The 72,089-nt window shown below is 35.3% G+C and overlaps 1 protein-coding gene across 1 annotated transcript; it reads left to right on the forward strand.

The window, feature by feature from the left end:
• Positions 1-14,397: 14,397 nt before the first annotated feature.
• On the forward strand, positions 14,398-51,537 carry LOC134854847 (solute carrier family 23 member 2-like). The gene is made up of 7 exons (XM_063871206.1): positions 14,398-14,807; positions 22,841-23,044; positions 30,127-30,607; positions 31,346-31,579; positions 47,308-47,413; positions 50,070-50,264; positions 50,970-51,537. The coding sequence occupies exons 1-7, from the start codon at positions 14,398-14,400 to the stop codon at positions 51,482-51,484; spliced, it is 2,145 nt and encodes a 714-aa protein (XP_063727276.1). The 3' UTR covers positions 51,485-51,537.
• Positions 51,538-72,089: the final 20,552 nt, after the last annotated feature.

The raw sequence follows: 72,089 nt of genomic DNA on the forward strand, positions 1-72,089 counted from the left end.
TTTTTTTCAAACGGCAAGTAGTCAGTTTCAAAAAAATTGTGGGCTAATTCCGACGACTGAAAATGGTGAAAGTCTTTGTATTCGGGTGTATTTTAGTTTTTTCTTTGTTTTCCACGCAAAATCAGAGGCCACAATAAATCATCGGACAGGGTTGAGTGATATATCATGTCAAAGCACTTACAGTCGTGATTCGATCAACATAAAAAATTCAAAGAAATCTTAGTGTTGAGAGAAACCTGTTTGAAGTTTTTGATTTTTCGTCTTATTTCGAGCGAACAAAGCGATCATTTTTTCCGAATATTTTTTTCTTTTAATTTTTCTACCAATTTTTTATTTCAATTTGCTTATTTTTATGACTGTCGAATTTATCTTATCCCCAGTTTTTTGTCAGCTGCTCTCCTCACAGCACGCCGAAAAAAAACAATAATTTGAAAAACTTTCTTGTTAGTGTCTGCTTATGTTCTGTCAGCTTATTTACCATTTGGTAGAATTGTTTTTATTCAGTTTTGTACATTATAGTTGTTCTCTTCTGATTTACCTCTGCTGTTTAATTGTGTTCCGATCTACCTCTGCTGTTTGTAATTTTACTAACGTTGACTTCGTATGTGTTTTTCTCGCTTAAGTTTTTTATGCTGCCTAAATGCTTTCAACCTATTTTTTTTATCGGATTAGTGAACTAATTTTCAAATTTGTTGATGTTGTTGATCAAATGTTGTTGATCATGTTTACATCGCTTTTTTATTTTTTTTGCCTTGATAGGTTTCGGGCTATATTATATCGGATTATTCGCCATATATTGCGTATTTCGACCAGCGAAAAAAGTTTGTGTGTGCGTGTCTGTGTTTTGAGGGTGAGGGGACTTGATAACTTCTTATAAGCCTTAAATTTTTTTTGGGATTTTTTTGTCCTTTTTTGAGGTTTAATATTTTCGGTGTATATATCAGCTTTGTGGCCTCAAATTAGATCATGTGACAAGCAAAAAAACTGTTACGAGTATCTGTGTGTTTCGAGGGTGAGGGTGACTTATTGACTTTTTATAAGTCGTGTTGATTTTTTTTCTGCTCAAAGGGTTTCTGACAAAGTTTGTTCGGCTTTGTTACTGCTAATTACATTATTTTTTTATGCTAATTTCACATCATATTGTCTCGGCATGTCTGTTTCAAAACTAGCCATATTAATTTTGATAGATCTAGTTTTTTCGACTTCTTCGAATTTTTTTCTTGTATTGTATTGCAAGTGGTGCGAAGCTCAGCTTCGCCTCTGTAAAATATCGGCATAGAGGCCTCTTTTTGAGTCGTTAAAAGAACAAAATTGTTTATCTAAACATTTTGATAGAATACTTTAACGTTTTTTTTACTTGAGTTTTTCAATAAAAACAATTTTTTTTTCGGCTCATGGTGTCTACTCAAGAATTGTCGGCTTTGTAAGTTTCGTTTCGATGCTTCTTTTAAATTCAATTGTTTTACTTCTGGGCATATTACAGATAGTGTTATTACATTTTTACAGATAGTGTATGTAGAATAGGAATGATTGGTGAGTTTTCGCCCGAAGTTGATTGGAACATAGACTGTTCGCAACCTGTTGATTCTTTGCCGGCTAGTTTTCTTACGCGAATCGAGAGAAGAAATGGCGGAGTAAGTTTGCATGCAGCACAACGTTCGACGTCCAGGGGAAGACGAGGTGTATCGAAGAGACCAAAAGGTTCATATAAAAGTGTTGCAGAGTCATCAGTTAAAGCCTCAGCTGAAATTAATGTAAATGATGACCTGCAGCAGATCTTACATATACAGTGTTCAGCCAACCTTCCGGAAAAAAGAGGAAAGGCAAATCATCTGGGCAGCAAACCCAATTTAGGGTCTCAGTTGACAAGTTTGGACTCACTTGAAAAACTCCTCCCATTGAGAAAGTCGGCAAGAATAGACACTGCGACACGACTAGTTGAAAGAATCACCAATAGTTGCTCTGATCAAGAAACTTTGCAAACAAAAGCTTTTGACCGTCGTTTAGTGGAATCATCGCAGGTGCCCAACTCGATATTCTCTACCCCGAACGAAAATATTCGTAGTACTCCAAAGTTAATCAAACTCGGTGACCAAAAACGTCCAAGAGTCAACAGGCCACATGCAAGAACCCCCTTGTTGAACAGACATGAGTTTGAAAACATTGATTCCCAAATTGTTTCAAGAACGAAGTCTCCTATTGCGAACTTTGCGAGTAAGTTGTTGAACAGTAACGCCTGTGACAGTGACGCGGACAGTAAGTCTGATTTCAACAGTTCAATTCTAGACGATGACTTGATTGTTGCTTCTCAGATGATTCTCGAAGAAGATGAAACTTCATGTTCAGAGTTGGTGCCACAAAAAATACCTGACACATCTTGGCGGAGCAAGTCAGGCCAACAAGCATCAGCGCCTGTATCCAAATTGACTATTTGTACTTCTTCGTCAAATGTAGAGCGTGCAAATTGTATTATGAATAGCAAGAAATGTGTGTCTAATCGACAGTTTGAAGTAAGATCAGGCTTAGATGTACAGACAAATGATCAGTCTAAAGGCAATAAGGAAAGTCAGTTCAGTAGTGCAATAAATGACAGTCTAGACTCACTCTTTATGAGTAAGTCTCAGCCACTCTCAACAGACGAGGGCTTCGACAGTGACGATGAAGACTTCTTCAACATCGAAATCGAATCGGATGACAGTTTCGCAAACGCAGTTGCAGATTTCGATTTTGAAATCAATTCAGATCCGAAGTCTGATTACAAAAAAGGCGACTTTGTACCTTCTATTTCTAATAACTCTAAGTCCGCCCACATTAGATCAGATTCAAACAACATGGGATCTGCGACTGAGACGCAGAAACCTCCATCTAAATTCACATTCAAACCGAATTCACAGAGCAATAGAAGCGAGAAAGTTTCTGTTAAAAGTACGCCAGGCAAATCGAGAAGTTTCAAACGATGCTCCAGTTTTCAACAAGAGTCGAGCAGTTCTATTTCATCAAAGTCATCTAGCATTCAGAGTCAAATTGAACTGAAAAGGAGACAGGCTTTAGAGAAACTTAACAAAAATAGTCAAAACAAACTAAGTAAATAAACTTTAAACTGACATTTGAAACAGTCGTGTGCAATAATGCCTAGATATCTATTTAGTTGTTTAGATTTTTATCAGCCAATACATTTTTTATTTCAGAAGACTGCATTTTTGAGAGGATGGAGAATTTCGGTTGCATAATCTTGGGTGTTTTAATGAATCAAAGTGATTGCATGGCAATCTACCAAACTCTGCTCTAATTTTTGTCCGAATTCACAAAATTCCGCGCTGCGTGGAGTTCTCTGATATAATTGTCCTTTCAGTTAATTTTAAAAGCTTCGCCTGCTGCTGATTTTTTGTGATTGCATAACGCTCAAAAAGTAATTCAGACAATATAATAACGCCGAGATCTTTCAAAAATTTAAAGTGAGATTTTTGTATAGGTATTCATATCAACCCAAAGATCACCCTTACAATTGTGTTTTTTTAGCTCGATTTGCTTGATTAATTTAACGTTAATAATTTGAAGCAATTGCTTCCGATAAAAACATTATGTTTTATGTAATTTTTGATCAAAATGAACGATGATAAAAGCATGAATACTGATTTTGGTAAAAATATACGCATTTTAGTCACAGAACATTTATGCCGAACATCTAATCACTATAATTGCCTGGCTTGTGTGGTGAAGTAGTTCACGATTACAGTGTTCCAAGTTCCTCTCTTTTTCTTTGGATTCCATTTTACCGTTATAATTCGATCGGCTCACCGCTTAATTTTGCACTGCTCATTTAGATCACCAAAGACGTGTTGTGTTGTGCACGGAAAAAATTGAAAGTTCCAAGGTTAAATGCTTCGAAAAAAAAATTGGCAAAAGCGGTCTCTAAAAGGTTCTGTAGACTAATTGGTCACTTTTACGAAGAAAAAAAGTCACAACCTAATTTTACTAAATATATATTTGCCAGCACTTAGCAAAGTGGTAAGGCGTTCACTTCGAGATCATCAAATCGTGCAATCGATCCCCTGCCATAGCAATTATAGTGTGAGGAGAAGCTCTCCTTTGAACTCTAGCTTCAGGTCTACTCCAGCCTGACCGATTACGGCTGCAATAGTGGTGCCACGTGAAAGTTCTACAGTCAAAAAGAAACGACCTTGAGTCGCAAAAAAAGAGCTTCGCTCAACAAAATAACTCAGTCTGGAATGTGGGGAAATTAGAGAAACGGACTGCTGAAACGCAGAAACCACAATTATTATCATCATTATCTATGCTATATTTAAATGAGTGTGATATAGCATAATAAAATGAGTGTGAAACGTATCTTGCCATGTTTAAGCGTTTTTTTTTTCAACGGTTACGGACATAACGTATCTATGCTTGGTTAAGCATTATTACACCGAAGACTTTAGTCAAGGTGTTATGGTATCGTGTAACGGGTTTTTTTTTTAATGTTGTCTGTTGTCAAGTGTCGACAAATAACGTCCACAGTTATCAATTAATCAATTATCATGTGGGCTGGACTATATCGCGCTATGTCACGTGATTGCGTATGTTTGTTTCTTTATTTGTTCATCTTTATTTATTTTGGTGTATACATGTGTTAGTACGATTTTTAGCTCTAGAACTGTTATTCCATGATCTTTGTCAATATAGCAAAAATTTGACGTATACATGTGTTAGTACGATTTTTAGCTCTCGAACTGTTATTTCATGATCTTTGCCAATATAGCAAAATGTTGGTGTATACATGTGTTCGTACGATTTTTAGCTCACGAACTGTTATTTCAGGCTCTTTGTCAATATAGTAAAATTTTGGTGTATACATGTGTTAGTACGATTTTTTGTTCTAGAACTGTTATTCTTCAATTATTAGTTGTTCAAGTTGTTTGGTTTTATCTTCAGTTTCTATGCCTTCGGTGTATTGCGCGTAGCGCCTATGTTCGTATATTGCAATGCTTGAGATTTTTTTTCGATTTTCCAGTTTGAATCTAGTGTTTGTTCCACTAGGAAATAGCTACAAAATAGCAAGATGCTGTCAGAAATCCCCCAGGGTTGCGAATTTGGTCTCTAATTATGAATTCCCAAATCTTTTTAGTGTACGAGATACGACGATTTTTTTGATTTTTCAAAGTTTTTCAGAAAACTCAAATTACAAAATAATTTTAATAATTTGAAATTCCCAAACCTGTAGTTGGGTGCTGTCAGAAAACTCTCAAGGATTGCGTATCTTGCCTCCAAGTATGAATGCTCAAATTCTAGTAGTTTTCGAGATATGACGTGCCTTATGATTTAATTTTAACTTTTCAGAAAACTCAAATTACAAAAAAAATATTAAATTTTGAAAATCTCAACCCTGTAGTTGGGTGCTGTCCGAGTATTCTCAAGGATTGCGCATCTTGCCTCCAAATATGACTGCTCAATTTCTGGTAGTTTTCGAGATGACATGTTTTATGATTTATTTTATACTTTTCAGAAAACTCAATTTACAAAAAATTTTACTTGTTTTGAAATCCCCAACACTGTAGTTGGGTGCTGTCAGTGTATTCTCAAGGATTGCGTATCTTGCCTCCAAATATGACTGCTCAATATCTTGAAGTTTTCGAGAAATGACTTGTATGATTTTTTGAAAAACTTTTCAGTAACTTTATTTGATAAAATTAAGAACAACAATTGAAATTTGCAACCCTGTAGCTGGGTGCTGTAAGAGTTCTCTCAAGGATTGCGTATCTTGCCTCCAAATATGACTGCTCAATTTCTGGTAGTTTTCGAGATGACATATTTTATGATTTATTTTAAACTTTTCAGAAAACTCAATTTACAAAAAATTTTACATGTTTTGAAATCCCCAACCCTGTAGTTGGGTGCTGTCAGTGTACTCTCAAGGATTGCGTATCTTGCCTCCAAATATGACTGCTCAATATCTTGAAGTTTTCGAGAAGTGACTTGTTGTATAATTTTTTGAAAAACTGTTCAGTAACTTTATTTGACAAAATTATATACAACAATTGAAATTTGCAACCCTGTAGTTGGGTGCTGTCAGAGTACTCTCAAGGATTGCGTATCTTGCCTCCGAAAACAACTCAAATTCTTGAAGTTATCAAGATTTTACTCGTATGATTTCTTTTAAATTTTTCAGTAATTTTAATTTACAAAATCTTTTACAACATTCGAAAACTCCAACCCTCTAGTTGTGTACTGTCACAGTACTCGCAAGGATTGTGAATATTGCCTCCAAATATGACTGCTCAAGTTTCTGTAGTTTTCGAGATATGGCGTATTTTATGATTTCTTTTCAATTTTTCAGAAAAGTTGGATTTTAAAAATTTCAAGAGATTTGAAATTCCTAGTCTTGTAGTTGGGTACTGTGAGGGTACTCTCAAAAGTTTCAAGATCCAAATCATGCATCCAATTGCGACTGCTAAACTGCTATTAGTTTTGGAGATATGACGTTTCTTATGATGTTTCAACAAGTTTAAAGAGAAATAAAATGTAATTTTTTTTTGAAATTTTGAAATGCCAACTAATCTATTTGGGGGCTGTCAAAATCCTGTCGGGGGTTGTGAAGCTCACTTCCAACTATGATTTTTCAAATCTTTGTAGCTTACGAGCTATGAAGTTTTTTTGTGATTTTTTGAAAAGTTTCAGAAAACTTGAATTCACGTTTTTTTCAAATTTTGAAATTCCCATTCCTAAGATCGACGCTGTCAGAGGTCTTTTAGGGGTTGGGAATATCGCCTCCAAAGATGAAACAACTCAAATTTTTTTTTCAGTTTTCCAGTTATGACGTTTATTGTGATTTTTAAAAAAATTTCAACAAAAATATATTTTTTTCAAATTTTAATTGAAATTTGAAGCCCTTGTCCTTGTAATGGGGGACTATCAAATTATTTTCAATGCTTGCGAATCTTGTATCCAAATTTGACTGCTCAATTTTTTGTAGTATTCGAGATAAGCGTTTTTTTTGGCTTTTTAAAAAAAAATTAGAAAACGTTCATAAATTGAATTTTTTTTTTAACTTTTGATATTTCCAACCCTTTAGTTAGGAGTTGTCGGATCACTCGAGGTGTTCGCGAATCTCGCCTTCACATATGACTGCTCAAAGTTTTGTAATTTTGCATTACACGCTAGTTATTATTATTTTACGCAGACGTCGACTTTCGAACGGATAAGCGACGCAGCCATAGCTGATATGCAAGTTGAAAATTTAACAAAAATTCAAACTGACTCAACATTTCCGTGCTCGTCAGAAAAATGGCAAAAAGTGTTCCGATGCCCTCATGTTTGCGTCAAAATTCATGTTTGTGTCTTTCATCGATGCGCGATAGCCCCGACTGCTTGACAGACTCTTCCAATGGGGTTTTATTTTCTGTATTTGATGGAGAGTTTTTTTATTTCAAGAAGTCTGTTTTCATGCCAACTTTTCCTGCTAAAACGATTTCGGTTGATAACAATGAAAAGACTCTTTCTAAGTCTCTCAGAGCTGTTTGACGAAAGAGCTGTCTTGCTGCAACAATCTTAAACTAGATCTCCAAAATGCGCATAGGGGTTAAAATTAAACTTAGCACTAAGTAGAAAACAAGTTTGTGCTGATGACGCGCAGTGTGGCAAATTTTAGGAAGCGTTTGAATCTGAATTTAAAAAGTATCCCAAAAAATTTACACATAATACAAAAAAAACATGCACGACACTGCTATTTTATGGACGACGCAGTTAATTTGGGAGACTGGCAGTTTTGATGTGCTTAGAAGAATAAAGGTTGACAAATATTGTATTTAAAATGCTATTACAGTCGGTTGAACGTTTTTTTTTGCTGAGTTTTCAAAAAATGAAGGAGCAGTATTGGTTTTCTTAAGCTATCCCGGCGCAATTCTTAGCTAGGTACAAAAATTGGGTATGATTTATAATAATAATAGATTGTTATCAGACTCGCAAATTTGTTGACTACTTACGATATTAGCAACAATTATATCCCAGAATGAAGCCTGAGAGAACGTATTTAGACCAAAAAGTCCTTTTTCAAGCGTCGTTGGGTGGAAAAATTTTCAATTTATGTAATGCTGAAAAGGTCAAAAAAAACTGTAGAAAATGTAGCAAACAATTTAGAAAAAACTGTAGCAAATGTAGCACAACAAATGTAGAAAAAACTGTAGTAAATGTAGCACAAAAAAATGTAGCAAAAATTCTAGTAAATATAGCAACAAATTGCTTGACTTTTGATTTTTTTTTTATAAAGTTTGCTATTCCTCACAAGATACCATAGCGATGAGGGTAATAGTTTAAAAAATCCGTAGTATGACCTACCTTTCTTTGTTAGTGACATTTGTTGTATTGAGAGAAAAAGATTCGATTAAGAAGATTTGTATCGTGTCCCAGTGTCATCCGCCTCTTCAATGGGGGACCGGCTATTGCGAAAGGGATGACACCCCCTCCCCACGTTTCGTCTTGCATTGAGTAGGATTGGGGTCTAAAAACAAAAAAACGAGCTCCTTACTACTAGCAGGTCTAAAGATGTGTGCAGCTCTCTGTCCTTTCATTTTTTTCGTTAAAATACTTAGTGGTTTTCAACAATTCTTTTTTCTAAAATTTAAAAAAAGTTTAGTTGGATTTTAAATACAAAAGTTAGACTATTTTTAAGCGTCGATGAAGATGAACATTGTTCAGGTTCATACTCTAATATAGGTCGCGATGATTTTTTTTCAGGAAAAGTCTTCAAGTTTGTTCCGGCCTAAAATTACTTTTTCGCGGTTTGACTTTTTTTTAAATTCAATTAATTTCTTTTCCTAAAGGCAAGGCAAGCTCCTCTATCGATGAGCAAATGTTTAAAGGCCACCAAAAACGTGATTCAAATCTAATTTCGAAAATGTGATTTTGTTTTCAGATATAACAGCTGAATAAAAATTTTACCTATTGATCCCGTTTTCTCAATTTTATACTAAAATTAAATGCGTGTGATGGCTATCTTCCCATGCTTAGGGTATATCAATTTTGCATGTTTAACGAAAGAGTTTTTGCACGTTTAAGTTATATCGTATTTTGCCATTCGTAAGATTTTTTTTCCGTTTATGAACGCTCGGCTTTTTGAAAGGCTCATCTGGAAGCTCTAGCAATGACACCAGCATGGAAAGGGAGGAGAATGGCAGCGAAGTGTAGTGTAAGGGGCGGATTCATGCATCTATACATGAAGTAATGGGCGGCATTTTCCGTTTCAGCATTTATTTTAGCAAAGTTGACGAAAGGTACCCTATGGTGGGGTGCTTTCAGGGTTTGCGAAACTGGCCTGCAAATTTGAATACCTATATCTTTTTAGTTTCCGAGATATGAGGCTGATGATAATTTTTGAATTTTTTTTCAAAAATTGCAGATTTAAAACACTTGACATAATTTTGGCTCTCAAGGCCTTCTCAAATTTTTGTAGCTTCCAAGATTTACGTTTTTTAATGTTTTTCGTAGAGTTTTTTTGAAAAATCATCAAAGCAAACCGTAGCTCATACATTTAAAATCCGAACCCTGTACTTCCAAATATGCCTGCTCTATCTGTTTAGTTTTCGAGACATGACGTTTCTTATTTTTTTAAAGTTTTTAACTTTTTTTTTATAAATCGTACTTTTAAAACACTTGGAAAAAATTCAATTTAAGAACCTTTTAGTGAGGTTCTATCAGTATATTCTCAGTATTGCAAATTTTGCTTCCAAATATGCCAGCTCTATCTGTTCAGTTTCAGAGATATAACATTTTTTTATCTGTTTTTGAGTTTGTTTTTTTAATTTTAGGTATGAAACCTTTGTTAAAATTGAAAAACCAAATCCCTATAGTGGGTTTCTGTCAGGTACTCTTAGTTGTTTAAAATCTTGCCTCCAATTTTGCCTGCTCTTTTTTTTAAATTCGTTTTTAAAATCTAAGATTTGAAACACTTGACAAAATTTGAAATTCGGAGCTCTACAGTGGTATTCTATGAAACTACTCTAAGAGATTGCAAATCTTGCCTTCAAATACGTCTGCTCAAATTTGTTCAGTTCCCGAGATAAAATGGTGTTTTGTTTTTTGGAGAAGTTTTTTAGAATCTTAGATTTAAAACACCTGACAAAAATTGAAATTCCGAAGCCTATAGTAGAAATCTCTTAAAATACTCTCAAGGTTGCCTTTGTTGCATCCACGTTTGACTCCTCAAAGCTTTTAGCTTTGGAGATATGACGTTTTCCTTAAGTGTTCAGCAAGAGATTTTTAACAGTAATAGGTTTGCATGGTTTCACAAATTTTGAACAACTCAATCCTCTAGTTGGCGCTGTCAGGGTACTCTCACAGCGTTGCAAGTCTCACCTCCAAGTTTAACTGCTCAACGTTTTTCTAATCCGAGATATGGCGTTCTTAAGAATTTTCAAAAGTGAAAACATCATTATTTAAATCCTAAAACAACTTTTTCTCAAAATTTGAATTTGTTGATCTTTTGGTGATGCAATGTCAGTGTAATCCCAGCAGTTGCAGATTTAGAATATATATACAATGATTGCATAAACCTTTTTTACCTCCGCGATATGAAGTTTTTTGCTCAAAAAAGTTATATAAAAAGCTCTGATTTGTTTTCGACGTGAAGTTTTCGATCCTACGGTGGTGTGATGCGAAGTTACTCACAGAGGTTGAAAATTTGGCTTCTAAATTTGACTACTCAGATCTTTTCAGTAACCTCAGATCCAGTCAGCCACCCATATTTCCAATTAGCCATCTTTCGATTTAGCTATCGTTCCAATGAGAAATTCATCCATCCATCAAGACATAAACCCATCGATCAAGCTTTTTCTTCATCAAGCGGTCAATCTATCCAACCAACCGTTTGGCCAGTTAACCCTTGATCGGCCCACCCTTCTAGACATCCATCCATCAAAATATCCATCTCTCTAGCCATCCATCCAAACGGCTATTCATCCGTCCAGCGATCTAACCATCAAGCCACTCATCTTTCAGGCTATACATCCATCTAGCCATCAATCTATCCAACCAGCCATCAAGCCAATCTTTGATTAATCGGCAAATCCATCCAGCCATGCATCCACCAAGCAATCAGTCGAGCCATCCATTCAAGTAATCATTCATCAAGCGATCCATCTATCTAGCCATCCATTCATCAAATCATCCATCTATCTAAACATTCAACCAGCTATCTATCTGTTCATCTATCCCTCTAACCAAGCAGCCATCCATCCATCCTTTCAACCATCCATCCATGCATTCATCTATCGGTCCATTCATCTAGCAATCAATACAACCAGCCTTTTATCCAACCAGACATCCAGCCATCGATCCATTCACCTAGCAATCCAGCCAACCAGCCTTTCATCCAACCACACATCCAGCCATCAACGCTGCCATCCATCAATTCACCCACCACTCAAGCAATCCATCACTCCAAACAGTCATCCATTCAACCAGCCCTGCATTCGTTCGTCAACCATGCCATCCATGCATCCATCGCCTGCCTAGCCTTACTCAAAACTATCATGCATCCACCCAATCAGCGATTGATCCATTCGTCAAGCCACCATACATCTAGCAATCCTTTCATTTTGCCATCCGTCTATGCAACAACCAATCCAATCGTCTTGCGTTCGATCGTTCCAGCAACCATCCTGCCTTCCATCAATCCAGACAAACAGTCTTTCAACTATAATTATAGACCTTCATCAACCCTCTCATCTATTCATCCATCCAATCATCTGCCCATCTCAGCCAGCCATCAATCATCCGCCAATCCATCCGCACATTTAGCCAGTCCTGTGTCCAGCGGTTCATCGTCGATCTAACAATCTATCTATCTAGATATCCATTCGTAACGCATCCATCCATCTAGCCATTCATGCATCCCATCAAGCATCCTTGCTGCCGTCCATTGTCAATCTAGCCATCAATCCTACTATCCATCTCTCCACCCCACAACCGTTCGTCCAGCCATCCATGCACCTTGCCATCCATCCACTCAGACATCTCTGAATACACTCTCCATTCAGCTAGCCATTCACATTCATCCAGCTATTCATCCAGCCAGCCATATATCCAGCCACTAACCTACGTAGCTTTTCAACCAACCAGTCATCCATCTATCTAGCCATCCAGCCAGTCATATATCCAGCCATCAACCCATCCGGCCTTTGAACCGACCAGTCATCCAGTCATCTAGCCATGCATCCATCCTCTCATCATTTCAGCCATCCATACATCCAGTCAGTCAGTCTTCCAACCAGCCGTCACTCAAGCCATCGATCCTTCCAACCATCAAGCCAATTTGACAACTAGCCATTCACCTAGTCAGCCATCAATGCGTCCATCTAGCAATCCCTTGTGCCTTCATTCCATCATTTCAATCGTCCAGCCAATGATTCAAACATCCATTAGTCAATTACATCCACTATCCAGCCATCCTCAGAACCAGCAAAACATCCATCCATCTAATCTAATTTTCTGTTAAAGATAAACGTTGTCATTTTTCAGGAGCAACTTGAGCTACAGAGGGCCTGCTAGTTAGTATAATTTCAACAGAAAAGGTCAATCGTGAATTGTTCCAAGAATTCAAAAAGCTTTAAGGGCATATATGTTTTTGTTTGAAATTCGAATGCTTGCTTGCGTTCATTGATTCAATTCCAACTGTTTTTTGTTTCCGCTTGATTTTTTTTGTAAACTCTTGACAGTTGGTTGTTTTGCTTCTCTTAATGAGTTTATTAACGGAGTTGTTGTCTGATTAATCAAACATTAAAGATTTTGCGTATTCGCGTTTTGCGAGCCCTTGGGTCAATAAAAAATCAATTCGCACTTTTATATAGGTAATTTTCAGGTGAAAATTTTTGAAAAAAGGAAAGCCTGTTTCTGCGCAATTGGCACGCAAAACTTACACCCCTATAATTAATCGGTCTTTAGTTTCAAATTGTAGCATATGCGTTATCATTTTTTTCCGAAAATTGAATAAAAATTAAAGTAAAAAAAATACAATTTTTTTTGCTAAAATTTGGAAAGATTTTTTAATTACTTTTTTTTCGATACCTAAAAAAAAATTTTGCGCTGTAACTAAATCTCTGAAGTAAAACTAAGTTTTCCCGGCATAAATATAAACGTAATTGCTCGAAAAAAATCAAAATTCAAAAACCGGTTCATGTCGACACAGAAAATTTTTCGAAACCATTTGAATATCGCTCCAATAACGACTGAAAAGGAATATTAAATGATATAACACTCGGCCCTATTCAATGACTTTTTTGTAACTTAATTTGCGTGGGAAAAGGTTTCGAAAAACTAAAACATGCCCGAAGACAAAGTTCCTCCTTGCTTTTAGAGGTCGTAACAATAATCTGCGTTCGTTTTTTTTGTGATCGGTCATAAAGTTCTTGTTTGCTTCATTTTGTATTGTAATAATTCCGATTCTCTTCGCTTCTGGATATAAAGGAACACTGGATTTGTGAAAACACTTCGATTTTATATGTTTTTTGAAAATCCATTTGAATTAAGTAGCTATTATAATTTCGTCGTTTAACGTGTTATTAATTTTGGCGAAAACTTTGGCTATCCATCTCTGAAATATATCTAGCTTTCTAGAAGTTTTTATAAACTCCGGCACTCTTTTTTGTTGGAAACTCCGATACCTTCTAAATCTCTTCTCGGAAAGTGACTGAACTCTCGAGATATTCTAACCGAGTCTGGACGAGCCATATATACCCGGCGGTGGCTTCTTATTTTAACATCAGTTCCCAGGTATAGAGCTCTGTTGTGAAGGTGGAACAAAGTTCCTCTTTTCACTTGTTACATAGAGATTTTGGTAACCACGGTTAAAGATATTTGTGTTTTTTTTTCAGTTTTGTTTAAGGACAAATGCAAGTTTTTTTGCACGCCTCATTTGCCGAAACAAAACATTTTAAGACTCTTTTTGCTTTTAAATGAGTTTTTGGTATAGTTTAAACCACGCTTCGAAAACATTTGTTTTATCAAGTTTTGTTTCGCGTAATTATCTTTGTTCACAAGTAGCAATAGTTTCACTAAAAGCCATTATGAAATTAGGTGTGTAAAAACTCATAATCTAGTAATTTTACTCGAGTCGTGAATAATATATAAAACTAAATTTTGTAATCAGTAAGCTGGCAAAATTTCTTTCAAGTTGTGCATGCAGCGACGTGAACGAATTCGTGGTCTAATTTGGCCGATATTAAATTCATAGTTTCAATTATTTTTACAATTAATGTTTAACCATTCGGTTTTTTAAATCTCAGAAAATTTCGTCAGTACGTGCTTTTTTTTGGTAAATAACTTCGGAGCTAGAACTGCTCAAAATCTTAGTTGTATTTGTTCCTATAATTGTTAGTTATTATCAATATCAAGAGAAAACTAAAACTGAGAATGGAAAAGGGCGCAGTTGGAAGAAGCGATCACCAGGAGTGGACTCCTAAACGGCGGATGAAATTATTCTCGTGGGATTCGTCAAAGGGGGAGGGGAAAGGAAGAGGAGATCTGGAGGTGATCTATTCCATTGACGACAACCCCCCTTGGTACCTGGCCATAATTCTCGGCCTGCAGCACTATCTGACCATGATCGGTGCATGCATTTCTATCCCCTTTGTACTGTCCCCCTTTCTGTGTATAGCGAACAATGGTCTAGCACTCTCTAGACTTATCAGCACAATCTTCTTCTGCTCCGGAGTGGCGACTCTGCTGCAGGCCACGTTGGGGGTCAGACTACCCATTGTACAGGGGGGCACTTTCACATTCATCACTCCCACCATCGCCATACTCAGCCTACATGGTGAATGGTAAGTTATGTCCGCCAAAACAAAGCAGACTTGTTCGGCTTCAGCTATTTGATTTTGGTGAGCCGTGAATAAAAGTCAAATTAAGAATGAACAACTTTCAATCTGAACTTATTTTTTGTTGCGATAACTCCTCATTATATTTTCCCACAGTAAATACAATTTTTTTTTTTAAAAAGGTCATATTTACTGTGGAAAAAATATATAATTGGGAAATTATCAAAACAAAAATTAAGTTCAGAACAAAGTTCATTCTTAATTTGAGTAGTATGTGAAATCTACCGTGGTTTCAGCTCAGATAAAAATTAATTCCGCAAGTATTTAATTGTCTGATTTGGTTTCTCGAATATGTTTTCTTTTCGTTTGATCAAAACTTAGGGTGCAAAGGAACTTTAATCTAGGGTCGTATTTACGCAAAATCAGTAGCTTTAAAGAACGCTTGGAAGGCATAGAGTGTTATCAAATAAATTTTCTTGGTTTCGAGATAAATTGGTTTGAATCTGAATAATTCCATTTTCAAACCTTTCTTAACAAGGTAGTGGATCAATAACTTTCTGATTTTAGTTGGATTTTTAAATACAAAAATTTGATTATTTTTAAAGAGTCGATGAATATGACCAGACTCTTAAATAGGTCGGGGTGATTTTTTTAAAGACTTTGTTCAGGCTTAAAATTACTTTTCGCGGTTTGAATTTTGATTTCTCTTTAAATTCAGTTCATTTCCTTTGTTGGAACGAAGGCAAGCTCCACTATTGAACAGTGAAAGTATAAAGATTACAAAAAACGTGATTCCAGTTTCGAAGGTCGAATTTAATTTTCGAATTTCCTAGTGGAATACAACCTTACCTTTTAATCAAGTTTTCTCAAATTAAGTCATTTTTTATCCAAAAAGTGCCAATCGTAAATTGTTCTAAAAATTCAAAAAAACTTCGAGGCTTTCTATTTTTTTGATATTCGAACGCTGAAGTTTTTTTTAAAAATCAAATCGTTTTTTTTCTGCGCACTTGCGTTCACTGTTTTGTTTCTAACTGATAATGGCTATGTTTTTTTGATAGAGCGCTCAATTTCAATTCAACTTTACTGATCAAGAAAACGGTGCAACAGTTTGAAAAATAAGGAAATACCGTGGTTGGGAAAACCTTCTCTAATCTGGTGCAACGACTGGCCTGGTTACAATTTTTTTTCACGCTATCGAGAGCAAGTATCTTGTAATCGGGAACTAGATTTTTTTTCTCGTAAATAACTTTTCTTACAAAAATTCGTACTTGCTTTAGTGTTGAACCTTAATAATTTCCAGGTTCCTTCCAACTTGGCCAGAATGTATTGCGATCGTCGGACGTTCGTTTGTCTGCCCAAATTTTTCTGCTTAGGTGCCACATCACGGATCTTTTTGTGCTATTAGCAAGTATCAAAGTCGTTGCAAGTTTTTGATCATTGCAGTTTCTTGGTAGACGTAAGCTTTTGGCCTTTCTGTAAAACTACTCTGCCAAGTCTTAGGTTAAGTTTTCATCGAACTATACGGTTTTGGTAACCTTCTTTGCTCAAGCGGCCACGATTATATTATCTCTATGCAGAAAAAAGGGTTATTTCAAAAGGGTCTTAAATTTTTTTCATTTTTCTTAAAAACTACTCTATCAAATCTGAGATGCGGATTTGAGTCGAAAGAACCAGTTTAAAAATTTTTTCTGCAGATGCAGTGACTCCTTAACTTTTTTGTGTATTGCCGTGCAAGTGGCGCGAAGCTCCCTTCGCTTCTGTTTTAACTTATTTCGTTTTCTTTTTTTTCATGAGTTTTGATTTTCATAAAATGATGATACAATATTTTTAAAGTTGCTATATCTTGTTTCAAAGGAATTATGTACATTTTTCAGCTGTTTTTTTTTCAATGTTAAATTGTTTTATACTTGCGGTAAATGACTTTTGCTCGGATCTTGTTAACTATTTCACCCCCCCCCCCCCCCCCCCCCTATTGCAAAATGGGAGGGGAATAGTTAAAATGGTACAAAATTCGTAATGCTTAACTGTTCACATTTCTTTCTTTATAGGGGGGGGGGGGGGATGTGATATCGTTACAATGTACCATAGGGGGGAAATAGTTAACAAGATCCCTTTTTTCTTATACTAAACCAGATTTTTGCGAAGTCAAATAATTGTCTAGTCTATTCTCACTGAACTCAATGATTGATTCACTTGAGGGACTGAGGGCTAAAACTTACTGTTGTTTTTGGCTTCATTTCTTCCCACCTATATTCTGTCGACTTGATTTTTCTATTAATATTTACATATGTTGTTTCGGAGGGTATCTAGATAGAATGGGCCAATATATATACGATTCATAAATGTGGAAATTTGCTGTTGTAAAACAACCAGTTTTTTATGTATTCTGTAGTCACGTTTAGATGCAAAAAGACTATCCATTTCAAAAAAGTGGAAAAGTTAGTCAATTCGAACGCCTCATTAATGACAAATTCAAAAACCATCAAACTGGTACCTCCAGCTTTAGCTTGGTCGCTAAGTTTAGTTTTATTCAGACAGACGAAAAATTTGTTTCTCCCATTTTGATCATCTGCCCATCTCAGCCAGCCATCAATCATCCGCCAATCCATCCGCACATTTAGCCAGTCCTGTGTCCAGCGGTTCATCGTCGATCTAACAATCTATCTATCTAGATATCCATTCGTAACGCATCCATCCATCTAGCCATTCATGCATCCCATCAAGCATCCTTGCTGCCGTCCATTGTCAATCTAGCCATCAATCCTATTATCCATCTCTCCACCCCACAACCGTTCGTCCAGCCATCCATGCACCTTGCCATCCATCCACTCAGACATCTCTGAATACACTCTCCATTCAGCTAGCCATTCACATTCATCCAGCTATTCATCCAGCCAGCCATATATCCAGCCACTAACCTACGTAGCTTTTCAACCAACCAGTCATCCATCTATCTAGCCATCCAGCCAGTCATATATCCAGCCATCAACCCATCCGGCCTTTGAACCGACCAGTCATCCAGTCATCTAGCCATGCATCCATCCTCTCATCATTTCAGCCATCCATACATCCAGTCAGTCAGTCTTCCAACCAGCCGTCACTCAAGCCATCGATCCTTCCAACCATCAAGCCAATTTGACAACTAGCCATTCACCTAGTCAGCCATCAATGCGTCCATCTAGCAATCCCTTGTGCCTTCATTCCATCATTTCAATCGTCCAGCCAATGATTCAAACATCCATTAGTCAATTACATCCACTATCCAGCCATCCTCAGAACCAGCAAAACATCCATCCATCTAATCTAATTTTCTGTTAAAGATAAACGTTGTCATTTTTCAGGAGCAACTTGAGCTACAGAGGGCCTGCTAGTTAGTATAATTTCAACAGAAAAGGTCAATCGTGAATTGTTCCAAGAATTCAAAAAGCTTTAAGGGCATATATGTTTTTGTTTGAAATTCGAATGCTTGCTTGCGTTCATTGATTCAATTCCAACTGTTTTTTGTTTCCGCTTGATTTTTTTTGTAAACTCTTGACAGTTGGTTGTTTTGCTTCTCTTAATGAGTTTATTAACGGAGTTGTTGTCTGATTAATCAAACATTAAAGATTTTGCGTATTCGCGTTTTGCGAGCCCTTGGGTCAATAAAAAATCAATTCGCACTTTTATATAGGTAATTTTCAGGTGAAAATTTTTGAAAAAAGGAAAGCCTGTTTCTGCGCAATTGGCACGCAAAACTTACACCCCTATAATTAATCGGTCTTTAGTTTCAAATTGTAGCATATGCGTTATCATTTTTTTCCGAAAATTGAATAAAAATTAAAGTAAAAAAAATACAATTTTTTTTGCTAAAATTTGGAAAGATTTTTTAATTACTTTTTTTTCGATACCTAAAAAAAAATTTTGCGCTGTAACTAAATCTCTGAAGTAAAACTAAGTTTTCCCGGCATAAATATAAACGTAATTGCTCGAAAAAAATCAAAATTCAAAAACCGGTTCATGTCGACACAGAAAATTTTTCGAAACCATTTGAATATCGCTCCAATAACGACTGAAAAGGAATATTAAATGATATAACACTCGGCCCTATTCAATGACTTTTTTGTAACTTAATTTGCGTGGGAAAAGGTTTCGAAAAACTAAAACATGCCCGAAGACAAAGTTCCTCCTTGCTTTTAGAGGTCGTAACAATAATCTGCGTTCGTTTTTTTTGTGATCGGTCATAAAGTTCTTGTTTGCTTCATTTTGTATTGTAATAATTCCGATTCTCTTCGCTTCTGGATATAAAGGAACACTGGATTTGTGAAAACACTTCGATTTTATATGTTTTTTGAAAATCCATTTGAATTAAGTAGCTATTATAATTTCGTCGTTTAACGTGTTATTAATTTTGGCGAAAACTTTGGCTATCCATCTCTGAAATATATCTAGCTTTCTAGAAGTTTTTATAAACTCCGGCACTCTTTTTTGTTGGAAACTCCGATACCTTCTAAATCTCTTCTCGGAAAGTGACTGAACTCTCGAGATATTCTAACCGAGTCTGGACGAGCCATATATACCCGGCGGTGGCTTCTTATTTTAACATCAGTTCCCAAAATGGGAGGGGAATAGTTAAAATGGTACAAAATTCGTAATGCTTAACTGTTCACATTTCTTTCTTTATAGGGGGGGGGGGATGTGATATCGTTACAATGTACCATAGGGGGGAAATAGTTAACAAGATCCCTTTTTTCTTATACTAAACTAGATTTTTGCGAAGTCAAATAATTGTCTAGTCTATTCTCACTGAACTCAATGATTGATTCACTTGAGGGACTGAGGGCTAAAACTTACTGTTGTTTTTGGCTTCATTTCTTCCCACCTATATTCTGTCGACTTGATTTTTCTATTAATATTTACATATGTTGTTTCGGAGGGTATCTAGATAGAATGGGCCAATATATATACGATTCATAAATGTGGAAATTTGCTGTTGTAAAACAACCAGTTTTTTATGTATTCTGTAGTCACGTTTAGATGCAAAAAGACTATCCATTTCAAAAAAGTGGAAAAGTTAGTCAATTCGAACGCCTCATTAATGACAAATTCAAAAACCATCAAACTGGTACCTCCAGCTTTAGCTTGGTCGCTAAGTTTAGTTTTATTCAGACAGACGAAAAATTTGTTTCTCCCATTTTGATCATCTGCCCATCTCAGCCAGCCATCAATCATCCGCCAATCCATCCGCACATTTAGCCAGTCCTGTGTCCAGCGGTTCATCGTCGATCTAACAATCTATCTATCTAGATATCCATTCGTAACGCATCCATCCATCTAGCCATTCATGCATCCCATCAAGCATCCTTGCTGCCGTCCATTGTCAATCTAGCCATCAATCCTACTATCCATCTCTCCACCCCACAACCGTTCGTCCAGCCATCCATGCACCTTGCCATCCATCCACTCAGACATCTCTGAATACACTCTCCATTCAGCTAGCCATTCACATTCATCCAGCTATTCATCCAGCCAGCCATATATCCAGCCACTAACCTACGTAGCTTTTCAACCAACCAGTCATCCATCTATCTAGCCATCCAGCCAGTCATATATCCAGCCATCAACCCATCCGGCCTTTGAACCGACCAGTCATCCAGTCATCTAGCCATGCATCCATCCTCTCATCATTTCAGCCATCCATGCATCCAGTCAGTCAGTCTTCCAACCAGCCGTCACTCAAGCCATCGATCCTTCCAACCATCAAGCCAATTTGACAACTAGCCATTCACCTAGTCAGCCATCAATGCGTCCATCTAGCAATCCCTTGTGCCTTCATTCCATCATTTCAATCGTCCAGCCAATGATTCAAACATCCATTAGTCAATTACATCCACTATCCAGCCATCCTCAGAACCAGCAAAACATCCATCCATCTAATCTAATTTTCTGTTAAAGATAAACGTTGTCATTTTTCAGGAGCAACTTGAGCTACAGAGGGCCTGCTAGTTAGTATAATTTCAACAGAAAAGGTCAATCGTGAATTGTTCCAAGAATTCAAAAAGCTTTAAGGGCATATATGTTTTTGTTTGAAATTCGAATGCTTGCTTGCGTTCATTGATTCAATTCCAACTGTTTTTTGTTTCCGCTTGATTTTTTTTGTAAACTCTTGACAGTTGGTTGTTTTGCTTCTCTTAATGAGTTTATTAACGGAGTTGTTGTCTGATTAATCAAACATTAAAGATTTTGCGTATTCGCGTTTTGCGAGCCCTTGGGTCAATAAAAAATCAATTCGCACTTTTATATAGGTAATTTTCAGGTGAAAATTTTTGAAAAAAGGAAAGCCTGTTTCTGCGCAATTGGCACGCAAAACTTACACCCCTATAATTAATCGGTCTTTAGTTTCAAATTGTAGCATATGCGTTATCATTTTTTTCCGAAAATTGAATAAAAATTAAAGTAAAAAAAATACAATTTTTTTTGCTAAAATTTGGAAAGATTTTTTAATTACTTTTTTTTCGATACCTAAAAAAAAATTTTGCGCTGTAACTAAATCTCTGAAGTAAAACTAAGTTTTCCCGGCATAAATATAAACGTAATTGCTCGAAAAAAATCAAAATTCAAAAACCGGTTCATGTCGACACAGAAAATTTTTCGAAACCATTTGAATATCGCTCCAATAACGACTGAAAAGGAATATTAAATGATATAACACTCGGCCCTATTCAATGACTTTTTTGTAACTTAATTTGCGTGGGAAAAGGTTTCGAAAAACTAAAACATGCCCGAAGACAAAGTTCCTCCTTGCTTTTAGAGGTCGTAACAATAATCTGCGTTCGTTTTTTTGTGATCGGTCATAAAGTTCTTGTTTGCTTCATTTTGTATTGTAATAATTCCGATTCTCTTCGCTTCTGGATATAAATGAACACTGGATTTGTGAAAACACTTCGATTTTATATGTTTTTTGAAAATCCATTTGAATTAAGTAGCTATTATAATTTCGTCGTTTAACGTGTTATTAATTTTGGCGAAAACTTTGGCTATCCATCTCTGAAATATATCTAGCTTTCTAGAAGTTTTTATAAACTCCGGCACTCTTTTTTGTTGGAAACTCCGATACCTTCTAAATCTCTTCTCGGAAAGTGACTGAACTCTCGAGATATTCTAACCGAGTCTGGACGAGCCATATATACCCGGCGGTGGCTTCTTATTTTAACATCAGTTCCCAGGTATAGAGCTCTGTTGTGAAGGTGGAACAAAGTTCCTCTTTTCACTTGTTACATAGAGATTTGTAACCACGGTTAAAGATATTTGTGTTTTTTTTTTCAGTTTTGTTTAAGGACAAATGCAAGTTTTTTTGCACGCCTCATTTGCCGAAACAAAACATTTTAAGACTCTTTTTGCTTTTAAATGAGTTTTTGGTATAGTTTAAACCACGCTTCGAAAACATTTGTTTTATCAAGTTTTGTTTCGCGTAATTATCTTTGTTCACAAGTAGCAATAGTTTCACTAAAAGCCATTATGAAATTAGGTGTGTAAAAACTCATAATCTAGTAATTTTACTCGAGTCGTGAATAATATATAAAACTAAATTTTGTAATCAGTAAGCTGGCAAAATTTCTTTCAAGTTGTGCATGCAGCGACGTGAACGAATTCGTGGTCTAATTTGGCCGATATTAAATTCATAGTTTCAATTATTTTTACAATTAATGTTTAACCATTCGGTTTTTTAAATCAGAAATTCGTCAGTACGTGCTTTTTTTTGGTAATAACTTCGGAGCTAGAACTGCTCAAAATCTTAGTTGTATTTGTTCCTATAATTGTTAGTTATTATCAATAAGAGAAAACTAAAACTGAGAATGGAAAAGGGCGCAGTTGGAAGAAGCGATCACCAGGAGTGGACTCCTAAACGGCGGATGAAATTATTCTCGTGGGATTCGTCAAAGGGGGAGGGGAAAGGAAGAGGAGATCTGGAGGTGATCTATTCCATTGACGACAACCCCCCTTGGTACCTGGCCATAATTCTCGGCCTGCAGCACTATCTGACCATGATCGGTGCATGCATTTCTATCCCCTTTGTACTGTCCCCCCTTTCTGTGTATAGCGAACAATGGTCTAGCACTCTCTAGACTTATCAGCACAATCTTCTTCTGCTCCGGAGTGGCGACTCTGCTGCAGGCCACGTTGGGGGTCAGACTACCCATTGTACAGGGGGGCACTTTCACATTCATCACTCCCACCATCGCCATACTCAGCCTACATGGTGAATGGTAAGTTATGTCCGCCAAAACAAAGCAGACTTGTTCGGCTTCAGCTATTTGATTTTGGTGAGCCGTGAATAAAAGTCAAATTAAGAATGAACAACTTTCAATCTGAACTTATTTTTTGTTGCGATAACTCCTCATTATATTTTCCCACAGTAAATACAATTTTTTTTTTTAAAAGGTCATATTTACTGTGGAAAAAATATATAATTGGGAAATTATCAAAACAAAAATTAAGTTCAGAACAAAGTTCATTCTTAATTTGAGTAGTATGTGAAATCTACCGTGGTTTCAGCTCAGATAAAAATTAATTCCGCAAGTATTTAATTGTCTGATTTGGTTTCTCGAATATGTTTTCTTTTCGTTTGATCAAAACTTAGGGTGCAAAGGAACTTTAATCTAGGGTCGTATTTACGCAAAATCAGTAGCTTTAAAGAACGCTTGGAAGGCATAGAGTGTTATCAAATAAATTTTCTTGGTTTCGAGATAAATTGGTTTGAATCTGAATAATTCCATTTTCAAACCTTTCTTAACAAGGTAGTGGATCAATAACTTTCTGATTTTAGTTGGATTTTTAAATACAAAAATTTGATTATTTTTAAAGAGTCGATGAATATGACCAGACTCTTAAATAGGTCGGGGTGATTTTTTTAAAGACTTTGTTCAGGCTTAAAATTACTTTTCGCGGTTTGAATTTTGATTTCTCTTTAAATTCAGTTCATTTCCTTTGTTGGAACGAAGGCAAGCTCCACTATTGAACAGTGAAAGTATAAAGATTACAAAAAACGTGATTCCAGTTTCGAAGGTCGAATTTAATTTTCGAATTTCCTAGTGGAATACAACCTTACCTTTTAATCAAGTTTTCTCAAATTAAGTCATTTTTTATCCAAAAAGTGCCAATCGTAAATTGTTCTAAAAATTCAAAAAAACTTCGAGGCTTTCTATTTTTTTGATATTCGAACGCTGAAGTTTTTTTTAAAAATCAAATCGTTTTTTTCTGCGCACTTGCGTTCACTGTTTTGTTTCTAACTGATAATGGCTATGTTTTTTTGATAGAGCGCTCAATTTCAATTCAACTTTACTGATCAAGAAAACGGTGCAACAGTTTGAAAAATAAGGAAATACCGTGGTTGGGAAACCTTCTCTAATCTGGTGCAACGACTGGCCTGGTTACATTTTTTTTTCACGCTATCGAGAGCAAGTATCTTGTAATCGGGAACTAGATTTTTTTTTCTCGTAAATAACTTTTCTTACAAAAATTCGTACTTGCTTTAGTGTTGAACCTTAATAATTTCCAGGTTCCTTCCAACTTGGCCAGAATGTATTGCGATCGTCGGACGTTCGTTTGTCTGCCCAAATTTTTCTGCTTAGGTGCCACATCACGGATCTTTTTGTGCTATTAGCAAGTATCAAAGTCGTTGCAAGTTTTTGATCATTGCAGTTTCTTGGTAGACGTAAGCTTTTGGCCTTTCTGTAAAACTACTCTGCCAAGTCTTACCAAGTCTTAGGTTAAGTTTTCATCGAACTATACGGTTTTGGTAACCTTCTTTGCTCAAGCGGCCACGATTATATTATCTCTATGCAGAAAAAAGGGTTATTTCAAAAGGGTCTTAAATTTTTTTCATTTTTCTTAAAAACTACTCTATCAAATCTGAGATGCGGATTTGAGTCGAAAGAACCAGTTTAAAAATTTTTTCTGCAGATGCAGTGACTCCTTAACTTTTTTGTGTATTGCCGTGCAAGTGGCGCGAAGCTCCCTTCGCTTCTGTTTTAACTTATTTCGTTTTCTTTTTTTTCATGAGTTTTGATTTTCATAAAATGATGATACAATATTTTTAAAGTTGCTATATCTTGTTTCAAAGGAATTATGTACATTTTTCAGCTGTTTTTTTTTCAATGTTAAATTGTTTTATACTTGCGGTAAATGACTTTTGCTCGGATCTTGTTAACTATTTCACCCCCCCCCCCCCCCCCCCCTATTGCAAAATGGGAGGGGAATAGTTAAAATGGTACAAAATTCGTAATGCTTAACTGTTCACATTTCTTTCTTTATAGGGGGGGGGGGGGGGGGGGGATGTGATATCGTTACAATGTACCATAGGGGGGAAATAGTTAACAAGATCCCTTTTTTCTTATACTAAACCAGATTTTTGCGAAGTCAAATAATTGTCTAGTCTATTCTCACTGAACTCAATGATTGATTCACTTGAGGGACTGAGGGCTAAAACTTACTGTTGTTTTTGGCTTCATTTCTTCCCACCTATATTCTGTCGACTTGATTTTTCTATTAATATTTACATATGTTGTTTCGGAGGGTATCTAGATAGAATGGGCCAATATATATACGATTCATAAATGTGGAAATTTGCTGTTGTAAAACAACCAGTTTTTTATGTATTCTGTAGTCACGTTTAGATGCAAAAAGACTATCCATTTCAAAAAAGTGGAAAAGTTAGTCAATTCGAACGCCTCATTAATGACAAATTCAAAAACCATCAAACTGGTACCTCCAGCTTTAGCTTGGTCGCTAAGTTTAGTTTTATTCAGACAGACGAAAAATTTGTTTCTCCCAATTTTTTTTTCAGTTTTTCTTTTTTTTTTTCGTCTTATGTTTTCTATGTCACATGTTGTTTTGCTAAGGGTGCGAAGCTCCGCTTCGCATCTGTGTGAAAAAATTCTGTTGACATTGGACTTTGATTTTCTGTTGATTTGGGTCGAACAAAAACGGCTTTCTGTTTTCTGAGACAATCGAATCATTCTTATTCAATTAAGACAGTTAAATAATACTGAACTTTGGCTCGACTATCATAAATTTAATTTGTTCTGATTGGTTGCCAAACAGGGTATAAAACAGCTCATATGAGTTTTATTAATTTACGAATTCAAAATTATTTTGAATTGATAAAAAGTAATTATTGATAAAACACTATTTTTTGCATTGTATTTTCTATGCGCGTTTTGTTTTTGTTTTATTCTGCTTAGCCGTTTATTTTTGGCTTGCCATGAATAATATTTATATAACAAATCGCAATTCTGAACGCAAAACTTACGATTACAAGCATTATAAGCCTTTGAAAAAAGTCGTTTCAAATTCAGCTTGGCAGAACGTTGAGCTTTCGAGAGGGGCTGATATTGTGTATAGTATCGACGATGTTCCCCCCATCTACCTCTCGGCGCTTCTCGGCTTGCAACACTTTCTCACGATGGTCGGGGGGTGTGTTTCCGTGCCATTCGTCTTATCCACCTCTCTCTGTATCCAACAGAATGGTCTGGCAAAGTCTCTACTTATTGGCTCCCTCTTTTTCTGCTCTGGCATTGTGACTTTATGCCAGGCTACTTTAGGTGTCCGACTGCCTATTATACAGGGCGGATCTTTCACATTTGTTGCTCCCACCATTGCAATATTGAATCTACACGGATCATGGTAACAAAACAAATTTCGGGAAAAACACTTTTTAGGCTTTAAGTCGTTTTAAGGCTCCCGTTGGTCTAAATTTTTCTCAATGCCGTCTTGTTCAATCAATTTTGAAAATATTTTGGAAAAATCTAAACTGATTGAAGCAGGCTAAAACCAATATTCATGAAATGTTTGTTATTCTTATCGTAACGAGTGTTGACTAATGACGGTCGCCCTTCGAAAAGCTACTTGTTTGTTATGGAGTACACTTAAATCACAATTGAGGCAAAATATAGATAAGCTTTCAGTTGTTTCTCAATTTTTTTGATACATTTTCTTATTGTGGTTTTTTGCCCAAACCCTTCAGAACTACGTTTCAGTGCCCAAAACTTGTTAAAGAGTTTTTTCAGTGCTACTGTATAGTTAGTTCCTAGCCAGAATTGTTACCAGAAATATGAATCCACGAAGACGCAACGCTCAATTTTCAACAGTTTTTGGAGCATTATTTTAAATATTGAACGCATAAAGGCTTAAACATGGTCACGAAAAATGCATACGTACTCACCTTCAAGGGTCGATCTAGGATTTTCTTGAGGGGGGATTTCGAAGATTTTCCGAGCGCTCCCAGTCACCATAAAGACTCAGGTTAGCAAACATGTTGACCAGAAAATCACGTTTTTTCCGCTCACGCTGGTCTTCAAAATTAGTACATATTGGCGCCGAAATTGACTTTTAAAAGTTTTAGGGTTGGTCGGCCAAAAATGGATGTCACAAAATAAAACAAAGGGGTACCGTTTGGTTGGTGAGAGCGGTCAAATCACTGAAAATTCAATTTAAAACCAATTTTTCAGCATGAAAACGAGTCTTTTAGCAAATCAAGCTAATCCAACTGATGCATATTTGATTGACATGTATAAACAAGCGCTTGGTCTGGGCTTGAGTTTCGCAAATCAAGACAATTACCTCACGGTTTGTAAGCAAAACTCTATCGTTTTTGAAACAGTACAAAGAAAAGAAACCTGCGCATATCAAAGCCACATCTTGAATGTTTTGATTGACACTTTAATGTTTTAGGAGTAGTGTTCGATTTCAAGTTGTCAAACTTTGAAACTTTTTTTGAAAAATGTTAAATGTTATTTTATACCTGCATTCAAAAACAAGTGAACTGAAATCAATCGTAATCGATTTTTATGGTCTAAAGTGTTATCAATTTAATCAATTCCCATGATGCCTCAGGCAACTAACAAAATGTAATAAAATCGATTATAATCCATTGTTTTTATCCAAATTAAAATGAATTATAGTCGGATTAAAATCAATTAAATCGAGTTTTTTCCACTTCATTTTAGTTTTGAATTGTTCAAATTTTGCAAGAATTACTGCAATTATCGAATGTGTCATGCCCCCCTTTGTCCCCCCCCCCCCCCCCCCGACTAACCCACTTAACTTCAGATGATCATAGAATTTCTTTGTTTTTATCTATAAAATTAACAAAAATCAATTATAATTGCTTCGCAATGGATTTTAATAATTGATTGTGAACGATCATAGTTCGTTTTTATAATCACTGACAATAAAGTTCAATTTTAATCTATTTTTATTCATGGAGTTCTGGTGCGGGTACAATATTTTATGAACAAATTGTTAAATTCTAAGCATATAATAAGTAATAGTTATAGTAGCTAGCATGCTTCAATTCGATTTGGAACAGTTTTTGAGTGGGTTAAAACGCCGCTTACGCTTTAATAGCGGAATATATTGCATCTTAACTATTCCTAATGGCGAAGTTTACAAACCTCAAAGCTCATGACTTTAAATAACACGACCACAGCCAAAATATTATATAAAATTGAGCTCAGGACATGATTAGGTTTCAAATGAAAATTCGTCAAAAAGGCTTGTAAAAACTAGAACTGCTTTGAAAAAAAAATTACTTCACACAAACATTCCATCACTTTATTCAAATGTTGGAGCATTAAGTCGCTGTCGTAAACTTTGGTTCACGCGCAAAACAGCATTCCTAAAGTTGATTACAGAGGAGCAAGCAGTCACTTCTTGACAACGCCGCATTTTTATAACTTGCACATTTATTTGTTTATTGGTTTGAATATAATAAAATATTATTCCGTTAAAAGAGCGGTCTGCTGCAAATTTCTGATCTGCTGTTGCGTTTTATCATGGAAACTAGTGAGTTAATTATTATTGTTGCGACTATCGAAAAAATGCGGATTAGTTATGCTTGTGATTTGTTTTATTCAATCATTTTTCGGCAAAATGGCTAAATAAAAAGTCGAATTTTCTCTGAAGAAAAAAAACACCCCGATCAAAAATATTCCGATCCTTTCGTAACGAAAGTCGGAAGAACACTACCCTGCCTATTGTTGTTCCGACTATCGTAACGAACGTAACGGAATATTTATGCTCGAGGTGGTTTTCTTTCTTCAGACAAAATTCGATTTTGTAACTAGCCATTTTTGATTTTTTTAACGTCATTCAAAAAATATTATTCCCCTGAGCTAAATTTTAAAAGATGTTTTATAAGGCACAAAAAACTTTTAAATACAGACGAGCAAGCAAGAGGAGACTTTTTTATTGCTTCAATTAACGCGCGATATATTTATTTTGCACTATTAACTCGTAAGCAGTGATTTAATCCGTCTTGTTCCAATTTAGTTGAAGGAAGCTTTTTTTTGCCATAATTGATTTGTTACTAGGAGCAAGTTCTATCACTTTGTACCTTATATGGCGTGTGGGGGGATGATTACCAAAAAACTTAATTAAAAAAATTCGTTTCATTTTATTACATTTACTTTTTTTAATGTTATTACTGCTCCATAGACCTTAAAAGGCAGTCGGAACATTCAGGGCTTTAGCTTGATACTAGAAATCTAGTTCCGACTTTAGGATTGGTGTGGTTTTTTGTTATTCAGTCAATTAATTTTCGACTTGTTAGCTAAGCGTTTTTGACGGAATTTTGGTATACCATTTGAGAGATAATGTTATCCTAAGCTGAAATTTTAAATCCTCACCTGTGTTCATTTTCGTAATTTTACGGGCGTTTCAAAACTGCTAACTTGGCCAGTTTTGGATAATTAAAGTACTTATAACACGCCTAAGAAGCGGAATAATTTGTTCTAAATTGAATTGAGGCCAACAATTTCATCCTACAATCACACTAAACACACCTTTAGTACATTACACAGCGTGTGGGCGATAAAATTAAAAAATGAAAAAAAAAAATTAATTATTTTGTCAATTATTCAACCAAAAAAACTTTTCAATTGGCCTTAAGTGCAGTCGGATCATTCGGGGCTTTGCCCTGATATACGAGCAGTTCAGACTTGATCTTTGATACTGTTCAAAATTTTAGGAAATAATTTTCGTGCTCGATTAAATATTATCGGCAAAAACTCTTCGACTCCTAAAAACACGAAACATTACTCTTTCGATTTGGTATAACGGAATGTTGAAAAGGCATATCACTTCAGAGTTAATGAAATAAACCATTTCATGAGCTGTTTGGTCCCATGAATTTTGTCGGTTACTTTTCTTTTTGGTTGAAACCGACTTTTATTCAAGCAGATTGGCTCAAAATCAATTTTTAAACTTAATTTTATGTTGACTATAAACGAGGGGGACAACAGTCAGTGAGACTGAAATCAGCGAAAGTATGAGTACAATTCTGTTTCAGCGGCAACTCTTCATCTGAATGGAAAGATAGAATCGTGGAGGTCCAAGGGGCCATCATGGTCTCCTCCGTGTTCCAGATCGTTCTCGGACTCTGTGGAGGAGTCGGGTTCCTTCTTCGCTTCATTGGACCCCTCACTGTAACTCCTGCTGTTACTCTTGTAGGTCTGTCGCTGTTCGGAGCTGCTTCCAATTACGCCAGTGCTAGCTGGCCAATAACAGCCTTCGGAATTGTCTCCATCACTCTCTTCTCCCAAGTACTGTCCAGACTGTCTCTCTGTGGACTCCAAATCTTCAAACTGTTTCCGGTTGTTTTTGGAATGGGACTGACATGGCTGCTGTGTTTTATTCTGACAGAAGCAAATGTGTTGTCGGATGACCCGAACGACAGAGGGTACCGCGCGAGAACAGACAGCAACTCGGATGTTCTCAGCGATTCTAATTGGTTCAGAGTGCCATACCCTTGTCAATGGGGAACTCCTAAAGTAAGTATCAATTTTCAATCACTTATCTTGCTCCAATTTTTATCACTTTCATGAGTACTTGTGCTATTAACTTCACCAAGTAGATACAGTATCGAAAACAAGAAAATTTTTCTTCTGGATGCAAAACAATTATTTTGCAAAAGCAAATCAATATTAACCGAGTGTGTAAGTTTTTAGTAAACGCAAGTAATGATTATCTTTTGGGTAGGTTTTAATAATTGCTCGCAGTAAAACTTCTTCATGGTTTTTTGTTCACGTTGTTCGATTGCATAAACTACCCGGGTTGACCTCCATTCACCAAAAATGCTTATCATAGAACTTCATACATCAAGTGCATGAAAAAATGCTTGTCTTACAATTTTTATAAAATTTTGAAAAATGGTTGAAAATAGATATAAACTATTTCTGTGGCTGTTTGATTCTAATAAAACAATCTGGTGATGACAAAAACCGAGGTTTTTGTCTTTTGAAAAGTGCTTGTCATAAAACTCCCATATATGAAAAATGTATGCTAAGCGTTAAAAGTCTTGCTGAGCGAAAATTATTTTCAAATCTTTTGTAAAAGTCTTATCATTAAAACAAGTATAACTGGTCTCAACAGAAATTTGAACATTGACTTGAATCAAAATGACATCTATCTGTTTGACTATTAAAACCTTATGCTGTTCCTGTTGTCTGCTTGTTACCCTATAATGTTCCATGTTTAATGTTGTCTGTGTTTGTTGTCTGGCTCATCAGGTGACAGCGGCAGGTGTGTTTGGCATGCTGGCCGGAGTACTCGCAGGCATGGTGGAGTCTGTGGGGGACTACTTCGCCTGTGCCAGACTGAGTGGGGCTCCTGTGCCCACTGTGAGTGCCATCAACCGGGGCATGTTGGTGGAGGGGCTGGGTTGTCTTCTAGCGGGACTCATAGGCACAGGCAACGGCACCACCTCCTACAGCGAGAACATCGGAGCAATCGGAATCACAAAGGTATGAAACTCCGAAACATACCATTACGAGACCTCTCTTTGTTCTTTTTTGTTCTTTCGTTTTCTTTGATCGTTCCGAAAATTTTTTAACATATGTTTAAAGACTTGTCTCTGGACTCCAGAGGCCTACACACACAAAGTTGTGCGCCTATCCAGTGCACAGTTTGGCCTCGTGATGACGTTAAGAACATTTATACAGAGACATCTGATAACACACCAAGAGGTTTCATAATTTCTCACGCTAGTGCTTCATTGAATGTAACTGCCACTTACGTAACACTGCCTATTACGTAATTACGTTCACTTGCAAGATGTCGTTTCATTTTTTTCCCGTAAACAATTTTTCTTATAAAGCTGTGAGAAATTGTATATTTCTTCATTATTAAACTTGAAAAGTGTTCAGGGTCTTTCTGATTTTCTCTGGAGATTATGCGGGCACTTTTGCACCCTGAAGATCTGGAGTTGGCCTCACAGCTTGAAATTTTTTAATATGTTCTAATATGAATTGTTTTCTTGAAAAATTATGAATAATCGGACTATCGTTTGTCTGCTTTTTCGTCGGCTTAAATTACAATTTATAGAATGTTTTTGTTTCAAACAATTTTAATACAATTAAAGTACTTCTGTTTACTTAAATTTAAGATCTTCGAATACGTTCTATCATTATTTTATTTTCTTCTCATTTAATTTTTTCTTTAAAGGTTTTGGCTCACGTTATACTGGCTTAGTTACCTGAAATTTTGCTATGAAAAGAAAGAATAAATTTTTATAGTTGTGTATTTTTGAGGAAGTGCGGGTGAAAAAATTTCGAGTTTGAAAACTAACAGCGCAACATTTTAATGACATTTTATATCCTTTTTTTGGTTCGACTGAACAGTTGTATACGTAAGTAATTTCGGCTTAGTGGTTGGTCAGTGCACGATACTAAATGCTTATTTAACCCGGTTGATTGTATTATGCGACTGTGATATCCAGAAATACTGAATTGATATGGCTTGCATTGTATCGAAAGTGCTAAGACTCTCCGCTTCGCCTCGGTGTAAAAGCCTGAAAAATTGTCAAAATAATTTTTAGTATCCAGGTGTGAAAAGACGGATATATACAAGCTATTTTCATCATCGAGACCCGCTTGTTGATCGCCCGAGTAGGATCTACGCAATTTTTTAGTTTCCTATCGATAAAAAGTTTTCGTAGCATCAGTTATAGTCTTCTAAATTTGTTACCCAATCACATTTTTTTTAATACAAAGTGATTAAAACTAAGCTGAGCTGCAATTTTCTTCAGAGTTGTTTCTGATTCGATTGCAGATTAAACAATTATATGCTCATTAAACTGGGAACTTAGAATATCATTCGATGAAAAGGCAGTTTTTTTGTCATGATTGGTAGCAGGTGATGACTTTAATTATTAGTGCTCTAGCCTGAGGACCAGTTTGCGAACTGGAGTAAGGAATAGCATGTAGAAACCTCATGCTCATTGTTGCAGAGGAAAATTTAGCGCTAATTCAGCGATGATTTAGCCCTGATATTGGATAAAGTGACCCTGATCATAGACTGAACCATAGATGGTAATCGCTGTGATATCTCTGAAATGGAAAAAATTTTTCAAGTGAACTCAACCCACGTGTGTTTCATCTACTTTTCTTTTTTGCTCTAGCCTGTATTTCATCCAGTTCTCTTTTTTTGTGTTTGCTCTTTTTTTGTGTTTGCTTTTTTTGTGTTTCATCCAGTTTTTTTCTGTGTTTGCTCTAGCTTGTGTTTCATCCATTTTTCTTCATAAAAACTACCATGAATGCACGACGGAGATTCGTTCCGTGTCAGCGCTCGCAATAAAAAAAATGATTTTTTTTGTTGAAGTCGAGCAATTTAAGAACTGACAACTTTTAACTGGCACAGATACTTCTGGTCATGCTTAAATTTTTTCTCAAGATTTTTATATCTCAAATGTGAGAGAAGGGAGTTTTCCGACTCTTTTTCTACCATTACAAACCAAAAATGTTTTGTCTAAACCTTCTCCTGTTGTTTAATTGTTCTGTCAATCAACATAGCCCTCCTCTTCATAATTTAAACATCAATCTAATGACCATAAATGTTTTTTATAGAGTTTTTTTGTTGCCCATATACTATCAGGTTTGTTAAAATTGGAATATTTTTTTTGGAAAAGATGTAATTTTGTACTGATCTATGTATTAGACAATCATATAGTTAATCAGGCTTTGCGTAGGTTTTAAAAATTTTAAGTTTCTTTTTGGATATAATAAATATAATTTTGACATTTTTGTTTCGATTTTTTCAAATTGTTTCTTTTATTAGACATTTGCAGAGCTTGAGCTTCACAAAAACTGAAAATCGTTTTGTACTTAGAAAAAGTTTCGATATTGTTTATGTTCAATTTTAATATTGTCACCAAGTTGAAGTTCAACACTGACTTCAAATTCTGAGCTTCCAAATTTTTGTAACGTTGTAGTTTTTGGGTCATTCAGTGAAAGTGAAAATTTTCAATTTAGTCATTAGCATCCCTGAGTTTGTTTTCGACTATTTTCGTTAAAAAACTGCAAAAAAAACTTACTAAGTTGGCTTCCATTTTTTGCTTTGTTTTGCCTTTTCCCCATTTTCAATATACTGAAAAGTTCAGCCATGCCGTGCAAATTCTTGTGTTTCCCACAATACAAAAAAAAAACAATTTTTTTTCCTACTCAACCGAGTAGGGAGATTAGAGCAACAAACAATTTCGCATACACAGTTTGAGTTTTGTATAGATAGCAGAAAGTAAAAAGTTTTTGAGGACCAAGTTTTTTTGCTGGGTGACTTTCAAATAGGTCTGTCGATGTAATAAAAGAAAGATTCGTTTTTTTTACATATGCATCCGTGCTCTAATCTGTTTGTTATTGCTCCCAACAAAAGACATTGTTTTCTGCAACTTAAATTGTAGGTATCAGAGTTATTTCATTGAAAAATCCCAGTTCTTTTTTTCAGTCAACGTTCACTTGTTTTACTCAAAGTTGATGTTTTCTTAATTGATAATTTATTCCTGATCAAACGACAAGAGATACCTCGTTATAGTTTTTAAGTAGATAGCTCAAGCATGAAGTATGTCGAAAACGATTGAGTAGTTTCTGTTTTTCGGCGTTTTAGAATATTACATTGATTTATTAAGTTTCTTTATTAAAAATCAAATTAAACTTAACAAAATTTCTCATATTAGATAAACTCCCTGAATGCTTCGATCGGTCTTTTATGTGCATGGAGTAGAGTTGGACTTATAATCGACAAAAAATTTTTTTTTTTGAAAATCAATCCCTAAAAGCTCTCTAAAGTACAAAGTTACATTATTATCATATAGTAGCGTTTTAATTAGAGCAGCTAGCATACTTTATTGCAATTTATCAGTTTGGATTGTTTTTTGAGCCGGGTTAAATCGCCGCTTACGCGTTAATAGCACAAAACATAACGCAACAAATTGTGGGGTTATTTTTCCACAATTCGTAAGTTTTAAGCCCTCATAACTTTACCCCACACACGCTAAGGTAATCTGCAAAGGGATGTATTCAGCGTCTTGGGTCCCTAATAAGACGACTAAATGACTCCCTTCATTGTTCCCACTTTCGAGTCGAAAGTAACGGAATATTTGTGCTTGGGCTGGGTTTTTTTTTCTTCAGACAAATTTCGACTTTTTAACTTGCCTTTTTTAACAAAATTTTTTACACCATTCAAAAGGTATTGTTGTTTTGAGCTCAAATTTGAAAAGATATTTCACCTGTGATCATTTATGAGGGTTTAAAGATTGCCATTTTGGCCAATTTGGAACAATTAACGCGGGAAGTCGAGCAATTTAAGAACTGACAACTTTTAACTGGCACAGATACTTCTGGTCATGCTAAAATTTTTTCTCAAGATTTTTTATATCTCAAATGTGAGAGAAGGGAGTTTTCCTACTTTTTTTCTACCATTACAAACCAAAAATGTTTTGTCTAAAACTTCTCCTGTTGTTTAATTGTTCTGTCAATCAACATAGCCCTCCTCTTCATAATTTAAACATCAATCTAATGACCATAAATGTTTTTATAGAGTTTTTTGTTGCCCAAGTTTTTTATACTATCAGGTTTGTTAAAATTGGATTATTTTTTTTTTGAAAAGATGTAATTTTTTACTGATCCATGTATTAGACAATCATATAGTTAATCAGGCTTTGCGTAGGTTTTAAAAATTTTAAATTTTTTTTTGGATATAAAAAAAATAACAATTTTGACATTTTTGTTTTGATTTTTTCAAATTGTTTCTTTTAATAGACATTTGCAGAACTTGAGCTTTACAAAAACTGATCATCGTTTTGTTCTTAGAAAAAGTTTCGATATTGTTTATGTTCAATTTTAATATTGTCACCAAGTTGTCACCAATTTTTTGTCACCAATAAGTTGTCACCAATTTTTTGGGTCATTCAGTGAAAGTGAAATTTTTCAATATAGTCAATAGCATCCCTGAGTTTGTTTTCGATTATTTCCGTTAAAAAACTGCAAAAAAAAACCTTACTAAGTTGGCTTCCATTTTTTGCTTTGTTTTGCTTCTTCCCCATTTTTAATATACTGAAAAGTTCAACCATGCCGTGCAAAATTCTTGTGTTTCCCACAATACAAAAAAAAACAATTTTTTTTCCTACTCAACCGAGTAGGGAGATTAGAGCAACAAACAATTTTGAATACACAGTTTGAGTTTTGTATAGATAGCAGAAAGTAAAAAGTTTTTGAGGACCAAGTTTTTTTGCTGGGTGACTTTCAAATAGGTCTGTCGATGTAATAAAAGAAAGATTCGTTTTTTTTACATATGCATCCGTGCTCTAATCTGTTAGTTATTGCTCCCAACAAAAGACATTGTTTTCTTCAACTTAAATTGTAGATATCAGAGTTATTTCATTGAAAAATCCCAGTTCTTTTTTTCTGCCAACGTTCACTTGTTTTACTCAAAATTGATTTTTTCTTAATTGATAATTTATTCCTGATCAAACGACAAGAGTTACCTTGTTATAGTTTTTAAGTAGATAGCTCAAGCATGAAGTACTGTCGAAAACGATTGAGTAGTTTCTGTTTTTCGGCGTTTTAGAATATTACATTGATTTATTAAGTTTCTTTATTGAAAATCAAAGTAAACTAAACAAAATTTCTCATATTAGATAAACTCCCTGACTGCTTCGATCGGTCTTTTATGTGCATGGAGTAGAGTTGGACTTATAATTGACAAAAAAATTTTTTTTTTGAAAATCAATCCCTAAAAGCTCTCTAAAGTACAAAGTTACATTATTATCATATAGTAGCATTTTAATTAGAGCAGCTAGCATACTTTAATCCAATTTATCAGTTTGGATTGATTTTTGAGCCGGGTTAAATCGCTGCTCACGCGGTAATAGCACAAAACATAACGCAACAAATTGTGGGGTAATTTTTCCACAATTCGTAAGTTTTAAGCCCTCATAACTTTACCCCACACACGCTAAGGTAATCTGCAAAGGGATGTATTCAGCGTCTTGGGTCCCTAATAAGACGACTAAATGACTCCCCTCATTGTTCCCACTTTCGAGTCGAAAGTAACGGAATATTTGTGCTTGGGCTGGGATTACACCCTTCAAAAGGTATTGTTGTTTTGAGCTCAAATTCGAAAAGATATTTCACCTGTGATCATTTATGAGGGTTTAAAGATTGCCATTTTGGCCAATTTGGGACAATTAACGCGGGATATATTTCGCGCTATTAACGCGGAAGCGGAGAGTCAATCCGTCTTAGAAATCGTTCCAATTTGGTTGAAAGAAGCTTATTTGCCATAATTGTTTTGTTACAAGGAACGGAATTTATTCTTTTGTACTTTATATGGCGTATGGGGGGATATTTTTTATTTAAAAAATTAAAATTTTAGAATTTTTTTTTTCATTTTGTTTTATTTCATTAAATTTTTTATGTTATTACTGCTCCATAAACCTTAAAAGGCAGTCGGAACAGTCAGGGCTTCGCCCTGATACGAGCAGTCTTGTTTCAATTTGGAACACTTTATTGCGCGGCTTACACGTGTTATAAGAACGCATTATATTGCGCGTTAGTTATCCCAAGTTGGCCAAACTAGCAATTTTCAAAAGCATATAACCTTACGAAAAAAGATCACAGATGAAATATCTTCTAAATTTTGAGCTCAGAAGAAAAAAATTCGTTGGATATTGCAAAAAGTTCTGCCGAAAACGGCTTGTTAAAAAGTCGAAATTAGCCTGGAGAAAAAAAATCACCCAGAGCACAAACATTTCGTCATTTTCTTCAAAATCGGAACAATTATGTGCTTTCAATGTTTTCAAGCTATCACAATTTTAGGACTAAACACTGATTTTGTATACTGTTTTGTTTGGACTAAACAATACAAAGAAGAACAAGACTGCTCGGATCAGGGCGAAGCCCTGAATGTTCCGTCTGCCTTTTAAGGTTTATGGAGCAGTAATAACTTTAAAAAAATTAATTAAAATAAAATGAAAAGATTTTTTTTTTAATTTGAAATTTTTTATGAAAATCATCCCCCCACACGCCATATAAAGTACAAAAGGATAGATTTCGTTCCTTTAAACAAACCAATTATGGCAAATAAGCTTTTTTCAACCAATTTGGAACGATTTCTTAGACGGATTAAATCTCCGCTTACGCGTTAATAGCTCGAATTATATCGCGCGTTAATTGTCCCAAATTGGTCAAAATGGCCAAAATGCAACCTTTAAACCCTCATAAATCTACGAAAAATGATCACAGGTGAAATATCTTTTCAAATTTAAGCTCAGGACAACAATACCTTTTGAATGATATAAAAAAAATTCCGTCAAAAATGGCTAGTGAAAAATTCGAAATTTGTCTGAAGAAAAAAAAACCCACCCCGAGCACAAATATTCCGTTACTTTCGTATCGAAAGTCGGAACAAAAAAATACCAGCTCGGAGAGGAATAAGAACAAGAAAAAATCCGAACGTTCTACAGCACTCTGTTAAGAAAATGATGTCTCATTTTAATTATAACTTTAGAAACATAGAAAATTCATGAGCAAATAAAGTATATTAGTTGGATCAGATAAGAAACTACAGAATATACGAAAGCGAAACACTCGGTGAAGATCAGTGTGAAACACACCTGAATAAAACTAGTTAATAGATTAAAGCTATATCTCATTTTGACAGCTTTCTCATCCCGCCTTAGTATAACAAATGTAAATGTTTTCAGGCTCATTTGGGATTCATGACTGTTAGGTTAATAGCATTTGTAATCAATGAAGAACTAAGCGAAGAGATTGGAACACAGAGGCGATGCGTAGCTTCGCATCACTTGCGATACACCACAAACATTAGAAAAACAACTTGAGTCGAATTTTTTTTTAAATGGGGAAAAAACTAGGCGAACCAAAATTTTCGTAGATCTCGATAAAAAACAACTAGGGGCCCAGCTAAAGCTGGCGGTACGTGCTTAATTTTGAATGAATTTGCTAACTGATGCAGCACGAAAATTGTGATTTCAAAAACTGGACTTTGCCCAAAACCGTAATGGTTTCTCAAGAAAAAAATTGAGAAGTATAAAGTTTTGAGATAATCAATTTTCCCAAGAAGATATCATTTCTCCTACAAAAAATTAAAAGTCGACGCTTCTGCAGGATCAATTACCATTTTGGCCAATTTGGGACAATTAACGCGGGATATATTTCGCGCTATTAACGCGGAAGCGGAGAGTCAATCCGTCTTAGAAATCGTTCCAATTTGGTTGAAAGAAGCTTATTTGCCATAATTGTTTTGTTACAAGGAACGGAATTTATTCTTTTGTACTTTATATGGCGTATGGGGGGATATTTTTTATTTAAAAAATTAAAATTTTAGAATTTTTTTTTTCATTTTGTTTTATTTCATTAAATTTTTTATGTTATTACTGCTCCATAAACCTTAAAAGGCAGTCGGAACAGTCAGGGCTTCGCCCTGATACGAGCAGTCTTGTTTCAATTTGGAACACTTTATTGCGCGGCTTACACGTGTTATAAGAACGCATTATATTGCGCGTTAGTTATCCCAAGTTGGCCAAACTAGCAATTTTCAAAAGCATATAACCTTACGAAAAAAGATCACAGATGAAATATCTTCTAAATTTTGAGCTCAGAAGAAAAAAATTCGTTGGATATTGCAAAAAGTTCTGCCGAAAACGGCTTGTTAAAAAGTCGAAATTAGCCTGGAGAAAAAAAATCACCCAGAGCACAAACATTTCGTCATTTTCTTCAAAATCGGAACAATTATGTGCTTTCAATGTTTTCAAGCTATCACAATTTTAGGACTAAACACTGATTTTGTATACTGTTTTGTTTGGACTAAACAATACAAAGAAGAACAAGACTGCTCGGATCAGGGCGAAGCCCTGAATGTTCCGTCTGCCTTTTAAGGTTTATGGAGCAGTAATAACTTTAAAAAAATTAATTAAAATAAAATGAAAAGATTTTTTTTTTAATTTGAAATTTTTTATGAAAATCATCCCCCCACACGCCATATAAAGTACAAAAGGATAGATTTCGTTCCTTTAAACAAACCAATTATGGCAAATAAGCTTTTTTCAACCAATTTGGAACGATTTCTTAGACGGATTAAATCTCCGCTTACGCGTTAATAGCTCGAATTATATCGCGCGTTAATTGTCCCAAATTGGTCAAAATGGCCAAAATGCAACCTTTAAACCCTCATAAATCTACGAAAAATGATCACAGGTGAAATATCTTTTCAAATTTAAGCTCAGGACAACAATACCTTTTGAATGATATAAAAAAAATTCCGTCAAAAATGGCTAGTGAAAAATTCGAAATTTGTCTGAAGAAAAAAAAAACCCACCCCGAGCACAAATATTCCGTTACTTTCGTATCGAAAGTCGGAACAATAAAAAATTCTTTATGCAACACAAAGGAATAAAAATTTAATCCGTCAAATCTAGACGTTTGGCGTGGGGAAATAAATAAACTATAAAGCGAACCCGATCTGTAGTCAATATAATCAAGTGTGTGCTTTCGATATCTTCAATTAAACTGAAACGCGAATAGACGATATAAAAAAGAACTCTGATTACAAAGCCAGCAACGAGGCTTAATAAGCCATAGTCTTCTAATTTTTACATCATCTGAACTTGTATATTCTTCTAAACCTGTATATTCAAAGTCAACCATAAAAGAAATTCTCTTCAATGTGTTCTGCTGCGCTGGTATAACTATTTTTCAAAATACCAATTATGCGTTCAATGGTCTTCAAAACGTGTCGCGTTTCGGTGGTACAGTCACATCAAAATAAAACATTTAAGAGTTATGGATTTGGGTGGTAAAATAGTTCGTCCGGTGATCTTAATAGATTTGTTCAGTCTGTCCTAGCGCATCCTTTACGACTAAAATTGAACAGAGATTTCACACACACTCGACCTCGTTTCTCTTTCGACATAGGCCTCCGGTTCGATTCTATCTCGGCTCCTGTTGTTTTCGGGTGACGCCGTCTTTTGATAATTGCGATCAACCTCTGGACTATTGGAAAGCGCCGGAGTTTGAATGGGTATCCGACGAGTATTTGTTCTTCTTTAAGGTTATCTATGTTTTGTTTCTGCTTCTCTGATGTTGCGTCGTAAAGTGAGTCCTAAAACACAAACAATCAATCAATTTTTTTTTGTTAGTATTTCTCTGATTTACCTGTTCGAAAGGCTGATTTATCTGTTTGAGTGCTGATTTACCGGTTTGATTTGTTATTTAGAAAATGTTTATTTTTCTACAATTATTTAAAAGCTCTTCCAAAATCATTCTGCGGAATTATGCACAAAATTGTTTTTTTTTTCGTTTGAAAGCTATTTTAATGACCTTACCACCTGTAAAGCTATAATCTTTTGAATTCTGAACCATTTGCAATAATCTACTACAGTCTTGATTTATTTTATCCGGACAAAACGAACAAAAATGAAACTTCAAACGCGTTTTTCTCAAATTGAGTTAAGATTAGACAAAAAAAGATAAGGTCGAATTTTCCAAAGTATTATGGTGCAAATTATATTGCTAAATTTGGAACCAAGATTTTACCCCAAAAACAGGTCATTTTCATTTTTTTTTAGTTAACCAAGAATTATACTAAAGCTGCAAAGTCAATTGCTACATGAAAGTGAGCCTCCTAATTTGGCCAAGCTTTATCAAAAATCTAAAAGGGTAAAATCTCTAAAAAATCTATAAAAGAGAACATATTTTTTGCTTGATAACCAAAAAAAGTCATTTTTGATAATTAAAACTAAAATTATTTTTTTAAAAAAAGAATTTAACATTCTGCCCAAATTTTACAGAGATTACAGTCTTCTAGGTATTTGTTGGGCTGTAAGAGACTCACTTTTATATAACTTGCTCATCAATTAACCTTCTAGCTTCATTTTAATTCTTAATTATCGAAATAAAAATCGAAATAAAAATCAAAATTTCCACAAAATAGTTAGCACCATTAAAGTTTTGGTAAAACTCTAAACGACTCCTTCATGTTTTTTGTCTTATCTTAACTCAATTTGAGAAAAAAGTTCGAATTTTCAAGTTTTGTTCGTTCTGTCCGGATAGTTTAAATCAGCACTCTATTTCTGTTAATACAGTCGAACCAGCTACTTTCTGTCAAGAAAAAAAAGATTGTATCAAAACTGAAAAGTGAATGATACTTCCTTTTCGGAATTTTTTCCAAAGTGTTTGAATAACGAATTACTAAGCGCCCAATAAATGAACACAGAATCTCTAAATTGTCGAAAAAGTTTATAGATTCAATATGAGATTCATATAGTTGAAAATTTTTAAGGTGGGTTTTCAGTTAGGTAGCAAAAAGACAAATTATCAAACAAGAATATACGAAACTGAAAACTGCACCCAATAGTAAAAGTTACGCTAATGTGAACGTTCATGGGTTTTTTTGAAAAAAAATTTCTTTTTAATAAGTCCACCAACTTGATTTTCAGAGCTCTCGTGATTTTTTGAGAGACAATAATGACCTTATTATAATAAAATTTTCTGCACCGCAGGCAATTTTTTGAAACAAGTTTTGAAGTTTTAAATGTAAAAAACGCCTGTTTTTTGGCGCGAGCTACTTTCAAAACTATATTTTTGGCGACAAATGTGCCTTTAGAAGAGTTTTAGGGTAGTCGAAATACGAAGTCGTAAAATAGTACCAAGAGGTACAACTTTTGGTTGGCGAGACGTTGAAAGAAGATAAGGCCGACTAGAAACATATTTCCATAAAAACCATAAGAATGACATAAATTTTGGCCCGCTGAGATCATAAAAAATTGTAAAAAATGGAGCGAATAATTAGTGGAGTTTTTGTTTAAATTTAGAACTGTTTTAGAGCGATTCCAGAAAAAAAAAATATATATTTTTTTCAATAAATCTTATAATTTCACTAAAGGAAAAATTAAATCTTCTAGAAAAAAATAATACAAGCAAACAAATCCGCAGACATTTTTCCGGCCCACTTCCAGCGGTTGGAACAGTAAAAATGTGTTGTTGTTTTGACTTTTGTTGAGTGATTTTTCACGGCCAAAGTTCATGATGACTAGTGCAGTAGGGGACGAGAAAAATGGCTGTTTGTGGATTTCAGAAACTTGCAATTTTTGTTGGTTTCATACTTTCAATCAATGCAATTTTTGCTAGAAATTATCAGAGAGGGACTCTTTAGATAATGTGATGTCAAATACACAGTATAAGAAGTGTTTTTTGATAGAAAAGCAGGAAAATTTTGAAAAAGGGCAGTTAAATGTGTAAAATTACATCCGTCTCTTCCCTCCCCCTCCAAAAACCTTATATATGTGACCATTTGAAAGTTTTTCAATTCATTTTTTGATTTTTGTTTGAAAAAAGTCTTCATGTTTGAATAGATGACTCTTTGAATGACTGAAACCTCAACTTACCTGCTGGTTTTCCTGATTATATGAAATTGTAGTTCTGAGGAGGAAAAAGACAATCGATAAAACTAAAACTTGGTGTCTCATTTCGCCCCTAGTTTTTTTCTTTATGCCCGACTACTCATTCAGAGGTTAATAAAATACAAATTGACTAGCTCAGCATAGATTACAAGAAATTATGTTTTCAGGAGAGTTTATTGGGCAATTAATTGGCAAAGCTAGATGGGGAAATAATGGCGGGTGAAAAATTATGTATGATGATGTTTTTTCAGGGCAGATGTGATTTATTGCTTTTGTTTGTTTAAATGATTAATCGCTACGTGACGCCGTTGGAAAAATTAGCATAGATGAAGTTTTGGCGTCACAAATGACGAATGCGATGTTTTTGGGTTTAGATTATAGATTAAAATAATCGCCTGTCAGTCAAATGTAAATATAGCATAAAAGAATAAGCGGTCACCATAAATAGATTTGTCCATGGTTAAATGCTTTTTAACAATAGGTGCGATAGATATTATAATCTCAATGATTTTTTGAACCTTTTGTGCTTCTTGAAGTTGATTTTGACCCAAGTTAAAATGGCTGTCTGGGTTCCCTTTTCCGGATTTGGTTACTCTTACCGTGCCGGAAACAAAAGGTACCGCAACAAATCGTTACAAAAGAAATCAAGAGAAGATTGAAAATCTATTTATAACCGTAGAATTTCGGTTTAAGGTCGCCGGTTGACACGACACAACTGCACGCCGGTTTTAGTGCGAAGTGTCGCATTCTGAAAGCAAAGCACCCGCAAACGTCTTCTAGTGTCATTCCTTTAAAAGAGAGCAAATTATAAGTACTGACGATCGGGTAGTCAGCCCGGGTTGAGGGCAGCAATTTAAAGAAACACTCTTTTCAAAATCCTGCTGTCGAATTGCCTTTTCAGACTAAAGTTTTTATGCGTGCAGCGAGATTTCAAACACTTCTAAGAAAGCTTGTACAGACCTGAATTGGTATAGTAAAAAAGCCCGTTTAGTCATGATTGAATATTTCAAACTCAATAAAATTTTCTCGGTGTCGATAAAAAATTTTTTTCCAGCTTGATTCAACCTAGAGCTGTGACTGAACCTAGAAATATGCAAACCTCAAAATTTAAAAAAATTGACAACGCAACACGCATTCTGTTTCTTATTTTTGCGAGTGGAGAAATTACAAAAAGGTTCTCATCATTTGATGGAGGAACAACCAAAAATAACCCGTATTGGTCAAATTTTGAGACCCCATAAATTATGAAAAAGAAATCACAGATTAGTATCTTTGTTTGGACTCGGCAACTAAAATGTGCTACCAAAAATTAAAATCTAGTTTTTATCTGTAGTACATTTGATAATTTAGACCAATCAGCGAAGCTGTAACATAGTTCTAACTGTGAAAATATTTAAAATCAACTTCTGTGAAAACAAAGTTTTGATGTTTTAGTTATAACCAAATTCGTTCCTAGTTTATGGAGTTTCACCAATAACTATTGTTCCGACTTTCGTAACGAAAGTAAAAAGAAAATTTGTGCTCGGGGTGGGCTTTTTTCTTCAGACAAATTTCTACTTTTTAACTAGCCATTTTTGACACAAAATTTTTATATCATTCGAAGAGAATTGTTGTCTTGAGCTTAAAAAAGATATTTCACCAGTAATCATTTTTCGTAAAATTATGGGGGTTTAAAGATTGCCATTGTGGCCAATTTGCGACAATTAACGCGCGACATAAATTGCGCTATTATTGCGTAAGCGGAGATTAAATCAGTTTTAGAAACTGTTCCAAATTGATTGAAGTAATCCTTTTTGCCATAACTGATGCGTTACTAGGAGCGAAATCTATCACTTTGTTTTTTTATTGCGTGTGGGGGTGATTTTTACAAAAAAACATCTCAAAATAAAAAAAATTTATTTTGATGATATTTAATTTTTTCATGTTATAACTGCTCCATAGAGCTTAAAAAGCCGTCGGAACATTCTTAAAGCAGACAACATTCATGTTAAAGCAGACAAATACTGTGTTAACCAATCGGAATCGAGATGAGAAAGCAAACTTAAGAACTAAATTATAATTCAATTTTAATTTCTCTTTTGTCTCAATTCTTATTAGTTAATATAGTATTTGTCTGCTTACTGACGAGTATGAATACGCCGTTGGCTAAATACTGCTTTGTAACCTAAATTTTGTTATATTTTTTGAAGGTTTCGAATCGCTGGTCTGTTGTAAAATTTTGCGCGTAAATTGCCATTCGATTTACTTCACTCCTTGTAAAAAAACGTTTGGTTCGAACCAATTGATGGCTCTAAAAAAGCTGTGTAGTAACTTTTAAAATTTGGCAAACTAGTGTAAAATGAAGCTTCGTTATTCTCTATCCTACGAGACCAATCGATAGACAGTTAGATGGGTGCTAGGTAAATTAGACGACAAAATTTAAAACAACATGAAATCAGACCAAAAATTAATAGTTAGAACTTTTAAATTGAACTTTTCGAAACGAAGCGAAATATTAAATTTCTTAGAAAAAAAAATTGGAAATTTTTTGTGTCTTAAAATCCATCAAAAAAATTGTTGTCGTCTTAACAACTGTCGTTTTTTTTTTGCGGGATACCGTGCAGTTTTCATTGTAGTTTCAAGTGCCGTTGATAAACTCTTGTAGATTTTAAAAATTACTTTTAAATTACTAACTTTTTTTTTCAAAATTTTTTTTTTGCATAAATCAATTTAGCTCATGTTTTGTCGGTTTTGTGAACTTATTTTGCTTAGATTTAGGAATTAAAAAATTGATTGTTACTGTTTTGAATAAATCAAGTTGGTCGGTAGTATAAAAATTAGAAGTTCAAACTTTTTAATCGCTCAAAATTGTTTTGATGACAGCATTTTTATTTGGCATTTTTTCTCTTCGGATCAATTGCCGTCTAACCACGTGTTGTTGGCTTAAAAATACGAAAAGCTCGCTTAATAATAGTGGTTGTATTTCTCGTCTGTTTTTCTTGGCTCAAAATTTTTTTATTTCCAAAAAAATTATTTCGTTTTTCAATTATTGTTCCGCCCATTAAGAATGGGGAGGAACTTTGTATTCGGGTATGTTTTATTTTTTTTTCTTCATTTTGTTTTCCAAGCAAAATCCGCCCTGATAAATAATTATCGGAGAGAGTTCATTGGTACATCATATTTAACCCCTTTCAATCGTGATTCGAATGACATAAAAAGTTTTCCAAAAAAGCAGTGTCGAGAAAAACCTGCTTAAAAATTTTGATTTTTCATTCAACTTTGAGCATATTGAGTAACGTTCCTTATATAAAAATTCACTATATTCAAAATAGTTTTAGGCTCACCAAACTTGATTTTACCAAAAAAAAATTAAATAAGAAAAAAATTCAAAAAAAATTTATTAATTTTTTTGTTCATTTTTTGTTTGGTTGTTTTTTTTTTGCGAAAAGAAAGTTTTTCAATCATGCCTAATTCATTAATTATCTACGCGATCGTTTAGTTCTTGAATAGCACCACCCACTAAAAACTGCACTTAAATTATGAAAATAAAAAAAGTGTTCTATTTTCTTAAGAATATGGTCGGAATATTCTGTGCTATCCGCATATTCAACCGCATATCCTTGTTTTTTTTCGATGCTAGTATTTCGATCTCACTGTCTATTTGGTAACTTGCAATACTACGCTTTCGTTGTGGTGCAATTGATGCAAATCTCCGCTTAGCCTCGGTGTTTAATTTGTAAACCATGAGTAAATTGTTCGCTCCTTGATGAAATGATCATGATATATTTTTTATGTTTACAGGTTGGGAGTCGTCGTGTGATTGTGTTTGGGGCCATGATCATGGTCCTGGTCGGCTGTCTGTCCAAAGTGGGTGCCCTCTTCGCCTCTTTACCAGACCCAGTTATAGGTAAGTACGTATGAGGATAGAGGGAGGGGGTATTGAATCCTTCATTGCGTAATAAACAAACTACATCAACTGATATAGACCGATCAGAAATTGAATGAAGTTTTAATTAAATTCAATCAGTGGCAAATAGTTTTAAAAAAGCAGTGAGGGGGGGGGTGGGGGGGAGGTTGATTAGTCGTCTAGAATGACGTTTGGTGGTTGGGGGAGGTATTAGGGAGGTATTTTTGTTATCCGGAACATTGCATTATAATGTTCCAGTTTAATTGGTCGACATTAATTTCAGCTTAAGATTTTCAATAAGAGCTAGATTATCAGTTTGGTGATTTTGGGCGCATGACAAAAAACACCCAAAACATTTCATTTTAGATGGAAATTAACAACATACGAATGTTACACTTGCCAATAAATTGATATTTAAGCCATGATTAAGAAAAAAATCCTTTTTTAAAGGATGAGAAAAACGTTGTGTCTGCGTCAAGCAACGACTTTGACACAAGGTTGTCTGACTGTTTTTGTGGCATACGAAATATAAATAGCGCGACTCAAGACCTTTAAAAGATACAAAATTTAATAGATTTCATAAAACAACGATGCTTAAGCTCAGGGGCAAAAAATTACAATACTTAAGCTATAGTTTATGATCTTTAAGTTCATTGATTTTCGCGAGGAAGGTAAGCTTAGAAAATGTGGCAAAAACAGCGCTTGTGGGTTCTTTTTGAAATATTTGACCATCAAATGTCTTTCTGGGTTCGCTTTCATAATGTTTATAGGTTGCCACCCGCACTGAAGTTTCATGGTTAATAATCGATTAAATTATGTTTTCATTACCAGTCTCCACGGAGGTCAAAAGGATTAGTTTATAATCGATTAAAAATGGATGAGAAACTATTTCTCTGACAAATCGATATAATCCATTTTAATTGATTATTATCGAGTATAATGGATTACGTCATTTTTTTTCCAAAGTTAGTCAGACATATTCAACAAAAGGGAGTATTTTCACAAATTGGCTGTTGCTTTTGATTTAACGCACATTTAAAAAAAATTGCAAAATGAGACTTATTTTTGCTAAAAAATTGTTATCTTGTTTGTAACTAGCCGGTTTGATGAATCTAACGCCCAACCATTTTGATCCCCCAGTTTGCTACCCCCAATATTGATCCCCTCACCTACGCTAACCACCTCTAACCTATGAGGGGGTAAAATCTTGGGGGACGCGGTAAACTAGGGAGGCGGGAAACGTGAAACGTTAGGGGGCTCTTTTCCAGTTCCCCCCTTTCAAATTCAATTTTGAAAAGTCCATTTAGCGTTGTCATAATGCAATGAAATTTAGCGTTGTGAACAAATCGACAATTCTGAACAGATTTGTTCTTCATATTTTACAGCGTAACATCACGCATTTAGCCGTACGTAATAACACGTAAAACAAACAAAAAACTCGCTTTTTTGAAAGGGGGACTGGAAAAGAGCCCGTTAGGGGGGATGAGGAAGGCAGTGAGGGGGGGGGGGGTTGATTAGTGGTCTAGAATGACCTTTGGTGGTTGGGGGAGGTATTAGGGTGCGTGTGGTAGGAAAACTGTGTGGAATGGGTTTGGCGAGTGCATAGAAGGTAGATTGGGGATGTGAAAAATGGAGGGGGTACACGTGGATGAACTTGTTCGTTTGGATTTTAATTTTGCAGAATGGTGCAAAAAATAGAGTACAGACTTGCTAAAAATAATCAATATTCATAATTTTGTGAAAAAAATCGATTATGAACAAGAATTGGATTGTAATCAATTATAAGGGATTTTAATGGACTCGACTCAGGGATTCGACCCCCTGCAGACTCAAAGGGTCCACCCTTTGGTACTTTTTAGGAAATCCATTTTTGGCCGACCGACCCTGAAATTTTTCTAAAGACGCCTTCGGCGCCAATATATGCTAACTTTGAGTTGGAGCGGGCGCCAAAAACAAAACAATTTTTTTGTAAAAATTTTTCAAAAAGTGCTCAAAAACGTCTTTTAAGTGCTTTAGGAGGTCGTCAAAAAAAAGGTCGTCAAAATTTTCGAATAAAAGGTCAAAATGAAAATTCGCCCCCCCCTCGAGAAAATCCTATATCCGCTCTGAAATTCACCTATTCTCGAAAAACAATTCCCTCAAATTATCCCATCATGTCTCAAAAACGTCCAAACATTTTTTTTAGCTTGCATCCACAGTTCTGTCACAATTCAAAAATCGCCAGTTTTAATTAAGAGTTTGAAACCCTGAAAAGTATTGGAGGTTTAGTCGAGTACAGTTTCGATAATTCCCTTGGTACGCGATAACTCTATTTATTCGGACTGTCACAATATGCCTCGATTACACCGCTAGCAACGGCACGACCAGCTTAACTGCACCCTTGTTGTTTTATAAATCGGGATCAAGTTAACATCACCCCCCCCCCCCCCAAACCAAAACCAACAACCCACAAGTCCCCCCCCCCCCCCCTCCGGATAGACCAAGTCTTCCACACCAGCATTTAATTCGTATCAAGTTTGCTTAGCGCTGCACGTAAAATTCTCTTTTCTGTGATTGGCTGAAAGTTTTCAACTTAGAACCAAGTTTAACATCCCCCCAAACGGCTTCGGGTGGGCTTATTTAACTTGGTCCATAAATCGACTTTTGTTTTATTCAGGTGCAAACTTCTTCTGCATGTTTGGGATGATAACTGCAGTAGGTCTGTCCAATCTGCAGTTCGTGAACCTGAACAACAGTCGCAACCTCTACATCCTCGGTTTCTCCCTCTTCGCTGGCCTCTCCCTCCCCCAGTGGATCGCCCAGAACCCAAACTACGTCGACACTGGCAACGACGAAGCGGATCAGATCATAGGTAAAGCCACACAACATCTCTCAAAACCACGTTCCATATAGCGAATCTCTTTAAGTATGTCCCTCCTTTTGCAAAGGGGGATATTCGTAACTAGGTATAAAATTCTCACATGTTTAACCGATGATTTACTTCTAGGGGGGAGGGGGGGGGGGTTATTCGTTGCTAGGTACCCGAGGGGGGATATAGTAGTTAAAGAGGTCCCATAAGCTAAACACAATTTTAGTTTAGACCCTCCAAGTAAAAAAAACGTACTGTTTTTTTCATGATGAGTACTATTGTGTCTGTTCCTATATGTGAGTAGGGAATTTATAATTAATTCATTCTTTCAAACTTCCAAACACCTACTATTTTGAATAGCAATGGGCAAGATCGAAATTCGTTTTGAATAATTTGGAGATGCAGAGCGTTTGCTATAGTTTTAATGTGGCTCAAAAATATTTACCAGCAAAATTTAACTCGCATATGATTTTTTGTTTTCTGCTATCAAAACTAAGCTATGACTGTCTTATCTTGTAGATCTCTGTGCTCACCTAAATTGCAACGCACGTGCGATTTGAACCCGCAATCACTTGATTGCTGGGTACCATCACTGCCGATGCACCACAACGCTATCAAAATTTCTTTTGATTCTCATCAAAATCAGCAGAAGAGGTACTAATGTTTTGATGCAAGTTTATAAATCTTTTCAAGTTTCTTTATATTTAGAAGTCCTCCTCAGTACTGGAATGTTCATCGGGGGTCTGTGTGGTTGTGTGCTGGACAACCTGATCCCTGGAAGTGCCGAAGACAGAGGAGTTCACAAGTGGAGACGTCTGCAACACTCATCCCTACATCCGGGATCCGATACCCGAAAACCCAGTCGAACTTCCCCCGCCAACCGCTCGGACAAAAAATCAAGTAAGCGACCCATCTCTGCCACCGATCATTCCACGGGCAAGCCTCAAAACCGAGGGTACAAAACACAAGCTACAGCCACTGCTGGTGTATCGAACATCTCCACATATGACATCCCTTATATCACCAAGTACCTGGATAGAATACCATTGGCACGTTTTATCCCCATATGTCCAATTTTCATGCGCCCAAAAACACCCGATGAAGATGATAGTGAAAGGGGGAGAGGAGAGGAAGACGAGGGCGGTTTCTATCCTGCAATTATGGACGAAGCATTCACCAACGGGAAAAATAAAGCTTGCGTTTATACTGTGACTTCAATGTGATACCAGTGAAAACTAATTTTATAAAAACAATTAACGTTTTTCTAAATAATTCTTCCGATATATTGAGAACGTAGTCCAGAATGACCAGGGAAGGCTAAAATCGACATAGCCTCTCTCTCAGATAACAAATTCCAGACACGTTTTTTATTCTCCTCAGTACCCGGGTTGAAATTGCATTGACAATCACAAATTTACCACTTTTGTTGCAGTGTTTTGATCAATTTAAGAGATGTACCAAATATTGCATAGATATTTTATGTTTTAATTATGCACATTACATTTATTCAACTTTTAATGCAATTTCAAGCACTTGGATATGACCCATTTATAGTCAATTTCAGTTTTGAGACATCGATTATGCACTGATGAGACATTGATGGGACATCGATGAATCCGGGGTTCTACATTTATTCCACAACGATGGAAAAATCATGGTCTTACTTTTTTTGTAAAAAAACGCGGCAGTGATTTTATGCATTATGCTTTTCACGAGATACACAATGATGAAGGTTAACCAGTACGAAAGTGCAAACGTAGCTGAAATTTAAACAAGACTGCTCGTATCAGGGCGAAGCCCTGAATGTTCCGACTGCCTTTTAAGGTTTATGGAGCAGCAGTAATACAGTGCTGATTTAAATTAACCGAAAAAAAGCGTTAAACTTGAAATTTAAAACGTTTTTTTCTCAAATTGGGTTGAGTTTAGGTGAAAACTTATGAAGACAAAACTTGCTTAGAATTTTAGCAAAATATATATGAAGTAATTTGTTTTGCGAAATTCGGGTCCGAAATTTTAACCCAAAAATGGGTCATTCTGGTTTTTCTTAGTTAATCAAAAATTACGCCAAAAATACCCAGTCGATCACAGACCTAATTATATCAAAGTGAGCCCCTTACGTAGCTCAACAAACTTTAAGAAGGGTATAATCTCCAAAATATTGTATAAATTAATTTATTCTTTGTTTGATAGACAAAAAAGGTCATTTTTAATATATAAAATACCAACTTTTTATTTACAAACAATTTTTAAACAATATGCATTTTTTTTGGGAGAAAATACCCTTTTTAAAGTTTGTTGAGCTACATAAGGGGCTCACTTTGATATAATTATGTCTGTGATCGACTTAATTTTTGAACCCTGTGATTATGTCTGTGGTATTTTTGGCGTAATTTTTGATTAACTAAGAAAAACCAAAATGACCCATTTTCGGGGTAAAATTTTGGACCCGAATTTTGCAAAACGAATTACACTATATTAATTCTGATAAAATTCTAAGCAAATTTTGTTTTCATAAGTTTTCACCTAAACTCAAACCAATTTGAGAAAAATGCGTTTTAAGTTTCAAGTTTAACGCGTTTTGTCCGGTTACTTTAAATCAGCACTGTAACATAAAAAAATTAAATAACATAAAATCAAATAAAATAAAATAAAATGTTTTTTTTTCTTAAATTTGAAATTTTTTTATAAAAATCATCCCGCCACACGCCATATAAAATAGAAAAAGATAGATTTCGTTCCTTGTAACAAATCAATTATGGCAAATAAACTTCGTTCAACCAATTTGGAACGATTTATAAGACGGATTAAATATCCGCTTACGCGTTATTAGCGCGAATTCTATTGCGCGTTAATTGTCCCAAATTGGTCAAAATGGCCAAAATGGCAATCTTTAAACCATCATAACTCTACGAAAAATGATCTCAGGTGAAATATTTTTTCAAACTTAAGCTCAGGACAACAATACCTTTTGAATGATAAGAAAAAGTTCCGTCAAAAATGGCTAGTTAAAAAGTCGAAATTTGTCTGAAGAAAAAAAAACCCACCCCGAGCACAAATATTCCGTTACTTTCGTATCGAAAGTCGGAACAAAAAGATATATGTTCAATTGTTCACTACGGGGGAGCCTTTTAGTTATGAAAATCTGAAAGAACGAAACTTATGGTTTGCAGTACACAACTCTCCCGAATTGCTTGTTGTGCAAAGCAACACTCTGAGGGGTAGTTTTTTGAGAAGTTTCCAGAAACTTTTCGTGACAAAACTTTCTGCTAAAATCAAAACTGCTATCTTGAATATCAAGATACGCAAGTGGAAAAAACTAAAGTAGTGTCTGCTTCATTTACGACTCATCTTACCCTTTTCGAAAACAAATGAAGCCGTGATTTTATAAGTTATGCTTTTCACATAGTAAGCAATCTTGATAGTTGACCAGTACGAAACTACAAAATTAGCTGAAACTGGAAAAAATTCATGTCCAATTCTTCATACCGTGTCAACTTTTAGTTATGTAAATCTGAAAAGATGCTATTTATGGTTTGCAGTTTACAATTCGACCGTAATTTGTGTTGTGCAAAGCAACATTCTGACAGCAACTACCAGAAAGTTTGCTGAAATCAAAACTGCAATCTTGAAAATTATAGCAATGACTGCTTCAGTTGCGGTTCATTAATGAAATTTCATTTCGATTGGCATTCAATTTTCACGAATGAATCATAAAAAATACATCCATGTTTAAGTCATAATGAATCATAAAAACAGCAATGTTATTAGCATCTCTGTAAAAAAACAAATTTTCAGGTTCATTGAGCTAAAGCTGAAAAATTTTTTTTAGAATAATTTTCAACTAAATTTTAAAAGTTTTTAAACTTAATTACACTGATTTCGCTCACTCCAAACGAGATTGCTATGTGCATGTCATATTCAGACATGACCTGTTGAAATACACTAATTGAATAAAAAGCTATCACAAAACTTCCCCTATCTTTGAAAATAGCAAAGAAATCATTTTTACGAGAGAATATCTGTAAAAAAAGTTAATTGAGGAAAATGGCAAAAATTGCAACAAGGTATCAAAGAAATTGCAATGACGGGATTTAGTTAAGACTAAATTTTTTCCGACGAATTTGACAAATTAAGAAATGAAAAGTTTTGAAAGTTCAATTCAAACAATTTTTTTTTAATTGATACATCACGCCTAACAGATGTAAGATAACTAAAAGCACCAGTTTTCGCTGAATCAAGGAATTTGTAGAGATACAAATACGCGCATAAGTTGGGGTCGTGATGGATACGTTGGACTCTATGCCGAGGTGTGACGATTTTTTGTGTTAGAATTGAGGGACTAGTTAGTCTAGATAATTTGTATCCATTTTGTTAAGATTTTTCTAACACTGCTTCTTTGGAGCAGCTCCAATAGAATACGGTGGCAAACTCTGTCAAAAGCATTAGAGATACACAGATGTAGAACACAGATGTAAGACACTGATGTAGAATTCGAGAAAATCGATCCAGAAATTTTTTGTAGAGGTTTTTGAATAATGTTGACCTATTGGTTTTCCTTTTGCTTAATGTGCTCTGCTTCATTTGTTTGGTGTCAAAAATGGTGGGAAGCTCCGTTTTTGCTCGTGGTTTTTACTTTTTCTGTAAGTTTAAAATGTTTCTTGGGTTTTTTGAAACTTCATTTCAAATTTTTTGTTCATTCATCGCCCTGGAGATAAGCAATGGTATTGCAATCGTGTAGTGGAGTTTTTTGAGTTATTCTTTTTGAGTTCTTCACAATCTTTTCTACAATATTTGAGGTGTCCCAGATTTGAGTGATTTTGTTGATTTTTCGTAATAGGCTAAAAAGAAACAATAAAAACGTGGTCCCTATTTTTGGTGTAAACTGGCAAGTCCCTGCGTTCTGGTTGGTTATCCTGCTACTATGAGCGCCTTGGTTTGACATGACAAGAAGTACAGTGGCTCAATCAACATTAGTTTTTAAAGCATTCTATGCTCTTTGCTCTTAAAACATTCTGCTGCTCTTTGTCCGATTTGTCCTTAAAACGATCTGACTGCACGTTAAAAGCGGTTGCCATTTTCTCTTGCTTTCAGAATTTTTGTCCTTCAACAGTGATAGGGACTCAACCTGCCAACATTTTTTTCCTCAAAGGAGCGGTCATTTTTCCAAAAACTCCTTGGACGACGAGTGATGGCTAAACATTCGAAGAAAGTTGTGCCACTTTTTATCCGTTTTCTTTTTTGAGATAATTTTTAAGATTTTGAAGTTGATAGCTGATGGGTTTTTTAGTCTGAGTTTCTCTCACTCCTTTGCCAATTTTTTTGTTTAGTTGCTTAAAGCCAGAGTTAAAAGTTGGACGGCCTGCAAATAAATGGTTTCTTCTTGCCTTCAAATGTTTTTTCATGGACAGTGTTCAGCCTTGCTTACCTCAAGTATATTTAAGAGAAATAAAAAATTGCTTTTTGTCTCTGTAAAAAGTTTTTCCGTATTTGATTTTTCAAAAATATAAAAAAAAATTTTTTGCAGAGACTGGGATTTGCTAAATTAAAAGAAAATTTATTAGAATTAGAAATTGATCTGTGAATTAATTTCTAAATTAACGAGAAGAAAATTGTTTTAAAAAAACTAGAGAAAAGTACGAAGAAGTAGTTTAGGTGTTACCGAATGATAAGCGGAACTGATTATGGTCATTTAACTAGGTGGAAATTGAGTCAAAAATTCTTCACCGAAATATGCAACTTTATTGTCTTCTGTTATAAATGAAAACCACTGGAATGAGTGGGCATTGGCGTCTCCAATGACCATTGCAATGTCACTGAAGTTTTCATAGTCGTTAGGCTTTGTTGAGCTGGGAGATTTAATTTCTTGTAATACTGAGGCTGTGTTGGTTTGCCGTTATTTTGAAAACTAGGGCCTCAAAACCCTCACGATTTGCTAATTGTCTTACAAGAGAGATGTAGTTATGACACTTAAGGAGGCATTCTCCCTTTCGCAGGCGGTCTTTTTTGTATAGTTTGTACCAAAATAGGGAGTATGTTTTTTCTCTGTTAATTTAATTCCATGAAAAACGGCAAGTTAATTGTGGTAGCGGCGCATTAATGCTCCCATTTGTGTTGCTTTACTGGTTTTGCCATGGCAAATTAGTTGAAGATGGCTGAGAGATTTAGCGACATGGACTAGACCGTGGGTGGTTCTTTGAGATTTGGTGGAATGCTTTTGTTAGTCAGGGGGCTTGGGAGTAAGCGTTCGTAACATGTTAATTTTCGTCATTTGTCTACCGGAAGTGTTGGATACTGGTAGAGGTAAAATGTGGTTATCTGTAGAAGCGGAGCAGTGAAACTTTCCATAGGGTTGCTTTAAGTTTGCAAAGGTCACGCATTTAAAGTGGATCCATCCATTGATGTAACACCACATACTAGCTTGTTTTCGTGTTGCACTTTTTGGGTTACAAGGGAACTGGTAAAAAGACGAGGGCTGCGAATGATGCAGGCACGTACCAAAAGATGAAGATTACTATACGAAGCAGCCCAGCCGTTTTCGGCTGGCTCAAAACCAAAAGCCCGATTCGAGCATGCAGTCTCGAAATCAAAAGCCCGATTCATGCTCTCCAACTTTGTTTCTCTGAGATGGGCTGTATGATAATATAGCTAGTTATTTCAAGCTGGTTAGTTCAAACTTAGGATTAATCACGGTCAAAAGTTAAAGTGATTTCGACTTTCAAATTTCTTCATGGTTCTTTAATTTGTTTTAATTGTAATTAGGAACCTTTTAATATTGTTTACACTCAAATCTGACTTTTCGCGGGTTAAGTTTTTGATTTTTTTTTCATTCAGTTTTTTTTGTTAAAAAGATGACAAGCTCCACTATCGAACAGCAAACTAAAAAGTTCAAAGAAATTCTGATAAGTTTTATCTCCGAAGCTGGAAGTTTTCTTTTGAGATTTCCCAGCGGAAAAGTTTTACTCGAAAAAAAACTCTCAGTAACCTAAGATTTTAGGTTCAACGGATATAAAAGATCGTAAGATGCTCTCTTGAATAAGTAACAACGCCCACATTGTTCTACACAAAAAGTAAGGCCCCTCAGAAAAGTTAAGCTTTTGATTTTTCGACCGTTTTTTGATACTTTTTGAATTTTCTGGAGTTCCATTATTTCCAATTGTATTGTGCATTGTTTGGTCCGTAATCAGAGCGCCAAAATTAAAACTTTTATTCACAACGCCGAAAATTACAAAACTATTCCTAGCGCCAAAAACTTAATAGCTTTTCACAGCATCTAAATATTTTTACAAACAATTGGTTTGATTATAATTAATTCCGACAATTTTTCGAAGTCACAGTCGACTATTCATTCAAACTCGGGGCTCCTCTGCTGTAAAACTGCTTGATCATCTCTTTTTGTTTTTCTCAGAAAAAATTTTAAAACAATCATTCACAGCACGCAAAAATAAAAACCTATTCACACCGCGGAAAATTGAAAAGCTATCCACAATGCCGCAATTTAGAAGCTGTTCACAGCGTCAAAATATTTTTATTCCAAATTACAAACAGTTGTTTTGAATATACTTAACTGAGGCAAATTTACCACATCACAGTCCAGTACTTGTTCAAATTCTGGGCTCCTCTGCGGTAAAACTGCTTGAGCACCTCGATTTGTTAAATTTTCCGTTTTTTATTTCTCAGAAATGTATTTAAGACAATCATTATGCGGTTTGAATAGCTATTAAAATTTTGGCGCTTTGAGTAGCGTCATAGTTTTCGGCGTTGGGAATTGCCTAAAAATTTGTGGCGCCGTGAACGTTCATTCTTTGTTTGACCGGTTGAAAAATCAAAATGCATTCGTTAATGATAGTCTTACAATTATTTCTTGTATGGTTTTCTTTTAGCTTGAAAACTCTTTTCCGTTGTAGCCAAGTGCGTCCTGGCGGCAAATTTTTTAATGAGTTTCAATTTCAAAATTTTCAGAAAATTTTCCAAGAAGAAATTTGAAGAGACATTTTTTTTTTCACAGATACGCAATTATTTTCTGATCTATGGGATATTCAGCCTCTGAGAGAGAAGAGAGAGAGAGAGAGAGAGAAAAATCAGGCGGCTGAGTTTTACACAAGGGTTTGCTCCCAGCACTTGACGGCTGAGCTGACTTTCTGCAAAGGACTGCAATGTCCACAGTTGCATATAAAAACCAGGAACGTAAGTTAACTTCAGGGTAATGTTTTCAGAAGAAAATCCAGTATTTTTTTCAGGAATGGTTTGTCAATTTTTTCGAGCTCGATATTTCTTTATTTTTGTAGTAGGTTCAACAAAACTGACTGGTTCTTTTCTTGTTCGAGTTATTATCGATGTTATCGATCTTTTTGTCTTGGTAGTAAAAGATCTTCATTGGACTTCCTGTTCGATTTCATAGGAACTTGGTGTTGTAACTGCCTTTCAACATTGATACTAGCCTTACAGATCATGTCATTGAAAAGTTGTACGATAATGGAAGCAGTCTCAGATCAGTTAGTTTTTGGTTACAGCTTTTATCCCAGTTGCCCATTATCCAGCTTGATGCTTTCCTTTGAACACGTTTTATTTCTTTACTCTTGGTTTTGTTCGCCAAGCTGTTGGTGCATAACTTATTACAGTCTTTACATGTCCTACTTATGCATTGAGTGAAATGTTTTTAGCAGCAAGCGAGGAAATGTTTCTTATAAATAATTAGAACGCTTTCCAAGATTTAGTACACCTATTACTGACATTTGGTTTCCATGATAGTTTTCTAGCCATGATTAACCCAAAATCTTTTTGTTCGGTTTTTTCAGAAAGCTGTTTTGAGTTCAACGTGAAGTCATCTTTTACGCTTTCTTTTTGTTTTATTGGTATCATATAGCATTTGCCCTCATTTTATTTCATTTTATCAGCTGTGCACCAATCTGCCACTTTCGATAGATCTTTTCTTATCTTCTCAGGCATCAAATTTACAAGCGTGAAATCATCCGCACAACCGAACGCTTAACATTTGGTCATTTGCTTCGGAAGGTCGTTCACATTTATATGGTACTCCACTAGTGACCGGTACTTTTTTTGAAATGCAGTCATTTATTTTAACGTACTGTTTGCAGTCAGATAAGAACTAGCAACTATTTTAAGAAAACTACCTGCAAGGTCTAATTTTTCAATTTTTCGGAGCAGCAAGTCTTTTGGAACACTATCAAAAAAATTTTGTTGTCGATGATTAACACAAAAAGTTCGTTTTTCTTTTCAACATTATCTTTGTATAGGAGATCTGAAAACAAAATAGTTGAGTATTATTTGACCATTGTCTTCTAAGTCCATGCTGCGATTGTTCTAGTTGCTTTTACAATTTCATATAATTCATCATAAATAAGTTTTTCCAGGACATTTGATATGCTGTAAAAAAGATCTGCTGACTTATTGGTCGGTACTGTTCAATCATTGCTCTATTCTTGTCGCTAAATATTGATATCACTTCCTAATTTTCCTTTAGGACGGAAAAATGTTTGTTATGTAGGGCAGTTTTAAAAATCAGCAAAAAAGATTTGGACAAAGCTGATAGGTTTTTAGTACTGTGTTTCCAATCCGGTGTTGGCCAGATGCCTTGCTAGTCAGCAGCCTTGTCAAAAGTTTAGTTGCATTCAATTATTTGATCTCAATTTTGTTGATCTTTTGTCTAGCGTAGCAAAACTTTGTTGCTGGATTACTTTTAATGAACACATTGGAAAAAATTTAGAGAAAAAGTTCATTTTTTCTCGTCTTCATTTGTTTTCAGATTTCTGTAAATCATAAATACGGGTTCCTGCTTTTTTATGCTTTGGCATAAGATACTTTTGAAGTTCAGAGAACTTTTCACCCGGAAAACTTTCATCTAAAAGTTGATATCATTTTAATTAGGCGTGAGGAGTTCTTCTCAACCACATGAGGGATATTTGATCTGTATCTGTTTGTTTGTTTGGGGAACATTTTAGGTTAAAATTCGATCAAGCCATTTGTACCTTTGTTTTTTTGCTCGTCAATGCTTACTATAGTAGCGTTAACGAACCAGTAAAACAAGTGTACAAAGGACTTGATCGAATTTGGACCGAAAAGGTAACCGAAGCAATAGGGATCGAAAGGGTGCTATTCTATGTAGTGAATTAGGTCACTCCAGTCTACCTTGTTGAAATCAAACGTTTTCTGATCACTTTAATTTGCTTAACTTCTGTTTCTACTTGCAGTGCAACAACAAAGGCTTCGTGGTCCGAGTTGAAGCTTTTTTGAAATACTTTACAACAAGATCAGTTGATGATTATTTTAAAATCATTTGTTGAAAAAACAACTATATCGTCTCCGTTAATTAAAGAATGTGCAAGTTGTTTTTTTTTGCTAAAAAAGATCTGCTGACTTATTGGTCGGTACTGTTCAATCATTGCTCTATTCTTGTCCCTAAATATTGATATCACTTCCTAATTTTCTTTTAGGACGGAAAAATGTTTGTTATGTAGGGCAGTTTTAAAAATCAGCAAAAAAGATTTGGACAAAGCTGATAGGTTTTTAGTACTGTGTTTTCAATCCAGTGTTGGCCAGATGCCTTGCTAGTCAGCAGCCTTGTCAAAAGTTTAGTTGCATTCAATTATTTGATCTCAATTTTGTTGATCTTTTGTCTAGCGTAGCAAAACTTTGTTGCTGGATTACTTTCAATGAACACATTGGAAAAAATTTAGAGAAAAAGTTCATTTTTTCTCGTCTTCATTTGTTTTCAGATTTCTGTAAATCATATATACGGGTTCCTGCTTTTTTATGCTTTGGCATAAGATACTTTTGAAGTTCAGAGAACTTTTCACCCGGAAAACTTTCATCTAAAAGTTGATATCATTTTAATTAGGCGTGAGGAGTTCTTCTCAACCACATGAGGGATATTTGATCTGTATCTGTTTGTTTTTTTGGGGAACATTTTAGGTTAAAATTCGATCAAGCCATTTGTACCTTTGTTTTTTTGCTCGTCAATGCTTACTATAGTAGCGTTAACGAACGAGTAAAACAAGTGTACAAAGGACTTGATCGAATTTGGACCGAAAAGGTAACCGAAGCAATAGGGATCGAAAGGGTGCTATTCTATGTAGTGAATTAGGTCACTCCAGTCTACCTTGTTGAAATCAAACTTTTTCTGATCACTTTAATTTGCTTAACTTCGGTTTCTACTTGCAGTGCAACAACAAAGGCTTCGTGGTCCGAGTTGAAGCTTTTTTGAAATACTTTACAACAAGATCAGTTGATGATTATTTTAAAATCATTTGTTGAAAAAACAACTATATCGTCTCCGTTAAATAAAGAATGTGCAAGTTGTTTTTTTTTCTTGCTAAAAAAGATCTGCTGACTTATTGGTCGGTACTGTTCAATCATTGCTCTATTCTTGTCCCTAAATATTGATATCACTTCCTAATTTTCTTTTAGGACGGAAAAATGTTTGTTATGTAGGGCAGTTTTAAAAATCAGCAAAAAAGATTTGGACAAAGCTGATAGGTTTTTAGTACTGTGTTTCCAATCCGGTGTTGGCCAGATGCCTTGCTAGTCAGCAGCCTTGTCAAAAGTTTAGTTGCATTCAATTATTTGGTCTCAATTTTGTTGATCTTTTGTCTAGCGTAGCAAAACTTTGTTGCTGGATTACTTTTAATGAACACATTGGAAAAAATTTAGAGAAAAAGTTCATTTTTTCTCGTCTTCATTTGTTTTCAGATTTCTGTAAATCATAAATACGGGTTCCTGCTTTTTTATGCTTTGGCATAAGATACTTTTGAAGTTCAGAGAACTTTTCACCCGGAAAACTTTCATCTAAAAGTTGATATCATTTTAATTAGGCGTGAGGAGTTCTTCTCAACCACATGAGGGATATTTGATCTGTATCTGTTTGTTTTTTTGGGGAACATTTTAGGTTAAAATTCGATCAAGCCATTTGTACCTTTGTTTTTTTGCTCGTCAATGCTTACTATAGTACCGTTAACGAACCAGTAAAACAAGTGTACAAAGGAATTGATCGAATTTGGACCGAAAAGGTAACCGAAGCAATAGGGATCGAAAGGGTGCTATTCTATGTAGTGTATTAGGTCACTCCAGTCTACCTTGTTGAAATCAAACTTTTTCTGATCACTTTAATTTGCTTAACTTCTGTTTCTACTTGCAGTGCAACAACAAAGGCTTCGTGGTCCGAGTTGAAGCTTTTTTGAAATACTTTACAACAAGATCAGTTTATGATTATTTTAAAATCATTTGTTGAAAAAACAACTATATCGTCTCCGTTAATTAAAGAATGTGCAAGTTGTTTTTTTTTGCTAAAAATAAGCAACATCTGAGCGTCTATTTGTCCCTAGCAAAATTTATGCTATTTATTAATAGCTAAGTAACTTTATTTGCGAAAGTAGTCATCCTTTTAATTTTTCGTTATAATTTTTTCTCAAAATCAACCCATTTTTATCCTTTTGCATCCTATCATTGATTTTTTTATCCCATTTTTACCATTGGTCATCATTTTTCTCAATTTTTTTACAACAAGATCAGAAGATGATTATGTTTGGATTGTTTGTAAAAAAAAACAACTAATTCGTTGTTCTCTTTTCGTTTTAGGGACTCATGGGAGTTTATTTCCGATAAAAGCTTGAACGTTTTGCTTATATAATCAATTTGCGTGCATAACATTTTCCAATTAGCCTTATTCGAAATTCATAACTCCTGTGAGTATAACTGATCTAAAACTTCCATCTGTATCTAATTGTTTGCTTGGGGAACATTTTAGGTTAAAATTCGATCAAGCCATTTGTACCATTGTTTTTTTGCTCGTCAATGCTTACTATAGTAGCGTTAACGAACCAGTAAAACAAGTGTACAAAGGACTTGATCGAATTTGGACCTAAAAGGTAACCGAAGCAATGGGGATCGAAAGGGTGCTATTCTATGAGTGTATTAGGTCACTCCAGTCTACCTTGTTGAAATCAAACTTTTTCTGATCACTTTAATTTGCTTAACTTCTGTTTCTACTTGCAGTGCAACAACAAAGGATTCGTGGTCCGAGTTGAAGCTTTTTTGAAATTCTTTACAACAAGATCAGTTGATGATTATTTTAAAATCATTTGTTGAAAAAACAACTATATCGTCTCCGTTAAATAAAGAATGTGCAAGCTGTTTTTTTTTGCTAAAATTAAGCAACATTTGAGCGTCTATTTGTCCCTAGCAAAATTTTTACTGCTTATTACTAGCTAAGAAACTTTATTTGCGAAAGTAGTCATCCTTTTGATTTTTTCGTTAAAATTTTTTTTCTTAAAATCAACCCATTTTTATCCTTTTGCATCCTCTCTTTGATTTTTTTATCCCAATTTTACCATTGGTCATCAGTTTTCTCAATTTCTTTTACAAAAAGATCAGATGATGATTATTTTTGGATTTTTTGTAAAAAAACAATTAATTCGTTGTTCTCTTTTCGTTTTAGGGACTCATGGGATTTTAATTCCGATAAAAGCTCAAAAATTTTGCTTATATAATCATTTTGCGTGCATAACATTTTCCAATTAGCTTTATTCGAAATTCATAACTCCTGTGAGTATAACTGATCTAAAACTTTCATTTTTTGCATAGGACATGATTTCTTCTTTCAGGGATAGCATCATCTCCTCTGGCCACCTATAGGGACTGATTTTGTCGAGATCATACAAACAACAAAATTGTTGAGTCATCTTTGGCTTACTTTTGGTTGCAACGTATTCATTTTCAAATTTAAAAAAAATTCTTTCGTGAGGCATGTTTTTAACCGCTATGAACACTCCTCCTTGGTTAGATTTGTGAATTTCAGTATTTCTATCATTTCTAAGAATCGTGTAGTCTTTAGAAAAAAGCTTCTGTACTGTATGTCATGGGTTAGCCATGCCTCCGTTAAAAAAAGAATGTCCAAGTTGTTTTTTTCAATTAAACTAAGCAAAATTTGAGCGTCTATTTATTCCTAGCAAACTTTATACTATTTATCCCTAGCTATGAAAACTTATTTGTGATTTAAGTCAGCCTTTGGATCTTTTTGTTATATTTCTTTTTTCTCAAAATTAACCCATTTTTATCCTTTTGCATCCAATTTTTGATTTTTTATCTCATTTTTACCATTGGTTATCATGTTTCTCAGTTTCTTTTACAACAAGATCAGATGATGATTATGTTTGGATTGTTTGTTAAAAAAAACAACTAATTCGTTGTTCTCTTTTCGTTTTAGGGACTCATGGGAGTTTAATTCAGGTAAACGCTCAAAAATTTTGCTTACATAATCATTTTGCGTGCATAACGTTTTCCAATTAGCCTTATTCGAAAATCATAACTCCTGTGAGTATAACTGATCGAAAACTTTGATTTTTTGCATAGGACATAATTTCTTCTTTCAGGGATAGCATCATCTCCTCTGGCCACCTATAGAGATTGATTTTGTCGAGATCATACAAACAACAAAACTGTTGAGTCATCTTTGGCTTACTTTTGATTGCAACGTATTCGTTTTCAAATTAAAAAAAAAATACTTTCGTGAGGCATGCTTTTAACCGCTATGAACACTCCTCCTTGGTTAGATTTGAGAATTTCAGTGTTTCTATCATTTCTAAGAATCGTGTAGTCACTTAGAAAAAAGGTTTCGTCCTGTATGTCATGGGTTAGCCATGCCTCCGTTAAAAAAGAATGTCCAAGTTTTTTTTTTAATTAAAGAAAGCAAAATTTGAGCGTTTATTTATTCCTAGCAAACTTTATACTATTTATCCATAGCTAAGAAAATTTATTTGTGATTTAAGTCATTCTTTTGTTTTTTTTTTTCGTTTTTAATTTTTTTTTCAACATCAAACCATTGTTATTCTATTTTTGGTATTTTATCCCATTTTTACTATTGTTTATCAATTTTCGAAGTTTTTGCGGAAAATCACTTTCAACAACTTGTTCATCTACATTTAAATCTTCATTTATAAAAAACGGTGTTTTGTTGTCTTTCATTTTGCTAAGTGACAAAAGTGTTAAAATTTTTGCATATTCACTGTCAGTCTTCTTAATTAGGGTGCAATCTTTCCCTTCAAAATTATTTCCTTGTCATCGTTTCATATGAACAAAATTACAAGTGTACTACACCTCAAGTTGCAATCGTGTAGTGGAGTTTTTTGAGTTATTCTTTTTGAGTTCTTCAAGATCTTCTCTACAATATTTGAGGTGTCCCAGATTTGAGTGACTTTGTTGATTTTTTGTAATAGGCTAAAAAGAAACAATAAAAACGTGGTCCTTATTTTTGGTGTAAACTGGCAAGTCTCCGCTTTCTGGTTGGTTATCCTGCTATGATGGGCGCCTTGGTTTGACATGACAAGAAGTACAGTGGCTCAATCAAAATTAGTTTTTGAAACATTCTTTGCTCTTTGCTCTTAAAACATTTTGTTGCCTTTTGTCCGATTTGCTTACTCTCGTTTATTAAACTGCAAGTTAAACGCGGTTGCCATTTTCTCCTGCTTTCATAATTTTTGTCCTCTAACAGTGATAGATACTCAACCTGCTAACATTTTTTTATTCAAAGGAGCGGTCATTTTTCCAAAAACTCCTTGGACGACGAGTGATGGCTAAGCGTTCGAAGAAAGTTGTGCCACTTTTTCTCCGTTTTCCTTTTTGAGATAAGTTTTAAGATCTTGAAGTTGATAGCTGATGGGTTTTTTTGACTGAGTTTCTCTCACTCTTTTGGCAATTTTTTTGTTTAGTTGCTGAAAGCCAGAGTTTAAAAGTTAGACGGCCTGCAAAGAAATGGTGCCTTCTTGATTTCAAATGTTTTTTCCTGGACAGTGTTCAGCCTTGCTTACCTCAGGTGTAGCTAAGAGAAATGAAAAATTGCTTTTTGTCTCTGTAAAAAGTTTTTCCCTATTTGATTTTTCAAAAAAATAAAAGCTTTTTTTTGGCAGAGACTGGGACTTCATATCAATAAAATTACAAATTTTTTTCAAGTATTTCGCGATTTCTTTCATTTGCTTAAGATCATGATCATATCTTTCACGGCTATTGTTTGTTTTCAGTTCAAAAATGCCTCGAAACATAATTCCGTCTTTTTGTTCCTGATTCGTTGGTTTTATAGTTTGATGCATTTGCTTATCTGTTGCTTTTGATTGGAAAGAAGAGACAGGAGGGCTCATTCTCTGAAATCCATTTTGGTTTATTTCTCATAATTTAATAATTATCGAATTTCTGTTGTCTTTGATTTCGGCTCTCATGTGTTCAACTTCCTGTTTCAGTTCTTTTAGTTCATTGTTCTCTCTGAAGCTTGAGATTGTTTTTCTTTCGATCTACACAGCTTTGGCATAGAGAAACTTTTTTAAGGAAGGCCTACTGATTATGATATCTTGAGTTAGGCCAGTGCTTTTAGGAGTTAAACGCATGCAATCACCGCGGGCTACACGATGAAAGTAGATGTATTGTTAACAAGTTTCTCGGAGCAGGATTTATATATACAATGTTCTGGGAAAATTTTTTGTTGACTACTCTACGCCTCTTGCCGATTTTTTGGATTCGAATTTTTTGTTTTGTCCAACTTTTACAGGTTGTTTTATTGTTACGTTCTCTTGAATTGATGCTTGTGTTGACAAAGCAAGAAGAGGAAGAAAAAGTAAAAACCCTGATCAATCATTGTACGGGGATCTGCGGTTTTTCTCTACTGGAATTACTTGGTACTGCATCGGTAGAAGGAATATAGAAAGATCGTGGCCTCCGTTTGGGGCGTTTGGCCTTCTAAACGGAGAAATAACCGCACCTACAACCGCTTTAACGCTAGCACTTGTAGGTTTTGGGGTTTTAATCGCCCGCGAATTTACTCGTAAACTTGATTTTCTTTTTTAAGTTTGAAACAAAATTTCCTTTTGCTTTATCGTTTTTTTGAACTTTGTCTTTGTCTGATAATTGCGAACTAGACCAAACTGCATCTGCTAAACCACAAAAACCCTGATGGTAGTTTTCCGATAGTTCTTTCAATTTGCTGTTCACCGTCAAAAAACAAACTAAGTCGTGATCTTGATAGATGGCTTTATTTTTTTCAAGTTCGTGAACAGGCGGAAGCGTGGTGGGATACTAAATACACAAATTTTCTCAGTGATTACAAAAAAGTGTTAATCAACTCACAGATACCATCGACTATTTCTTCAGCTGAAGACTGAGATGTCATGTATCTGTCGTATAGTTAGTTTCCACCAATGGATAAGGCCATTTCGATCGTATTTGTCTGGTGATGGTGGGAAGTGTTGGACGTGTTGAACCCCAGCACCAGGTAGCGAGAGGAGTTTATCTCAGGTTAGTTGAAATGCTTCACCTCAGATTCTCCGAGAAAAAGGATTCTATTGTGGGATGATTTGAAAACGGGATATCTCATTTATGAATTCACGCAGGTCTCTAAAAACTTTCCATTGAAAGTACTCCTCACCTTGCATTTGAAAATATTTGACATGAATTAATCTATTCAATAAGTTTATTAGCTTATTATGCTTAGTATGTTGATCAGCTCCTTAGTGGAAGTCCAATATGTCATTCGAGAAAATATGTATCATATATGTCGTTTTAGCATAACACCTTTTCCTAAACTTTTCCTTGACTATTTTTTTGGTCGGAATTAGTGAAGTGCAAAAACTGCCGTTTTCGGTCCATCCTTTCGAGCCGCGGTACGGTCAATCGTGTCTAGCAAGTACTAAATATTTAAGACTCTTTGTAGAGAAAAGTTTTCGAGGATCTGTTTTTCTATGGTTTCCTCTTTTTGGTTCCATTTGGTTCGTGGGATCAGGGTTGAAGCGTATTCTTTCAATAGTCACCACCAGAAACTTTCTAGTCGGTCCTTGGTTAGCTTGCGCGATTTGTTGCTTAATATATTGGTATTTGTTTGGTCGTAGAATGAAGCTGCGGGAGCGTAAATGAAAGGCCTCCGAAGAAGGAAAAGATTGAGTGTAAGTGAGGGTAATGTGTCATTAATATCGCAACTTACTTGGGTCAGTGGTCTTGAATTGATGAGTACTTTTCCTTCTACTACAATAGTTGAAAAAAGATCCCCAGAAAGTCTGTCCGACCCTAAATTTAATAGAAAGACTCGTTTGATGATCAAAACGAGACATTTTCACACCCCACTAAAAAGAGGAGCAGATGGTGGGTTATTGACTTCAGCTGAAGCTTGGTTGCTACTTCGTCTTTTTTTATTTTTAAGGGTTGTTTCATGATTTCTTTACATGCGGCGACAAAGTATGCTGCGTTATCCAAAAGAATTAATTTAGGAGAACCACGTCGTGCCATGCATCAACAATTTGCTGTCAAGCAGCTTTCAGTTGTCAGATTGTTGGTAGTTTCCACGTGGATTACACGCGTTGTTGTACGACTAAAGAGACAAATGTAGTTTTTTTCAGTGGTATCTTTTTCAGCAATGTAGAACGGACTGCTGCAGTCAAGTCCAACGTTCTTAAATGGATATGGATTAGTTTCGATTAGGTTCATCGAAGCGCTGCCCAGGTAGATCAGACATGAAAGGATTTAAATTTTTCTCATGCAAATGGCGGCACAAAAACAGTGGTGGTGAATGTGTCTCTAGGTTTTACTGAGACCCAAAATTACGAATCTTTGTTGCAAGTTGTGTCGTAAAAACTCTCTGCCGAGGTGCATGCTTTTATGATGTGCGTTTTTGATCATAAATTGAATTGAAGGTTCCTTTGCATGGAGAAAAATAGGGTACTTAGTTGCATCTGGCATTGTTGAATGTCTCAGTCGTCCTCGTGCGCGATTAAGGTTACCATGAATAAATGGTGAGCATGGCAGTGAAGCAGCTTTGTTGTCCAATGCTTTGTTAGTAGTTAAACATTTAATAGTATCAGGGAAAGTAGCGTTTTGTGATTGCTCTCGTAGAGAAGAGTTTTTCGCCGTCTCCCGGTCGTCTATTCTTAAATGGCGTTTTTGTTTTTGCTGAAGAATGCCCTTGAGCTGTACAACACGAGCAGTTGTGCGGAGTAGACGATGCGAATCGAAAAACCTCAAAACTTCATTGATTGGTTCCCTTTTTGCGCTAGTAGAAATGTTTTCCTCTTTCACTGTTGCGTTGGTATGTAGAATTGCACTGTCGACTTTTAGTGTAGTAGTTCTCTCCTTAACTGTAGTTTTGAAAACCGGTTGAGTAACTGCGTCGTCCTGTAGTTTTGGTTGAGGCCAATCAAATTGTGCTAAGAGTAGAAATTCTTGTGGTTGCAACGAAAGTTGTTCCACGTCCTGAACCGGGATACCTCTTGCAGCGTGATCGGCGGGAATCCGTTTACCGGGTTTATGATGCCACTGCTTGGGTTCAGAAACTGACAGAATTTCTTTAAATCTGTTCGTACAGTAAGAATTATGCTTTTCCGGTCTGCTGATCTATGCAAGTACCGTCATAGTATCCGTCCAGAAATGAATGGCGATGAAATTTAGTCGAGATTCTTCGGTTGTAATTTTGCAAAGACGTGCACCAATTAGTGCAGCTTGAAATTCGATTATGATTTCTTGGTTAAGTGGTGCTACCTTGGTTCTTCCAATCTTAATTGATGATTGTTTGTCAGCTTAGTTCGGAATACGGATGTATATGCAAGCTGACACGGCGCACTGAGAAGCATTGGTGAAAACATTTAGTTGTATATCGCTGTGTCTGTCAATTTGGTAAATTTACCTCGGTAATTTTACAATATTATATTGTCAACACTGTCGGGTCTTTTTTTTGACAATTGGGATGTATAATTAAGGAACTTTTTGATTTATACCAGATCGCTAAAGCTTTTGAAGCAAAATTTTGAGTGTAATGACAAACGGTGCTATTTGTGGATCAAAGTTTCTGGCTACAGTGGAGAGAATTTTTGCGTGGAGACTTTTTTTAGCCGTTTAATTGTTTTTGAGTACAGGCTGGATGATGATTGTCTCAGTCAAAGTATCCCATTTCACTCCCAAAATCCATTGAATGGTACTCTTGTTTTCAGTTTTGGGTTCGTTGAGAAAATCAAGCACTTCTGTAGTCCTCGATATAAACTTGGTTAAATTGAATCCTCAATTTTGAATCATCACTTTTGAAGCTTAAGTTGATACCTGGGCTTCCAGTAGATTGTCATAAGATGAACGAACTCATCCATGTAGAAGCTGTTATGAATTAGTTGCTGTATGTTGGGTTCTTTGTTGCAGAAGTCGACGGCTGTTTGATGTAGTGCAAAGATCACGTTTGCGGGCGATCATTTGGCTACGAAGATTAAACACGTTTAGTGATACTGCTTAACTCCTTGATTAGTCGGCCACAAGAATCGTAATACATTTTGATCGTCTTTTTTATGCCTATCTGCATAAACAGGCCTTATATATCACCAGAAACTGCTATTGGTTTTTTTTGTAAATCTCATTAGCAAACCAAACATGTTAATAAGTAGGTCCGGTCCCATCTGAGAGAAAAGCCCTTGAATTTTGATGAACCATTTGCTTCACGTCGAATTTTACCAGGCTTCGGGAGATTTATAACCGGTTGGTGTGTTAGGTACCATATTCGTAATGGTGGTGGATGTAGGAAAATTTACATTTGTTATCATTATCAGTTGATGTAAAAATTTGTCATAGAGTTGCATTGTGAGTTTGTCGTTTTGCAGTCGCCGTTGAAGAGGTTAAATTTGAGCTTTAGCCACAACGTAGTTGTTTGGCATTTATATTTTGTTCTTCCAAAGCAAAAAGATTCGGTAGCAAGATCCGTAATGTTGAATGCTTTAGTTCATAATTTCTAATTGTTTAGTATGTTTGCTTGCAAATGGTCCTTTAGTTAGTTCGAGTTATGTCAGACTCTTGGATTTTTCAAAATTTCCAACAATTTCATTTAAGGAAGCTTCCTCGTGTTGCTTGATGTCTATGAAATTGGTTGGATGATAGTTTCACTGCTCATCCAAAGACGTTTGATGAAGCGGGCCGGTTATCGTCAATCCCAGCAAGTTGCGCGCTCCATTCGGACTGCTGGCAGGGTATTTGAAAACTTCCTTCTCTGCGGTCTGCCAGAAAGCGTCGACGCCAAGTAGAATGTATACCGAATTGTCGACGAGATTAGGAAACGTGTCGAAGGCAGTCATACGGGGAACATATGTTGTTCAGTTTTGCGACATCTATCAAATCGAAGTTGAGCATTTCCACCGAGTACACTGATTGTAGGGTAAACGTAGCAGAAGTAGAGATGAAAGGTCCCATGTGTAGTTGAACTAAATTTGACGAAACAAGTTCCTCACTGAAAGCACCACTAATGCTCAATTCAACTGTTCCACTGGGTTTACAGTGTAAAGTGTCAGCTGTGCATTTCAGGACATAAGAACAGCTGTGCAATTGTCCAGAATTGTGTAGCAAGGAACCGCTTTGTTGTTGCTTTTTTGAAATTTATGGGCATAAACTGGAGTTGGTTTTTGGAACCGTATTTTGCATTCACTTGGTTTCCAAATTGATATTGTTGGATTTCTGAGTATGCCGCTGCTCATATTTATCCTGATTCCTGTGTAAAGTAGAGTGATGTTTTCCACCGCAGTTGTCTATGATACGACGTCTCGCAGAAGTACACTCAGTTGACTAATGGTTACTTAGCCACTTGAAGCACAACTGCTTATCCTTCACTAATTGAGTTTTTTTTGCGTAGTTAACTTTAAAAAAGCTGGGCAGTGTAGTGGTCTTAATTGTTCAGCGGAATTAACCACCCGAATTTTTTTGTTCATTCTTGAAGTTATTCTGTTTTTAGGTATGTTGGCTATTAGGTATTTGTTTCCCGTAAAAGTGCGTGGTGAATCGGGTAAAACGTCTCAGTTTTCGCGAGCTCTAGAGTAAATA

The sequence above is a fragment of the Symsagittifera roscoffensis genome, chromosome 9 (genome assembly GCF_963678635.1).
Source record: "Symsagittifera roscoffensis chromosome 9, txSymRosc1.1, whole genome shotgun sequence".
Taxonomy (NCBI): Eukaryota; Metazoa; Xenacoelomorpha; order Acoela; family Convolutidae; genus Symsagittifera; species Symsagittifera roscoffensis.

What these genes read in the sequence shown, in the direction of transcription:
- LOC134854847 (XM_063871206.1), top strand. Translation starts at nt 14,398, where the DNA reads ATGGAAAAGGGCGCAGTTGGAAGAAGCGATCACCAGGAGTGGACTCCT. An exon ending in GAGCAATCGGAATCACAAAG is followed by an intron (nt 31,580 to 47,307) that starts GTATGAAACTCC and finishes TTATGTTTACAG; the next exon opens with GTTGGGAGTCGTCGTGTGAT. An exon ending in CGAAGCGGATCAGATCATAG is followed by an intron (nt 50,265 to 50,969) that starts GTAAAGCCACAC and finishes CTTTATATTTAG; the next exon opens with AAGTCCTCCTCAGTACTGGA.